Source organism: Triticum aestivum, chromosome 6D, assembly GCF_018294505.1.
Source record: "Triticum aestivum cultivar Chinese Spring chromosome 6D, IWGSC CS RefSeq v2.1, whole genome shotgun sequence".
Taxonomy (NCBI): domain Eukaryota; kingdom Viridiplantae; phylum Streptophyta; class Magnoliopsida; order Poales; family Poaceae; genus Triticum; species Triticum aestivum.
Genome location: NC_057811.1, coordinates 5,293,803 through 5,365,891, shown reverse-complemented (window position 1 = coordinate 5,365,891; position 72,089 = coordinate 5,293,803). Strand labels below are relative to the sequence as shown.

The 72,089-nt window shown below is 45.0% G+C and overlaps 2 protein-coding genes and 1 long non-coding RNA gene across 15 annotated transcripts; all 3 read left to right on the top strand.

Annotated features, from left to right (window-relative positions):
* Positions 1 to 36,065: 36,065 nt before the first annotated feature.
* Positions 36,066 to 45,343, top strand: LOC123142946 (disease resistance protein RGA5). Of its 13 annotated transcripts, XR_006470646.1 has the most exons (11): positions 36,071 to 36,308; positions 36,457 to 36,671; positions 37,555 to 37,918; positions 38,019 to 38,899; positions 39,874 to 42,040; positions 42,134 to 42,241; positions 42,340 to 42,430; positions 43,365 to 43,421; positions 43,700 to 43,805; positions 44,528 to 44,641; positions 45,001 to 45,343. XR_006470646.1 is itself a non-coding variant. In XM_044561666.1 (8 exons), the coding sequence occupies exons 4-7, from the start codon at positions 38,085 to 38,087 to the stop codon at positions 42,385 to 42,387; spliced, it is 3,138 nt and encodes a 1,045-aa protein (XP_044417601.1). In that variant the 5' UTR covers positions 36,066 to 36,308; positions 36,464 to 36,671; positions 37,555 to 37,918; positions 38,019 to 38,084; the 3' UTR covers positions 42,388 to 42,430; positions 42,720 to 43,110. The 13 variants fall into 13 exon arrangements, 4 of the variants coding, with proteins under 4 accessions (XP_044417601.1, XP_044417602.1, XP_044417598.1 ...); XR_006470643.1 differs by having other exon boundaries at positions 44,528 to 45,343; XR_006470645.1 differs by having other exon boundaries at positions 43,365 to 43,805.
* Positions 45,344 to 52,585: 7,242 nt separating this feature from the next.
* Positions 52,586 to 59,530, top strand: LOC123142944 (disease resistance protein RGA5). Its single transcript, XM_044561662.1, has 4 exons — positions 52,586 to 53,518; positions 56,753 to 58,907; positions 58,982 to 59,062; positions 59,427 to 59,530. Exons 1-3 carry the CDS (start codon positions 52,704 to 52,706, stop codon positions 59,045 to 59,047), a joined length of 3,036 nt encoding a protein of 1,011 aa, XP_044417597.1. The 5' UTR covers positions 52,586 to 52,703; the 3' UTR covers positions 59,048 to 59,062; positions 59,427 to 59,530.
* A 336-nt stretch (positions 59,531 to 59,866) lies between these two features.
* Positions 59,867 to 62,192, top strand: LOC123142945 (uncharacterized). Its single transcript, XR_006470637.1, has 3 exons — positions 59,867 to 60,198; positions 60,304 to 60,398; positions 60,632 to 62,192. It is a non-coding gene; the product is annotated as an uncharacterized lncRNA (long non-coding RNA).
* The last annotated feature ends 9,897 nt before the right edge of the window (positions 62,193 to 72,089 follow it).

The window sequence follows — 72,089 nt, the reverse complement described above, 5'->3', positions numbered from 1 at the left end:
ATTTCTTTAATACTCCCATGAACCTCTCAAAGGGGAACATATTGTGTAGAAATACAGGACCGAGAATGGAAATCTCTTCGACTAGGTGGAGCAGGAGGTGCGTCATAATATCGAAGAAGGATGGTGGGAACACCAACTCGAAACTGACAAGGCATTCACTACTAGAAAAAGGCCTACTAGTGGCGCACCAGTTTTGCCTACTAATGGCGCACTACTGGTGCGCCACTAGCATCACGCCACTAGTAATTTTTACTAGTGGCGCACCGCTGGTGCGCCATTAGTATAGTATATGCCACGGTGCGCCATTACTATCTGACTTAGTAATGGCGCACCACATAGAAGTGCGCCATTAGTAACAATTTTTTTTCAAATATTTTTTCAGAAATATTTTTTTCAAAAAAAAAAGTTTTTCAAATATTTTTTTAAATTTTTTTTTCAAAAAATTTGCAATATTTTTTTTCCAATTTTTCCTTAATCTCAGGTCATTATGGCTTAATCTCAGGTCAATATGCTTAATTTCAAGTCAAATCGCACTAAGTGATCAAACTTCCCGGAAGGTCACCCATCCTCACACTACTCCAGCCCGAGCACGCTTAACTTCACGATTCTATCCAACCCCAGCACCACCTCACTTAACAGCCACTTGTTGATATATCTATCATATCAATCCTATTAAACCTTGTTGATGTCTAGGACTTTGTTCATATTCATGAGTATGATGAAATTTTGAAAAATATTTCAAACTTCCCTGTCATATTACGAATCATTTTTTGAAATAAAAATCCAAAAAAAATTCAAAACCAATATTTTTTTCTCTTACTAGTGGCGCACCTAGTAACTTTGAATTTTTTTTAATTTTTTTGCCTCCAGATTTTGAAAGCCCCGTATCTTTTTTTCTGTTAGGTTTTTGAGGATTTTGAAAATGTTTAACGGGGTTCCCCCGATTAAATTCGGATGTAACTTTTCGAGTAGATGATTTTTCATATAAAAAAGTTTTTCATCCGAGTTCGTATGCAAAAGTTATGCCCATTTTAACAAATTCCAGAGAGATTTTGCAAATAAAGTCGAAATTCATATTTGTTAATTTTCCCAACAACTAGACCACATATCACATGGGAAACTTATTTTACTTTATTTTTTTTGACATTTCCATCATTTATTTTTATTTTTTTTAAACTGAAAAGGCGGTCCACGGGGGGGGGGGGGGGGGGGGGGCATTCGGTGAAATGGGCCAAGTTACTAATGGCGCACCGTGGGGGTGGTGCGCCATTAGTAGTTCAACTAGTAATGGCGCACCACCCCAACCGTGCGCCATTAGTAGTTTTTCAAAAAAAAATTGTAACAAAATTACTAACGGCGCACCTGTGAGTAGTGCGCCATTAGTAGTTCAACTAGTAATAGCGCACCGTGGGAGTGGTGCGCCATTAGTAGTTGAACTAGTAATGGCGCACCGTCCCACGGTGCGCCATTAGTAGTTTAAAAAATAAAAATAAAAAAAAATTGAAAAAAAAATTGAAACATAATTACTAATGGCGCACCGTGGGATGGTGCGCCATTACTAGTTGAACTAGTAATGGCGCACCATCCCACGGTGCGCCATTAGTAGTTTTGAAAAAATTAAAAAAAAATTACTAATGGGGCACCGTGGATGTGGTGCGCCATTAGTATTTTCACACTAATGGCGCACCAACACATGATGCGCCATTAGTATTTAGTAATGGCGCACCACATGTACAGTGCGCCATTAGTGTCCATATTGGCTATAGCTGTTTTTGTAGTAGTGATTGGACCACATCGTTCTGTAACCGTGGTAGATCTTCTGGATTGATTACCTTCTGAGAGATTGCATTGAGGAATGCACATAGCTTCACAATGGCTACTCGAACATTTTCCGGTAGGAGCCCCCCCAAAGCAATCGGAAGCAATTGCGTCATAATCACGTGGCAGTCGTGAGACTTCAGGTTTTGGAACTTTTTGTCCGCCATGTTTATTATTCCCTTTATATTCGACGAGAAGCCAGACGGGACCTTCATACTGCTCAGGCATTCAAAAAAAATGACCTTCTCTTCTTTGGTAAGAGCGTAGCTGGCACGACCTTGAAACCATTCCGGATGCCGGTCATCTGGGTCTTTCAAAAGTTGCTGGTCCTGCCGTGCTTCCTTTGTATCATTTGTCTTCCCATACAAGCCCAAGAAGCTTAGCAGGTTCACGCAAATATTCTTCGTAACATGCATCACGTCGATTGCAGAGCGGACATCTAGGACTTTCCAATATTCTAGCTCCCAAAATATAGATTTCTTCTTCCACATGGGTGCGTGCCCGTCAACTCCCCGCGGAACTGATTGTCCGCCAGGACCCTTTCCAAAGATGACTTTCAAATCCTTGACCATATCAAATATCTCAGCACCAGTACGTTCCGTAGGCTTTGGCCGGTGATCTGCCTTGCCGTTGAAATGCTTGCCTTTCTTTCTTACGTTATGATTTCGGGGAAGAAATCGACGATGACCCAGGTACACGTTCTTCTTACAATTACCCAAACGTACACTTTCAGTCTCATGTAAGCAGTGCGTGCATGCATTGTATCCCTTATTTGTCTGTCCCGAAAGGTTACTGAGAGCAGGCCAATCGTTGATGGTTACAAAAAGCAACGCTCGTAGGTCAAATTCCTCTCCTTTGTGCTCATCCCAGACACGTACACCAGGTCTGCCCCACAACTGTAAAAGTTCATCAACTAATGGCCTTAGGTACACATCGATGTCGTTCCCGGGTTGCTTTGGACCTTGGATGAGCACTGGCATCATAATGAACTTCCGCTTCATGCACAACCAAGGAGGAAGGTTGTAGATGCATAGAGTCACGGGCCAGGTGCTATGGCTAGAGCTCTGCTCGCCAAAAGGATTCATGCCATCAGTACTTAGACCAAATCTTATGTTCCTTGCGCCAGCTTCAAAATTTTTGAACACTCTGTCAATCTTTCTCCATTGCGTTCCATCAGCGGTGTGTCTCAACTCCCCGTCGGACTTACGGTCCTCTTTGTGCCATCGCAACGACTTGGCATGCTTTTTGTTCCTGAACAGACGTTTCAACCGTGGTATTATAGGAGCATACCACATCACCTTGGCGGGAACCCTCTTCCTGGGTTTCTCGCCCTCAACATCGTCACCAGGGTCATCGCCTCTGATCTTATAACGCAATGCAGTGCATACAGGGCATTCATTCAAATTCTCGTATTCACCGCGGTAGAGGATGCAGTTGTTAATGCATGCATGTATCTTCAGAACCTCTAAACCTAGAGGGCAGACAACCTTCTTTGCTTCGTACGTACTGGCGGGCAACTCGTTATTCTTCGGAAACATATTCTTCAACATTTTCAGCAAAATTTCGAATGATGAGTCAGCTACACCTTCCTGTGCCTTCCATTTTAGCAAATCCAGTGTGCAGCCCAGCTTTTTCAGACTATTATCGCATCCTGGGTACAACGACTTTTTGTGATCCTCTAACATGCGATCCAAATTCTCCCTCTCCTTGTCAGTTTCGCAGCGTCTCCGTGCATCAGCAATGGTCCAACCAAGATCATCAGCGGGCTCATCATGTGCCTCTTCTTCACCTTTACCTAACCCTTCCCCACCTTCAGCATCATCCTCCATGAAAGTATCACCGAAATGATCATGATAGTTGTCATCGATATCATCCCCTTCTTCATCTTCTTCCATTCTAACCCCTCTTTCTCCATGCTTGGTCCAACAATTATAGCTTCGCATGAAACCGTGCCGAAGCAGGTGCATGTGAACGTCTCTTGAGGAGGAGTAACACTTCTGATTCTTACAGACAGCACATGGACAGATAATAAAACCTCGCTGCTTGTTCGCATTTGCCACTACGAGGAAATCTTTCAAACCCGTAGTGAACTCGCCGATTCATCTGCATTATTATTATATAAAGTATATAATTAACCATCATGCATTTGTTAAACTAACTAGCTAGAAATAATACAAATTAAACAATGAACTACACACATGCATATTTTATCAATGACACATGAAAGGTTCAAGTTGCTAACCGCGATCGCGGAGGAAAAATAAATGAGAAAGCTCAAGTGTGGCTCGGACACTTCATATCATGTTTGTTTCAGGCTCTCGGGCATTTCATCGAACACCTTGTGTGCATAGGAGGAACCAAAAGCAAACCCACCACCCCCTTCTGAATATTGTGAAGTGAGCTGAGTGAAGTGAAGTGAGCTAAGTCCTATATATAGGGATGGGCCTTTAGTCCTGGTTGGCCTGGCCAACCGCGACTAAAGGCCTTCGGGCCAGCCTGAGGACCTTTAGTCCCGGTTGGCCAGGCCAACCAGGACTAAAGCCCCTCCCGTCCGCCAGCTGTCGACCGAGAGCGCTGGGCCCAGATAGTTGGTCATGGGTCTCCTCCCGAACCGCGACTAAAGACCCCTTTTGTCGCGGTTCGATTATTTTAGGGACTAATGGGGGCGTATGGAAGCCTTTTTTTCTACTAGTGAACCACCTTATTGTTTTACGTGTAAGTCAAGTCGTTCCACCATTGCCGGGGCTGCAACAGCCTGCACGCGGCCGGGAAAAGGGGGAGGCTGGGAGCGGACGCATTCGGACCGGCACAACCTGTGCCAGTGACGGGTGGCCCGAGCACGTTGCCGCCGTCTATTCCTCCAGCCAACCTGCCCACCAGACACACCCCTGTGCCGCCCCACCTCAGCGGCCGATGCAGAACCGTGCAAAGCCACTGACGCAGACCCGGCCATCGGCATGAAGAACCCCCAAGGACTGCCGCCTACCTCCTAGAATACTCACAGGGGAGCCCACGGCAGGGGCGGACGCCCGCAACTCGCGCTGCCCTCGGCCTGCGCCGCCCATGCGCAGATCTGGCCGTTCGTCTCCACTGGAGCCCACTACGCACCACCGCCGCTGCATTCCCTTCACGCCCCCACCCACATGTTAGAGAATAAACCATACCGGGTGTGTGCGCCCGTGATCACCAGCGTGTGTGCGTTTGTGTCTAGGTCTAGTTTAGATGGAGTCCGACTAGTCGCGCTAGTTTAGTAATTTTCTTCAGCCGGCTTCATCTTGATGTTGAGGCTGCAGAGAGCTCCTTGTTGGCTTAGACTCGATGACACGTCCCTATTTGGTCGATTTGGCCGCCGTCTGGACACGCATATACAGGCCGTTAGTTGATCGCTTCCCTCTAGCAGGAGTAAGCAGTAGGAAACATAGCGATGGATGTCATGTCGAGGCTGCAGAGATGCTCCTCGCCTAAGTTTCAGACGTAGGGTCATGGTCGGCTTGCTGGTGGATGGAAGTAAATAGTGCATCCCTAGGGATCTCACGGTGAAGCAAGCTAGCTGATCGATTTGGCAGCCGGCTGGACACACATGTATAGGAGTACGCATGTGAAAGACAGTGATGGATGTCCTGTTGTGGCTGCAGAGCTGCTCCTGGCCTATTGTTTCAGACGTGGGCTGGCTGGACGATCGAGGCAGCACCTTTTGTTTTCCTGCAGGACTCCGTAACCAGACGGACTACATCGACGTCGTGACTTCATTTAGGTTACGTAGTGTTTGTACTTGTAAAACGCATGACGTGAATAATAAACTCTTTTTTTTTCCTTTTTACACCGATTTTTCCTACTATTTTTTTCGTTTTAATAGTCAAATGGCTCAGCTGCTCTGTTAGTATTTTTTACTGCATTGTGGTAGCTTTGACTCACAAAATAAATGTTGAAATACACCACCGATATTTTGGATGTAAATAGTATGATAATTTTACGCGTCATGGACCTGATTACTCATGTGCAACTCCTTGATAACTTTGACACGTGGAGCGGGAGGGGGGGGGGGGGGTTGTAGGAACATACACACAGTAACTTCATTCTGAATAGTACGGTAATTTTTACATTGCAAGCCTGATAACTTACATAAAACATTCGTGGTAACTTTTTGATCCGGAAAAAATAGTTGTTGAAATATACGACGTTTTTGTAAAAAAAAAATCATGGTAAGAGCATCTACAGTATGGTGCCTCAAACCGCCCTCAAGTGCCGGGGCTTTCATTGTTCCTTTTTCTCTCTGTGAAATGCAGCTTGGGTAAATTAAGAGTTAAATTCAGTTTGAAGAGATAAATCGGAGGGATAGTAGATGCAGTTTGTGTCAAGTAGATGTTCTGTTATATTTATGAAAAAGCTAAAATGTGAACCACCCCAATAACTTATATGTAAATAGCATGATAATTTAGGCTCCACATAGCTGATAACTTGCATATAAATACCGAGGGGTAACTTTAACCTGGGGAATAACACCCTAGTAACTTATCTTTACATCGCATGGTAATATAAACATTGCAGAACAGATAACTTAGGTATAAAACCACGATAACGTTGACCCTTGAAAAAACAATTCTTGGAAACATACTCCGGTAACATTTGTGTAAAATAATATGGTGATATAGGATTCGTGAAAAACACAAATACCACAATAACTTAGACCCATGAAAAAAAGTTGTGGAGCCTAAATTCCCCGGGTTATTCATGGGTCTAAGTTATTGTGTCATTTACACACCCGGACTTGATAACTAAGGTACAAATACCACAATAACTTAGACCCGTGAAAAAAAGTTGTTTGAAACCATACTCCGGTAACATCTGTGTAAATGACATGGTAATATATGCTTCCGAACCTGATAACTTAGGTACAAACACAACGATATTTTTGACCCGAGGAAAAAAGATCTTAAAAACATACCACCGACAATTTTTTGTGTAAGTAGCATGATAATATAGACTCCCGGTCCTGATAATTTAGGTACGAACAACACGATAAATTTGACCCATGAATTTTTTTATTGAAAACATACCACTAGTTAATAACTCCTCGTGTAAATAATATGATAATATACGCTCCCGGACCTAATAACTTAGGTACAAGCACTACAATATCTTTGACCCGTGTAAAATAGTTGTTTGGAAACATACTCCGATAATATATGTATAAATAAGTTGGTAATATAGGCTCCCCAACCTGATAACTTAGGTACAAACACCTCGATAACTTTTGACCCGGGAAAAAAAGTTGTTGAAAACATACTCGGTAGGATCTGTGTAAATAATATGGTAATATACGCACACCAGAGCTAATACCATATTTACCCCAGGCATGATAACTTTTGACACACACAAAGAAAATATTCAGAACATGCCAACATGGTATCTAGTTTCGAAGGTGTCGTCGCGGTGGATTTTTTTGTCTGAAAACAGATTTTGGATCAAACAGGCGATTCAAGCGACAAACCAATTTGAAATTTCAAAACAAAAATAATCCATGGTGCCATTAGCTTTTCCGCACTTTTATTGCATTTGCATGCGAGGAGAAAGTTGGAAGAAGTCAATTTTATGCCCGAAATTTGCCTATGTAAACATCATGGTAACTGATGTATCATATACGTGATAACTTGCATACACTATGCGTGGTAACTTTTACACGAAAAAAAGTCGTCGGGAACATATCAATATGGGATCTAGTTTTGAAGTTCTCGCCATGATGGTTCTTTTATGTGAAAATAATTTTTCGATCGGAGCGATGGTTTGGCCTACGAAACATTTTGAATGTTTTGAATCATGAGGGAATCTATAATGATGTCATCAATTTCGTCTCACACGCATGCATGTAATTAAGCTTTCTAACAAATGCCATGCACATACATGATGGAGAAAAAAGAAGCACTAATTATCATATGCATGTGGAGAAAAAAGGACTGCATGCAATCACGAGCTAGAACGGGCTGCAGTGGATCGTCCGGATCTATCGCTAAAATCAGGATGTCTGGAAGTTAGCACTGTCGTTTAATGTAATGGCAATGCCATTGGTGGGTAATTTGTTAAACTTTTAAGTTGTTATCCACGAAAAAAAATACTCAAGTGGATCTAACGGCTATGTTTTTTTATGCACACAATTAAAGGTCGGATGTTCTTGATTAACGTGGGATTTTCTAGATTATTCTCCTATTTTTGATCCGTATTTTTCTTTTCGTATATAGTAGATAGCCTTGGAACCAAATTGTGAATCATATCACAGAATTTTGTACGATATAAATGTCCGTAACAAGGTAGTGTGTCAACATAGATGTTGTGAGCTGGTTGGAGTTGCACTTCTTTGACAAACGGTAGCGTAAATTGTCTTAAATAGCAGCTCATAGCTATCCTTGTATTGTGTGATTGAGTTTTGAGTGGACGCAACTGAATCATGATATATGATGACTTATAGTGGATTAGTTCAAGTTATGTAACTAGAGTAGTTTCTACTACGCTATCCTTGATGTATGAGAGGATTCTTGGTGTTTATTTTTACGTGGAGTAGATTTTTGATTTAACAGCTGAGGAAGGAACCCTCTTTATGATTATGGATGAGCAAGCAGAAATAAAAATTAAAAATGCTCAATACCAGGGGTAAGAAAATGATGTCTCAATTATCTTAGTAGCTGATTTAATAGTCGACTAAATACAATGAATTACAAGGGGGAGTCACCGGCACATAATAATTAGTTAATGGTTGTTATCATTGAGACTATGTGGAAATGATCGTACCAAGTTTCTGATCTGAGCAACTGACTCTTAAGACATTAATAGTTGTCCACAATCTAAATGTAGAACTGTATAGGCCATATGTAGAAGATTGTAGGGTAGAGGTAACTCTACCTTTCCCCGTGCTTCCTATGCCTAGTGACTCAGAACAGTTGTTACTTGCACAGAAACAAGAACTCACTCGTAAGGCCCATGACACTTTTATTACTCGGAGTCATAACTCGAGGATTTTGTTCGTGTCAAAAGGGTGCTTCAGTTAACCAGCAGCTATATATAATGCGATATAACAAAAAGAGAACCAAGACGGCTAGGTAGAATACAAAGCATAGAAAGGTGTGAAGGAAATCTAGTAGATATGATGAGGGGATAATGACGACTCAGTCGAGTCTACTGCTTTTTTTTTCAACGTTGCATCTTCACATGTGTATGCTTATATGGTCGGTTCTTCCACATGGACATTGCACAACACCATCCAGCCTTGTCCCACATGCCATGGCCGGCCAACATTAATAGATCCTGCTGCATGCAGTCGCCTCTTTAGTATGACACACATTGCATTACTTTTGTTAAAGGTTCATCAACAAACACTGTTTTTCGTATCGCTCTGGTGTGGTAGGTATATGATCGATTCCTTGGCAATTTATTTCTTTGAGTCCTCATAGGTGTAGTAGCATTCAGTCCTATTGAAAGAACGATATGGCCCGGATAATCAAATCCTTGGGCCATTTTGCAAATATTGGTTAAGCATAATTTGAGATGTCGTTTGCCATGTGACCTATGAATACTAAAATTTGTTCCATCACTTTGACCTTCCATGAAGAATGTTCATTTTACCATTTGAGTCATAAAGGGAAAAGTAAGCCTGTTTGTGATTTTAAAGCATTTAACCCTGATTCCTCTCCAGCGTATCTATAATTTATGAAATATGATGCTATATTTAAATGAGTCCTATATGGTTTTGTGTTTTTTATATTATTTTTATGGACTAACCCATCAGCTTAGTGCCTAGTGCCAGTTCCTTTTTTTTTGCCTATTTATTTGTTTCGCACAAAAAACATAACAAACGAAATTCAAACGCGATAAAAAAATTTGTTGATTTTTTTGGATATAAGAGACCCCTGAAGTTTCAGGGAGGGACCAGAAGACCTACAAGGACGCCACAAGTTCACATGACGCGCCCTAGGTGGCCGGAGTGCTTTTGAGCTTGTGGGTCCCTCTTAACTCCTTTTGGCGTGAGTACAACACTGAGAATTCGTATAAATTGAGAAACCCCCAAAAAGAAACATATAGCTTCAACTTCGCCACTCGCATCCTCAATTCAGAAGCGGTCTCATCTGGAGGCCTTTTTCGGTGCCCAGCAGGAAGGGGGATCCATCACGCAGGCCATCTTCATCATCCTGGCTGCCTCCATGGTGGGGGTGTCGTTGTCAACCTTGACATCTTTGTGTCTCTTGTTACAAATCTTACAAGTGGTTCTACCCAGCTGCTTGTTCTACCTACAACTACAAGCTCCATCTACTTGCTGCTGTCAGCTTTGAAAAATCAACAAATATTTTCACTTAATCTTTGCAACACAAACACCAGCCATCAATTGATACTTCGATTATATTTGATCAGCGACTAGATTCACATAATATTCCCCTTAATTTGTCAACACTTCATCCTCTTAGCCCCTGTTATATAAAATGCATTTACCATCTCTTCATCAATCATCAATACTTCATTCTCATCGTAGCAAGTACAAACTCCTGAATCAGCCTCCGCAGAGAAAAGAAAGAAAAAAACACTCCTGAATAAACCATCACAACTGTACTTCAGCATATGAACTTCCGTATGTAGCAGAAAATATGTAGCCACAAAGCTTCATTTCAGTCTTACTGTTGAAATAGACTTACATAAGTAAAGCTAACTCAAGCAGATTTTCAGCAATGATGAACAAGAGCAATTCCACAAACAACGTACAAACAATATCACTAATAACATGCAAACGAGGAGTCTTCTTCACGAAACACAGACCTCAGTCGCAATTAGTCATGATACGTAGGATAGGGGTACGTACTCTAGTTACATAGCATACTAATTAATCTATTACACTCTACAAGTTATAACAACGATAGTTAGTAGAATTGCAAGCAAGGAAATGTAGCATCAGCGGCGGCGAGGGAGGATGCTGGAGGAGGCCTAGACGCGGCAGAGATAGAGCCCCACCCAGGCCAGCAGTAGAGCTAGAGCCCGGAGCAGCAGCATTGGGCGTCAAGGGCCCGTCGTCGAGCGTCAGAGAGGGTTGCACTGGAGTTCCAAAGCAGGCCAACGCCCTGCGCAGCCAGACCGGGCTTGGAGAGGTGGACCGTAGCTCGATGATGTCACAAGAGGTGGTACGGGGTGAACGCGGTGGAGACCGTCCTCGCTGGAGCATCTCACGGGCCGCCGGGCGCTCCACCGAGAGGCTGCGACGATCAGGGAGGTGAGAAACAGAGCCGCGGCCAACAGGGGGCGGCGACACAGCTCTGCGCCTCCGCCCATCATCACGCCTGGAGTCGCGGCGGCCATCCCTTCTGGAGTCGCGGCGGTCATCCTCCTCCCTCCTGTGCGGCACCCTCGAGCGACTGCGGAAAATGCGGTCGCGCCAGGACCGTTGCCGGTCATCTCGCCGTCCACGGCGATCATTTTCGTCACGGTCATCCTCCCGCCTATCTCTGCCATCGCGGTGGTGGCTAGACGGCTCACTGCGCACAGGCGGGCACTCACCATCAACCACATTTGCACCGAAGACCAGCTTGCGGATATTCTAACCAGATCTTTGGGACGACAGAAGTTCATGAAGATGCGGCGAAAAATCGGTGTACAAGCTATGAAGTAAGGACATCGTGTTTAGGAGGGTGATTTTTGGAATAAACCACGATTAGTGACCTTGTCCGGCTCGGACAGGTGCAATCACCAAACCGTATAGGTACATGACTAGTTTAGGCTAGCTTAGCTCCTATATATACTTGTACCCCTGTAAGATTTGGTAACTCAGATCAATACAAGGAAAACAAAGAGGTGCGACACGCACCTGTTGGCCATCAATACTCGTGTTCTCGTTTGCATGTTCGTGTGTCGTCGTTGCGTCGTATACGAGCGACCCCGGCGGAATACATCCAGCAGCCAACCAGCTAGCTTCGTGTGTGTGCTAGCTAGCCAGATCGATCCATCAAGTATAGGTGTACTTGTGCGTTGCCCTCGTACACTTGTACGTCCACTTGTAGGTACGTGTTGCTGTGGTCAAAAGCACTGGCCAGTAATCTCATCGAGAAAGTACTTCGACGAGTAGCATCGACGTACGGGGACTAGTAATGTCGTAATACTAAAAATCTTACCATGGCATCTCCATGGATGTTACCGTAGTTTAATACGTGCACTAGTGGCATGTATTGACCATAATGTGGAGGAGTTTTTTATTATAGGTATTATAATTCTCAAGATCAGTACAAAATGAGACCAAATGATTTTTCTCCTGATAAGTTAACTCAGAGCCATCGGTGTAGTAGGTTCTGTCTACCATGTTCTGCACATTGTTTAAACAATGAAAATAAGCTGTCAATGAAAATAAGATGTCAATAAAAATAAGATGTCAAATATTTTGAAATGAACAATATAAATTAGTTAATAACTATGTTTGAGAAACTCACATAACGGTAGAACCGGATGCGTATCAACAAGGACCCAAATGTCCATATTGTCTTGGTCGATGTCAGGATCACCAAGATCCATGGTGACAAGCATACCCTCATAAAAATCATATATCTTGCAAAGTGCTTCCCAATTTTTGCAACCAAAATGGTTCCTTCTCGGTTTGTAGACGCGCGAAGTGGAGAAATAGTGACCCATCAGTTCAAGCCCAACAGGGCGATTCGGGCGGCCAAATCGGCCCACTACGGGCCTAGCAGCATGGAACAACGGGGCTAGGACAATAAATAAGAGAGGAGTTGGAAACGTATGCCGCACCGGGTTATTTAAGCCGGTCGAGGCGCCTCCCCGCTTCCGAGGTGGGACTAAACCTCACCTATGCGGGCGCCACGGCGTGCACGGGGGGCATGCACTGCCACGTTGGCGGGCCGGCGGAAATTCGAAGCCCACCGCGGTCGGCCCCTCGCCCCGCTGACCTCTCCCCCGCCAACTGGGCCAGCCCATCATCCACACTAGTAGAAAATATGCCTTTAGTCCCGGTTCGCAAAGGCCATTAATCCCGGCTGTGCAACCGGGACTAAATATGCGCGACTAAAGGCCCCCCCCCTTTAGTCGCGCCTCTTACGAACTGCGACTAAAGGCCCGTCCACGTGGGCGCCAGGAGTCCGTCGGGGCGGAGGACCTTTAGTCCCGGTTCTCGTGGCTAACCGGGACTAAAGGCCTCCTCCGCAGGTTTAGGGTTTTAGCCCCCCTAAACCTGGTTTCTTTTTAATTTGTAGTGTTTTATTTCTTTTATATTTTATTTTGTGTTTTATTTTAATTTTGATGAAGTTTCAGTACGCATATTCTACGCTACTATATACATGCATATGAAATTTCAAACAAGAAGAATTCAAGAGGAATATATAATATATATTCAATCTCGGGTGACCATATACAACTTCGAACAAGTTTCCATACACAATTAGGATGGATGACCATATACAACTTCGAACATGTTTCAATCTTGGGTATGCATATAAATTTCTTCGTCCTCGGTATAGTGTTCTCCTTTAGGATTGATGACTTCCCTCATGAAAAATCCTGCTAATTCTTCTTGAATTGGTCGGAAGCGAGCTTCTGGACTAAGCCTCCTCCGCAAGTTATCCGTCGCCTTCCGCACGCTATCCGATGCCTTCCGCTCAGAGGTGTGTCTCCGGATGTTCTCACAAACATAGTATCCACATAGATTGGTCCCCGGTGGCTTCTTATCCACATTAACTAACCTTCTAAAATCTAGCTCATGTTTGAATTCACCGACAATTTCTTCTGAGAACCGTCTCCAAACCCTACAGGGCAAAGAAAATTAAATGAACAAGGGAGTTATTAGTTACTTGATATTAGGAAATGAACGAAAGAGACCGATCGATATAGAGCTCAAATGATTGAAAATAATTACTTTTGCAGCATTTTTCTCATGTCGGCCCAACGCTTTGGATCCGAATCCATAGAGTCCATGATTAGAACTCTGGAGGTGTGAAGTTCAATATTTAGCAGAATCCAGTGGAACCTGCGGACACGTTACATGCAGAGTCATGCATAACTCATCGATTAGACATACCATGCATGGAGTAAACAAAAGAGAATGGGCACAAGAGAGAAACACTCACCCAAAATGGTAAGGAAATCGAATATGACTTTTGAGTTGATGCTTTCTAAGAAACTTGTACAAGTCTTTCTCCATGTCTTCGGGGTGATTTTGTAACACATGTCCATTAACGATATGTGGGTCAATGAACCCAACATCATGGATGTTTCTTATTTTGCATTCCCAAATCTTCAATCTGCATAATAGCGTACGCAACAATATAGTTAGGACAATATATATATATATATATATATATATATATATAGTGCAGGCAATGAAGAATGAGATGAGGTAGAAATAAATCACTTACAGAACGTAGCAACTCAGGATAGATTTGTCGAGCTCGCAGATTGAACAGCTGGAACAATTCACCCATATGAACTTGTATAGAGTACCGTTTGGTGTGATGCTCCTCTGTAACATCCGCATAAACATATTCTTTGTCGGCCCATGTTATGAATTGCTTGTACCAACGTAGCAGATTTCGCATTTGTGGTGGTAGACTCTTTTCCCGCGCAGGCTCGACGAGAGGCCCATTCCGCACATATTGTAATGCTATCTCACATACTGGCGCATCCTCAAGGCCTAAGAAGGCACGAAGAGTCAAACCCATCTCGGACGCTTGTTTCATGGCACTCGCTACAGTCAATCCAAGTGCTGCCGCAGCTGCTATGATCTTGGGGTCCTCTTCCGGACCGACTTTCACTATGAGCGGGGGGATCGATTGTTTATTCTGCATCCCGAGCTGGTCAACTTGTTTCCCGCTTTTTTTACTTTCTTCTTTCACCTCCTTCAATATTTTTGCTTGCCTACGAAGTTCATGTCCATAGTCGTCAGGCATATTCAGCTCGGCTTGGGACGGTGTCGTCAAAAATTCCTTTGCCCACTTCTTTTGCTTCTCAGTGAATACTTGCTTGGGCTCAGGCTCTTTTATCGCCTTCGTATCCGCCTTCCATTTCTCATAATGAGCAGACGCGGCCAATTTGGTTTCAGCTTCACTAAGTTCCCAAGGCCTTGAGAGGAGAGGCTTCAGTGATGGCTCCGGTACCCTTGTGGTCTTAGGTACATAAGGGTCCGGGTTAATAGTCCAGGAGCGGGTTTCCTTGCTGTCCGCCTGCTTCTGCTTCTTCGCCGGAGGTGGATTGGGGGGCGTCGTACCCGCCGGAGGAGGATTGGGGGGCGGCGGCTGCTTACCCGCCGGAGGTTGTGGATCGGGGGACAGCGTCGAATGGCGTGAAGGAGGTGTAGGTGAACCACCACGACCACCACCACCGCCACAACCACCACCACCACCACCATCGGAGGAGGGTGGACTTGTTAGCCTTGGCGCCTCGCCTGGAAACACTATATACTTCTTTTTGTTGGAAATATGCCCTAGAGGCAATAATAAATAGGTTATTATTATATTTCCTTGTTCATGATAATCGTTTATTATCCATGCTAGAATTGTATTGATAGGAAACTCAGATACATGTGTGGATACATAGACAACACCATGTCCCTAGTAAGCCTCTAGTTGACTAGCTCGTTGATCAATAGATGGTTACGGTTTCCTGACCATGGACATTGGATGTCGTTGATAACGGGATCACATCATTAGGAGAATGATGTGATGGACAAGACCCAATCCTAAGCCTAGCACAAGATCGTGTAGTTCGTTTGCTCAGAGCTTTTCTAATGTCAAGTATCACTTCCTTAGACCATGAGATTGTGCAACTCCCGGATACCGTAGGAATGCTTTGGGTGTGCCAAACGTCACAACGTAACTGGGTGGCTATAAAGGTGCACTACGGGTATCTCCGAAAGTGTCTGTTGGGTTGGCACGAATCGAGACTGGGATTTGTCACTCCGTGTAAACGGAGAGGTATCTCTGGGCCCACTCGGTAGGACATCATCATAATGTGCACAATGTGACCAAGGAGTTGATCACGGGATGATGTGAGTTACGGAACGAGTAAAGAGACTTGCCGGTAACGAGATTGAACAAGGTATAGGGATACCGACGATCGAATCTCGGGCAAGTAACATACCGATAGACAAAGGGAATTGAATACGGGATTGATTGAATCCCCGACATCGTGGTTCATCCGATGAGATCATCGTGGAACATGTGGGAGCCAACATGGGTATCCAGATCCCGCTGTTGGTTATTGACCGGAGAACGTCTCGGTCATGTCTGCATGGTTCCCGAACCCGTAGGGTCTACACGCTTAAGGTTCGATGACGCTAGGGTTATAGGGAAAGTATGTACGTGGTTACCGAATGTTGTTCGGAGTCCCGGATGAGATCCCGGACGTCACGAGGAGTTCCGGAATGGTCCGGAGGTAAAGATTTATATATGGGAAGTCCTGTTTTGGTCACCGGAAAAGTTTCGGGTGAAATCGGTAATGTACCGGGACCACCGGGAGGGTCCCGGGGGTCCACCAAGTGGGGCCACCAGCCCCAGAAGGCTGCGTGGGCCAAGTGTGGGAGGGGACCAGCCCCAGGTGGGCTGGTGCGCCCCCCCACCAAGGCCCAAGGCGCATGGGAGAGTGGGAGGGGGCAAACCCTAGGTCCAGATGGGCCTTAGGGCCCATCTAGTGGGGCGCCCCCCCTCTCCTCCCCTTGGCCGCCCCCCTTGATGGGATCTAGGGCTGGCCGCCTCCTCTTGGGGGTGGAAACCCTAAGGGGGGCGCAGCCCCCTCCCCCCTATATATAGTTGAGGTTTGGGCTGCCCAAGACACACGAGAACGTCTCCTTTTGGCGCAGCCCTACCCCTCTCCCTCCTCCTCCTCTCCCGCGGTGCTTGGCGAAGCCCTGCGGGATTGCCACGCTCCTCCACCACCACCACGCCGTCGTGCTGCTGCTGGATGGAGTCTTCCCCAACCTCTCCCTCTCTCCTTGCTGGATCAAGGCGTGGGAGACGTCACCGGGCTGCACGTGTGTTGAACGCGGAGGCACCGTTCTTCGGTGCTTAGATCGGAATCAACCGCGATCTGAATCGCTACGAGTACGACTCCCTCATCCGCGTTCTTGCAACGCTTCCGCATCGCGATCTACAAGGGTATGTAGATGCACTCCCCTTCCCCTCGTTGCTAGATTACTCCATAGATTGATCTTGGTGATGCGTAGAAAATTTTGAATTTCTGCTACGTTCCCCAACAGTGGCATCATGAGCTAGGTCTATGCGTAGTTTCTATGCACGAGTAGAACACAAAGTAGTTGTGGGCGTCGATGTTGCCAATTCTTCTTGCCGCTACTAGTCTTATCTTGTTTCGGCGGCATTGTGGGATGAAGCGGCCCGGACCGACCTTACACGTACGCTTACGTGAGACAGGTTCCACCGACTGACATGCACTAGTTGCATAAGGTGGCTAGCGGGTGTCTGTCTCTCCCACTTTAGTCGGAACGGATTCGATGAAAAGGGTCCTTATGAAGGGTAAATAGAAATTGGCATATCACGTTGTGGTCTTACGTAGGTAAGAAACGTTCTTGCTAGAAACCTATACAAGCCACGTAAAAACTTGCAACAACAATTAGAGGACGTCTAACTTGTTTTTGCAGCATGTGCTATGTGATGTGATATGGCCAGAAGATGTGATGAATGATATATGTGATGTATGAGATTGATCATATTCTTGTAATAGGAATCACGACTTGCATGTCGATGAGTATGACAACCGGCAGGAGCCATAGGAGTTGTCTTTATTTTTGTATGACCTGCGTGTCATTGAATAACGCCATGTAAATTACTTTACTTTATTGCTAAGCGCGTTAGCCATAGAAGTAGAAGTAATCGTTGGCGTGACAACTTCATGAAGACACAATGATGGAGATCATGATGATGGAGATCATGGTGTCATGCCGGTGACAAAGATGATCATGGTGCCCCGAAGATGGAGATCAAAGGAGCAAAATGATATTGGCCATATCATGTCACTATTTGATTGCATGTGATGTTTATCATGTTATGCATCTTATTTGCTTAGAACGACGGTAGTAAGTAAGATGATCCCTCACTAAAATTTCAAGAGACGTGTTCCCCCTAACTGTGCACCGTTGCGAAGGTTCGTTGTTTCGAAGCACCACGTGATGATCGGGTGTGATAGATTCTAACGTTCGAATACAACGGGTGTTGACGAGCCTAGCATGTACAGACATGGCCTCGGAACACATGCAAAACACTTAGGTTGACTTGACGAGCCTAGCATGTACAGACATGGCCTCGGAACACAAGAGACCGAAAGGTCGAACATGAGTCGTATAGCAGATACGATCAACATGGAGATGTTCACCGATGATGACTAGTCCGTCTCACGTGATGATCGGACACGGCCTAGTTTGACTCGGATCATGTATCACTTAGATGACTAGAGGGATGTCTATCTGAGTGGGAGTTCAATAATCAGATGAACTTCATTATCATGAACATAGTCAAAAGGTCTTTGCAAATTATGTCATACGCTTTAGTTCTACTGTTTAAGATATGTTCCTAGAGAAAATTTAGTTGAAAGTTGGTAGTAGCAATTATGCGGACTGGGTCCGTAAACTGAGGATTGTCCTCATTGCTGCACAGAAGGCTTATGTCCTTAATGCACCGCTCGGTGTGCTGAACCTCAGCGTCGTCTGTAGATGTTGCGAAACATCTGACATACACGTTTTGATGACTACGTGATAGTTCAGTGCGTAATGCTAACGGTTTAGAATTGTGGCACCAAAGACGGTTTTGAAACGTCGCAGAACATATGAGATGTTCCGAAGACTGAAATTGGGATTTCAGACTAGTGCCCACGTCAAGAGGTATGAGACCTCTGACAAGTTTCTTAAGCCTGCAAACTAAGGGAGAAAAGCTCAATCGTTGAGCATGTGCTCAGATTGTCTGAGTACCACAATCGCTTGAATCGAGTGGGAGTTAATCTCCCAGATGAGATAGTGATGGTTCTCCATAGTCACTGCCACCAAGCTAGTAGAGCTTCGTGATGAACTATAACATATCAGGGATAGTTATGATGATCCTTGAGCTATTCGCGATGTTTGACACCGCGAAAGTAGAAATCAAGAAGGAGCATCAATTGTTGATGGTTAGTAAAACCACTAGTTTAAGAAGGGCAAGGGCAAAAGGGATACTTCATGAAACAGCAAATCAGTTTGCTGCTCTAGTGAAGAATCCCAAGGTTGAACCCAAACCCGAGACTAAGTGCTTCTGTAATGAGGGGAACGGTCACTGAAGCAGTACTACCCTAGATACTTGGTAGATGAGAAGGCAGGCAAGGTCGACAGAAGTATATTGGATACTTATGAATGTACTTTACTAGTACTCCTAGCAGCACCAGGGTATTAGATACCGGTTCGGTTGCTAAGTGTTAGTAACTCGAAATAAAAGCTGCGGAATAAATGGAGACTAGCTAAAGGTGAGATGACGATGTATGTTGGAAGTGTTTCCAAGGTTGATGTGATCAAGCATCGCATGCTCCCTCTACCATCGAGATTTGGTGTTTGCGTTGAGCATGATTGGATTATGTTTATCGCAATACGGTTATTCATTTAAGGAGAATAATGGTTACTCTGTTTATTTGAATAATACCTTCAATGGTCTTGCACCTAAAATGAATCTCGATCGTAGTGATACACATGTTCGTGCCAAAAGATATAAAATAGTAATGATAGTACCACATACTTGTGGCACTGCCACTTGAGTCATATTGATATAAAACGCATGAAGAAGCTCCATGTAGATGGATCTTTGGACTCACTCGTTTTTGAAAAGATTGAGACATGCGAACCATGTCTATTGGTATATATGCATGAAGAAACTCCATGCAGATGGATCGTTTGGACTCACTTGATTTTGAATCACTTGAGACATGCAAATCATACCACATGGGCAAGATGACTGAAAGCCTCGTTTTCAGTAAGATGGAACAAGAGAGCAACTTGTTGGAAGTAATACATTTTGATGTATGCAGTCCAATGAGTGCTGAGGCATGCAGTGGATATCGTTAAGTTCTAACTTCACAGATGATTTGAGTAGATGCTGAGTGTATTTACTTGATGGAACACAAGTCTGAATTATTGAAAGGTTCAAGTAATTTCAGAGTGAAGTTGAAGATCGTCGTGACAAGAGGATAAAATGTCTGTGATATGATCATAGAGATGAGTATCTGAGTTACGAGTTTGGCACACAATTAAGACATTGTGGAAAGTGTTTCACAATTAATACCGCCTGGAACACCATAGTGTGATGGTGTGTCCGAACATCATAACTGCACCCTATTGGATATGGTGCATACCATGATGTTTCTTATCGAATTACCACTATCGTTTATGGGTTAGGCATTAGAGACAACCACATTCACTTTAAAAGGGGCACCACGCAATTCCGTTGAGACGACACCGTTTAGAGAAACCTAAGTTGTCGTTTCTTAAAAGTTTGGGGCTGCGATGCTTATGTGAAAAGTTTCAGGCTGATAAGCTCGAACCCAAAGCGGATAAATGCATCTTCATAGAATACCCAAAACAGTTGGGTATACCTCCTATTTCAGATCTGGAAGCAAAAGTAATTGCTTCTAGAAACAGGTCCTTTCTCGAGGAAAAGTTTCTCTCGAAAGAATTGAGTGGGAGGATGGTGGAGACTTGATAAGGTTATTGAACCGTCACTTCAACTAGTGTGTAGCAGGGCACAGGAAGTTGTTCCTGTGGCACCTACACCAATTGAAGTGGAAGCTTATGATGGTGATCATGAAACTTCGGATCAAGTCACTACCAAACCTCGTAGGACGACGAGGATGCGTAATACTTCAGAGTAGTACGTGATCCTGTCTTGGAAGTCATGTTGTTGGACAACGATGAACCTATGAGCTATGGAGAAGCGATGGTGGGCCCATATTCCGACAAATGGTTAGAAGCCATGAAATCCGAGATAAATGGAACTTTGAGAAGAAGACGGACGTGGACGGTAATGTTACCGTCTATGAAGCTCGACTTGTGGCAAAGAGTATTTCCACAAGTTCAAGGAGTTGACTACGATGAGATTTGCTCATCCGTAGCGATGCTTAGGTCCGTCGGAATCATGTTGGCATTAGCTGCATTTATGAAATCTGGCAGATGGATGTCAAAACAAGTTTCCTTACCAGTTTTCGTAAGGAAAGGTTGTATGTGATACAATCAGAAAGGTTTTGTCGATCCTAAGGATGCTAAAAGGTATGCTAGCTCCAGCGATCCTTCTAAGGACTGGAGTAAGCATCTCGGAGTTGGAATGTACGCTTTGATGAGATGATCAAAGATTTTGGATTTATACAAAGTTTATGAGAAACTTGTATTTCCAATAAAGTGAGTGGGAGCGCTACAACATTTCTGATAAGTATATGTGAATGACATATTGTTGATCCGAAATGATGTAAAATTTCTGGAAAGCATAAAGGGTTGTTTGAAAGGAGTTTTTCAAAGGAAGACCTGGATAAAAGCTGCTTACATATTGGGCATCAAGATCTATAGAGATAGATCAAGACGCCCGATGATACTTTCAAAGAACGCACACCTTGACATGATTTTGAAAGAGTTCAAAATAGATCAGCAAAGAAGGAGTTCTTGGCTGTGTTACAAGGTGTGAGTATTGAGTAAGACTCAAGACCTGACCACAGCAGAAGAGAGAGAAAGGACGAAGGTCGTCCCCTATGCTTTAGACGTAGGCTCTACAGTATGCTATGCTGTGTACCGCACATGAAGTGTGCCTTGCCATGAGTTGGTCAAGGGGTACAATAGTGATCCGGGAATGGATCACATGACAGCGGTCGAACTTATCCTTAGTATCTAGTGGACTAAGGAATTTTCTCGATTATGGAGGTGAAAAGGAGTTCGTCGTAAAGGGTTACGTCGATGCGAACTTTGACACTAATCCGGATGACTCTGAGTAGTAAACCGGATTCGTATAGTAGAGCAATTATTTGAAATGGCTCCAAATAGCGCGTGGTAGCATCCACAAGATGACATAGATATTCGTAAAGCACACACGGATCTGAAAGGTTCAGACCCGTTGACTAATAACCTCTCTCACAAGCATAACATGATCAAACCAGAACTCATTGAGTGTTAATCACATAGTGATGTGAACTAGATTGTTGACTCTAGTAAACTCTTTGGATGTTGGTCACATGGTGATGTGACCTGTCAGTGTTAATCACATGGTGATGTGAACTAGATTATTGACTCTAGTGCAAGTGGGAGACTGTTGGAAATATGCCCTAGAGGCAATAATAAATAGGTTATTATTATATTTCCTTGTTCATGATAATCGTTTATTATCCATGCTAGAATTGTATTGATAGGAAACTCAGATACATGTGTGGATACATAGACAACACCATGTCCCTAGTAAGCCTCTAGTTGACTAGCTCGTTGATCAATAGATGGTTACGGTTTCCTGACCATGGACATTGGATGTCGTTGATAACGGGATCACATCATTAGGAGAATGATGTGATGGACAAGACCCAATCCTAAGCCTAGCACAAGATCGTGTAGTTCGTTTGCTCAGAGCTTTTCTAATGTCAAGTATCACTTCCTTAGACCATGAGATTGTGCAACTCCCGGATACCGTAGGAATGCTTTGGGTGTGCCAAACGTCACAACGTAACTGGGTGGCTATAAAGGTGCACTACGGGTATCTCCGAAAGTGTCTGTTGGGTTGGCACGAATCGAGACTGGGATTTGTCACTCCGTGTAAACGGAGAGGTATCTCTGGGCCCACTCGGTAGGACATCATCATAATGTGCACAATGTGACCAAGGAGTTGATCACGGGATGATGTGAGTTACGGAACGAGTAAAGAGACTTGCCGGTAACGAGATTGAACAAGGTATAGGGATACCGACGATCGAATCTCGGGCAAGTAACATACCGATAGACAAAGGGAATTGAATACGGGATTGATTGAATCCCCGACATCGTGGTTCATCCGATGAGATCATCGTGGAACATGTGGGAGCCAACATGGGTATCCAGATCCCGCTGTTGGTTATTGACCGGAGAACGTCTCGGTCATGTCTGCATGGTTCCCGAACCCGTAGGGTCTACACACTTAAGGTTCGATGACGCTAGGGTTATAGGGAAAGCATGTACGTGGTTACCGAATGTTGTTCGGAGTCCCGGATGAGATCCCGGACGTCACGAGGAGTTCCGGAATGGTCCGGAGGTAAAGATTTATATATGGGAAGTCCTGTTTTGGTCACCGGAAAAGTTTCGGGTGAAATCGGTAATGTACCGGGACCACCGGGAGGGTCCCGGGGGTCCACCAAGTGGGGCCACCAGCCCCAGAAGGCTGCGTGGGCCAAGTGTGGGAGGGGACCAGCCCCAGGTGGGCTGGTGCGCCCCCCCACCAAGGCCCAAGGCGCATGGGAGAGTGGGAGGGGGCAAACCCTAGGTCCAGATGGGCCTTAGGGCCCATCTAGTGGGGCGCCTCCCCCTCTCCTCCCCTTGGCCGCCCCCCTTGATGGGATCTAGGGCTGGCCGCCTCCTCTTGGGGGTGGAAACCCTAAGGGGGGCGCAGCCCCCTCCCCTCCTATATATAGTTGAGGTTTGGGCTGCCCAAGACACACGAGAACGTCTCCTTTTGGCGCAGCCCTACCCCTCTCCCTCCTCCTCCTCTCCCGTGGTGCTTGGCGAAGCCCTGCGGGATTGCCACACTCCTCCACCACCACCACGCCGTCGTGTTGCTGCTGGATGGATTCTTCCCCAACCTCTCCCTCTCTCCTTGCTGGATCAAGGCGTGGGAGACGTCACCGGGCTGCACGTGTGTTGAACGCGGAGGCACCGTTCTTCGGTGCTTAGATCGGAACCAACCGCGATCTGAATCGCTACGAGTACGACTACTACATCCGCGTTCTTGCAACGCTTCCGCATCGCGATCTACAAGGGTATGTAGATGCACTCCCCTTCCCCTCGTTGCTAGATTACTCCATAGATTGATCTTGGTGATGCGTAGAAAATTTTGAATTTCTGCTACGTTCCCCAACACTTTTTCCATAGAATGATCTGGCGCTTGACATCTCCAAGTCTTCTCTCCCCTTCGGGTGTAGCTTTGTCAATCTCCAGTTCCTCAAACTCTTGGACTATGTCTTCCACCATGACACGAGCATAGCCATATGCAATGGGGTTGTTGTGGTGGAGTGCTCCAAGTGTACAGGGTAAAGCACTGCCAGTAGCTACCTTCGTGGAAACGTTCCCCATGGGATAATGCAGATCACATTCTTTCATCTCCTTTACATCATCCACGGGGTAGTGAGGCTCCGGTGCACGAATCTCGATCATCGGTGCATTAGCACCAGGCAGGGCATCCGTGGAAGCCACGCTGCTTCTCCGCTGCTGGCTTCCGCGATCCGCTTCATGATCTTCATGCGGCCCTGCAGCCAATTTTTCTTTTACTAGTTCATGCACGGTCTGCTTCAACTCATGGAGTTCCGATGCAAACTTCGCCAAAAGATCTGCATCCCGGTCCGTCTTTCTCTTACGGCTTCTGTAACAGTACGGGTCATTGTCCTGGGAAAACCCTACTTTCCACGGAATTCTGCCTTTGCCTCGTACACGTCCTCCGTGTTCATCATTCCCAAGGGCTGTTGTCAGTGCGTCTTTCTCTCTGTTGAACTTGATCAAGCCCTCTTGAGCTTGGGTCATTGCGTCAATAAGGGCTTGGGTGGGAGCAAACTTTTTCTTCCAGTGAACACACACCCCTGTCTCCGGGTCTAGCGATCCCCCATGCCCGTACCACCAGCTTTTGGCCCTTGGGTCCCATCCCTCTGTACCTAGAGGGATTCCTCGCACCCTCAGGTCCTCCTCCATCTTCTGCCACTTAGGCTCCGAAAGGCGGTATCCTCCTGGCCCCATAATATGATGGAACTTTTTCTTACTCGCATTATCCTTATTTTTTTCGATATTTCCTTGAAATGCTCCGATTTCTTTTGCCTCACAAATTCTGGCCAATCATCTTTCAGTTTCTCATGTTGTCCATTGAAATCCGGAGTCTTGCCCTTGTTGACATAGTCACGGGTTAAATTTTTCTTGAAGTTCCGGAATGCTTCGCCCATCTTCTGAAGAGCGAACTCTTTAACTGGCCTCCTCCTCTCACGTCCACCCGGAACCTCGTTACCGAATTCATCGACTTTGTTGTATTCCGGAGGTAGAATGAAATGTTCCATAAGCTTTCTCCAGCAATCCTTTTTCGTTCTCTTGTCGACAAAACTGAAACCAAGACGTGCCTTCTTTGGCTCCTTCCATTCCTGGACGGTGATCGGGACGTTGTCTCTAACAACGACTCCGCATTGGTTGATAAACTTTGAGGTGTGTTGTAGGGGCTTGCCGGTTTCACTGACAAAATCAATGGCATAAGTTTCTCCTGTTTTCATCGCCTTGGATTTGCCACGCTTTGTCGTACTTGATCCGGCCGAGGGCTAAAAAAAGAAAGAGAGTCGTGCGCGTTAATACATATGTATTCACATTTCAGTAAGTTTGTATCACGAGAGGCTCAATGTATATATATACCTCGCCGGAGGTGGTTTGCTACTTGCAATTCGAGATCGTCGTTTGTTGACGGTTGACCTCCGTCGACAATGTCCGTTCCTTCACCTTCTTGATCATCGACAATGTCTGTTCCACCGTCAAGGTTCAGAAAAGAAGAGACTACATCCTCTTCTTGCTCATATTCTGAGCCCGGCACATAAGGAATCTCGTTGTTTATGATGCCCATTAAATAACGTTCAGCCTCCGGATCCCTAAGCGGCTCGGCTCTATCGTCCGCCATATGTCACTCCTGCATGTAGTAAAAATTAATTAAGTATAAAGGAATTAAAAAATAAGATTAAGGGGACATAGAGGAGGAGCAGCGACGGTTGAATGATTAAGAGCTATTAAAAAATAAAATTGATGTTTTTTTGTCAAATTTATACAATTATTCCCAAATAAATTTTCTTTTTCCTTTTCTTTTTCCTCCGCCGCCGCTCAAATTTAATGATTTATACAATTATTCCCAAATAAATTTCCTTTTCTTTTTCCTTTTCTTTTTCCTCTCTGCTCTCTCTTTCCTTTTCTTTTTCCTTTTCTTTTTCCTCTCTGCTCTCTCTTTCCTTTTCTTTTTCCTTTTCTTTTTCCTCTCTGCTCTCTCTTTCCTTTTCTTTTTCCTCTCTGCTCTCTCTTTCCTTTTCTTTTTCCTTTTCTTTTTCCTCTCTGCTCTCTCTTTCCTGCGGAGGACGGCAGGCGGCGGCGGGAGGCGGAGGGGCAGGGGCAGCGGGGGCGGCGCGCAGGGGCAGGGGCAGCGGCGGCGGCGCGCAGGGGCAGGGGCAGCGGCGGCGGCGCGCAGGGCACCGCGGCGGCGGCGCGCAGGGCACCGCGGCGGCGCGTAGGGCAGGGCAGGGGCAGGGGCAGCGGTGGCGGCGCGCAGGGGCAGCGGCGGCGGCGCGCAGGGGCAGGGGCAGCGGTGGCGGCGGCGCGCAGGGCAGGGCAGGGGCGGCGGCGGCAGTGCAGGGCAAGGGCGGCGGCGTAGGGCAGGGGAAGTGGGAGCAGAGCTCACTGAGGGCGGTGGAGCTCACTAGGGGCGTCGGCGTTGATCGGCGTCGGGGCAGGGCGTCGATGTCGATCGGCGTCGGGGCAGTAGCCTGGCGGCGTCGGGGCAAGGCGTCAGCGTCGAGAGGAGAATGGGAGGTGGGGGAAAATTTACTAAGTGCTGTATATATAGACAGAGCATTAGTCCCGGTTGGGGACACCAACCGCGACTAAAGGTACCAACCGGGACTAAAGGGTACCTTTAGTCGCGGTTGGTGTCCCCAACCGAGACTAAAGGTTCTTTCGCGTCGCTTTCGTTCCCGCGCGGAAAGAGCCTTTAGTCGCGGTTCGTGTCACGAACCGTGACTAAAGGTCCTTTTTCATATACTTTTCATTTTAAAATCTTAAAAATACAAATAATATATCAAAAAATTCAGAAAAATAAAAATAATTCATTTTAAAATCTTAAAAATAGAAATAATATATCAAAAAATTCAAAAAAATAAAACTAATTCATTTTAAAATCTTAAAAATACAAATAATATATCAAAAAATTCAGAAAAATAAAACTAATTCATTTTAAAATCTTAAAAATAGAAATAATATATCAAAAAATTCAAAAAAATAAAACTAATTCATTTGAAAATCTTAAAAATACAAATAATATATTAAAAAATTTAGAAAAATAAAACTAATTCATTTTAAAATCTTAAAAATAGAAATAATATATCAAAAAAATCAAAAAAATAAAACTAATTCATTTTAAAATCTTAAAAATACAAATAATATATAAAAATCCAGAAAAATAAAACTAATTCATTTTAAAAATTCAGACCGATTGTTTTGTTCTACATCCTCGATCCCTTGAAGGTTTGACAAAAGGTTTGATACATCATTCAGTTCATCGACCAAATACAAATCATCCGGATTCGCCATCGTACGTTTTAATTCACATGATCCATTCAACAAAGTTTGGTACAATAAATTATTACACATCAATTCTTCCCTTGTGTCCCTGCTTGCTTACGATGTGCCGTATCCATGGAGCATCCTCATCATTTAACTTAATGCTTGGGTCAGTGTTCACTTTGAAGGGCGGAATTTCACCAAACATATTATAATCTTCAGACATGTCTGTATTGTCCTCCACTCCCACGATGTTTCTTTTCCCTGAAAGAACAATGTGGCGCTTTGGATCATCGCATGATGTACTGATCGTTTTCTTATCTTTCTGTTTCCTCGGTTTGCTACTCATGTCCTTCAAATAAAAAACCTGAGCGACATCTTTGGCAAGGACGAATGGTTCGTCAAGGTAACCAAGATTGTTGAAATCCACCATTGTCATTCCGTATTGCTCGTCCACCTTTACCCCACCTCCTGTTAGCTTGAACCATTTGCACCGGAACAAAGGGACCTTAAAGGAGGGTCCATAGTCAAGTTCCCATATCTCCTCTATGTAACCATAATATATGAACTTTTGCCCATTCTCGGTTGCTGCATCAAAGCGGACACCACTGTTTATGTTGGTGCTCTTTTTATCTTGGGCGATGGTGTAAAATGTATTCCCATTTATCTCGTACCCTTGGAAAGTCGTTATAGTCGAAGATGGTGTCTTGGCCAACATGTACAGCTGATCTCCAACATCATTGTCATTCATTAAATATTTTCGCAACCAACTGCCGAAAGTCTCCATGTGGGCCTTTCTAATCCAGGATTCAGGCTTCCCCGGGTTGTCCGAGCGTAAAATATTCTTGTGTTGCTCGAAGTACGGAGCCACCAAGCTGGAATTTTGCAGAACTGTGTGGTGTGCTTCAGTCATAGAATGACCGTCCATACATATCGTTGATTTCCTTCCGATCGTGCCTTTTCCACTTAGTCTCCCCTCGTGCCGCGATTGAGGAATACCAATCGGCCTAAGGTCAGGAACATAGTCAATACAGAACTCAATTACCTCCTCATTTCCATAGCCCTTGACGATGCTTCCTTCTGGCCTAGCACGGTTACGAACATATTTCTTTAATACTCCCATGAACCTCTCAAAGGGGAACATATTGTGTAGAAATACAGGACCGAGAATGGAAATCTCTTCGACTAGGTGGAGCAGGAGGTGCGTCATAATATCGAAGAAGGATGGTGGGAACACCAACTCGAAACTGACAAGGCATTGGACCACATCGTTTTGTAACCGTGGTAGATCTTCTGGATTGATTACCTTCTGAGAGATTGCATTGAGGAATGCACATAGCTTCACAATGGCTACTCGAAAATTTTCCGGTAGGAGCCCCCTCAAAGCAATCGGAAGCAATTGCGTCATAATCACGTGGCAGTCGTGAGACTTCAGGTTTAGGAACTTTTTGTCCGCCATGTTTATTATTCCCTTTATATTCGACGAGAAGCCAGACGGGACCTTCATACTGCTCATGCATTCAAAAAAAATGACCTTCTCTTCTTTGGTAAGAGCGTAGCTGGCACGACCTTGAAACCATTCCGGATGCCGGTCATCTGGGTCTTTCAAAAGTTGCTGGTCCTGCCGTGCTTTCTTTGTATCATTTGTCTTCCCATACAAGCCCAAGAAGCTTAGCAGGTTCACGCAAATATTCTTCGTAACATGCATCACGTCGATTGCAGAGCGGACATCTAGGACTTTCCAATATTCTAGCTCCCAAAATATAGATTTCTTCTTCCACATGGGTGCGTGCCCGTCAACTCCCCGCGGAACTGATTGTCCGCCAGGACCCTTTCCAAAGATGACTTTCAAATCCTTGATCATATCAAATATCTCAGCACCAGTACGTTCCGCAGGCTTCGGCCGGTGATCTACCTTGCCGTTGAAATGCTTGCCTTTCTTTCTTACGTTATGATTTCGGGGAAGAAATCGACGATGACCCATCAGCGGTGTGTCTCAACTCCCCGTCGGACTTACGGTCCTCTTTGTGCCATCGCAACGACTTGGCATGCTTTTTGTTCCTGAACAGACGTTTCAACCGTGGTATTATAGGAGCATACCACATCACCTTGGCGGGAACCCTCTTCCTGGGTTTCTCACCCTCAACATCGTCACCAGGGTCATCGCCTTTGATCTTATAACGCAATGCAGTGCATACAGGGCATTCATTCAAATTCTCGTATTCACCGCGGTAGAGGATGCAGTCGTTAATGCATGCATGTATCTTCAGAACCTTTAAACCTAGAGGGCAGACAACCTTCTTTGCTTCGTACGTACTGGCGGGCAACTCGTTATTCTTCGGAAACATATTCTTCAACATTTTCAGCAAATTTTCAAATGATGAGTCAGCTACACCTTCCTGTGCCTTCCATTTTAGCAAATCCAGTGTGCAGCCCAGCTTTTTCAGACTATTATCGCATCTTGTGTACAACGACTTTTTGTGATCCTCTAACATGCGATCCAAATTCTCCCTCTCCTTGTCAGTTTCGTAGCGTCTCCGTGCATCAGCAATGGTACGACCAAGATCATCAGCGGGCTCATCATGTGCCTCTTCTTCACCTTCACCTAACCCTTCCCCACCTTCAGCATCATCCTCCATGAAAGTATCACCGAAATGATCATGATAGTTGTCATCGATATCATCCCCTTCTTCATCTTCTTCCATTCTAACCCCTCTTTCTCCATGCTTGGTCCAACAATTATAGCTTCGCATGAAACCGTGCCGAAGCAGGTGCATGTGAACGTCTCTTGAGGAGGAGTAACCCTTCTGATTCTTACAGACAGCACATGGACAGATAATAAAACCTCGCTGCTTGTTCGCATTTGCCACTACGAGAAAATCTTTCAAACCCGTAGTGAACCCGCCGGAGAGTCGGGGACCGTACATCCATTGCCGATTCATCTGCATTATTATTATATAAAGTATATAATTAACCATCATGCATTTGTTAAACTAACTAGCTAGAAATAATACAAATTAAACAATGAACTACACACATGCATATTTTATCAATGACACATGAAAGGTTCAAGTTGCTAACCGCGATCGCGGAGGAAAAATAAATGAGAAAGCTCAAGTGTGGCTCGGACACTTCATATCATGTTTGTTTCATGCTCTCGGGCATTTCATCGAACACCTTGTGTGCATAGGAGGAACCAAAAGCAAACCCACCACCCCCCTTCTGAATTGTGGCTAAGTGAAGTGAGCTGAGTCCTATATATAGGGATGGGCCTTTAGTCCCGGTTGGCCTGGCCAACCGCAACTAAAGGCCTTCGGGCCAGCCTGAGGACCTTTAGTCCCGGTTGGCCAGGCCAACCGGGACTAAAGCCCCTCCCGTCCGCCAGCTGTCGACCGAGCGCGCTGGGCCCAGATAGTTGGTCGCGAGTCTCCTCCCGAACCGCGACTAAAGACCCCTTTGGTCGCGGTTCGATTATTTAGGGACTAATGGGGGCGTATGGAAGCCTCTTTTTCTACTAGTGCCACCCGCGCAGTCACAGTCGCTCCCCGCATTGTCTAAAAAAAATTTGGCTCCCCGCGCGCGTGGCGCACATAGTCGCTGGTTTGGTCTCACCTCGGAAGCGGGGGGGGGGGGGGGGGGGCTTTACCGGCTTAAATAGCCGGGCGCGGAGACCTTGTTGAACTCCTCTGTTAATATGCTTCCAGCCCCGTTGGACCTTGCTTCTGGGCCCGTAGTGGGCTATTTGACCGCCCGAGTCGCCCGGTTGGGCTTGATTTGGGCGCAAAAATGTACCTACTACAGGTCCAGCTGCTGGCTGGGCATTTTTTTATTATGTCAGAATATTTTTTTCTTTAAACAAAACATTCTTTTCTTTAAATAGAACATATACAGTACAGGAAACTAACAAAATATCACAGTATGTTAAAACTGTCAACTCCTTCACACAAAACATTACAGGAAACATGGCAATTAATTCAGTACATAGGATAGATGTTCACATAAATATTTTGAGAATCATAAACAAAACGCTTATTAAGTTTTATGGCGCCGCACACATGCTCACATAAATAAACATCAATATAGATTATTTCGACATGACTCGTGCAGCCGGTTTTCTTCTTCCCACGATCGAAGCCACTTCTCTACGCCCCTGAAAGAAATATAAAGAATGCGTGTGAGAAAATATAGTCGGTAAAACCTAACACACAACATAACTGAAATAAGAATGTAAAACTTACTTCTCGTTTAGACTACATGTCGCCTTGTTATGACATGGTAAATTACAAAGACTGCACAACGGACCACTTTTCTTCTCTCTAAAATCTTTAGGCCTACCATTTTTCGTAACGTCAGGGCCACCCTTTGACCAGCCTTTCTTAGGTGCACCCTTCGTCGAAACTTTCTCAGAATCATGTATACCTGCTGCACCTTCTTCCGCTTGAATTGTCTGCTTCGCAATTAGAGCACACCTTATGCGTCCTATGAGTTCCTCTTCCGGGATCTTCTTCCTTGCTATTATACCGTCTTGGCACTTCATCAATTCATCAAACAAGAAGGGATCATTTGCTGCAACATGAGCAGCTTCTACTGATTTTATGCTCACTTGACTGTACCGTTCTCTCTCCTCAGGCCCAGACCAACCCCAACCAAAAAGATCACTCTTGCGCTGCGCTGGCAACCCATCTCTCGCATCTTTCGACAACCGATAGAGGACACAACACTTTGGTATTTCAGACAATTTAAGATGATGCAGAACAAAGAGAATATGTTTGCAAGGCAACCCTTTCCGAACCATCATGTGGCACGTGCATGATAAGGTTTCTTCTGAGTTACCAGGTTCATACACAACATTATACCTGAACTTGTGGTTATTCTGCCATGTGACGATGAAGGTCTGACGCTCAATTCCCACTAGCGTCTCAAATATCTCCAGTTCTCCCATCTTCTTCAAATCATTTTGCAGAATGTAGAAATTAGAAGGAGTGAAATACTTTGGCAGCATGCTCCTCAATGTCCTTATATTCAGTAACCGCCGGTGGTACTTTCTGATTGGCCTCACAGTCATCATTCGCCTCGTTCCCACGGAGGTGAACTATGTAGTTCTCATAATGCACTACCAAATCAACTATGGTCATTCCATAGTTGAGGTGAAGGTGAAGGGAGGAGTTGAGGCTTTCGCTCCTCTGGTTACTACGCATACCATGAAAAAAGCCATCCGAAAGATATGATGCTGCCCACATTCTCCTCTTCCTATACATCCTCCTCAGCCACTCTTCAGTTTTATCCGTCTTCCATTTATTGACAAAGGCGGTCCATCTCTCCTCAAAGTTCTCTTCAGAGGTGGCATAGTACAGGAGCGATCTAAACTCATCCAGTGACTTGTAATGTAGGTGCCTCTGCATATTTTTCACGATATGCCACCGAGAAAATATGATGGAGCACATCTGAAAGGACACTCCGAATCGCTCGAAGCATTGCAGCGTCACCGTCTGTGATAATTCACTTGGGCTTCTGCTGACAGTTTGCCCTCATAAAAGTCTGGAGCAGCCACACATACGTCGCTTCGGTCTCGTCGAAAACAATGGCGCACCCAAAAACTGTTGTGCAACGGTGGTTATTAACACCGACGAAGGGGACGAACGGCATACCATATCTGTTCATCTTATACGTGCTGTCAAACACGACCACATCTCCGTAGTCCTGATAGTCCCTCTGCGACTGTGCATCGCACCAGAACATACTCTTCAACCGCCCTTCCTTATCTAGCTTGTACTCGAAGAAGAAGTCTGGGTCCTTCGCCTTTCTGCTCCTCATAATGCCCACTGCCGTCTCAACATCACCCTTTGCAATGAGCTTCATTTTTTCCCTGCAGCAAAGGTTGTACACGTCCCGCCTAATAAGTCCGCATTTGTCGTACGAACCGTACCTACTGATGAAGTTGTCCACCATTATATGCTTACTGATTCCAGCCGCTTGCATAGCCAGTATCTCTGCCCTCGTGCCATCTCCAATCCGTCTGTGTGACCACAGAAAACAAACCTCGATGGGTCGAGCCATCACGTGGTTGTGATCATCCACAAATGACGCAACGAACCAAACTCCACGAGCCCTGTCGAATTTCACCACCATCTGCGCACCGCACTCGCATCGAGTCTCGGGTCTAAGCCTGCGGGTGCGACCCTCCATGGTTATGAATTTCCTCTGCCTTCTCCCTGCCCTAGAGCAAACAAACCGCCTGAACCGTATTATTCCTGAAGCACCCTTCCCTCATTTCACCTTCTCTCTCCTAATGCTGAACCCATGTTCTTTGGCGTGCTTGTTGTAGAATGTGTATGCATCCCTTTGTGACCGAAAAGTCATAGCCATGACCTTCCAATGTGTCTCCAACTTCTGCTAGTGGTATTGAGCCTCCTCAATGTCCATCTTTGCTTCGTCATCACCACCATCAGGACCATCTGAGCCCTCCTACAAAATTACATATGACACTATGTCTGTTTTTATGACCTATTACAAACTACCGCGCATGGTACAAAATGTTTGAGCGAACCTGGCTCAAGTTATCGGCCCACGATTCATCATGATTATTTTGCTCATTCTCAACGTCCACATCTTCCCGTCAATTAGAAAACACAGACAAGTTATTACACATACGGTACTCTGCCAATTGAAAACTGGAATCAAATGGACTTCACTTACATTTTCACTTTTTGCACCATGTTCATTATTTGCAAAATCCTCTGAAGGTAAGATATCATATGATGACCACGAATCGTTGTCGCTGCTGTCATCATCTTCATTACTAGGATCGTTATCAGACTGACTGAAATCATTTGCACCATTATCATCGGCCGTAAATGAGGTTTCTTCGTCCATTTAAACACACGTTACTACCAACACTGCACATCATTAAATTCTAAGTTCATGCACTGGGACATATAGATGAATAAATTGCAACATTTAACCTATGAGCATTTAAAATGATTTCTTTCTAAATCTAACTCATCTACATGGGTGCTACAGCGAAATTTCTTCTGCTGGATTGTACTTTGTGTATAGTTGCATGACTTGCGTGTAAACTTTGGCACCATTGATTTACATGACAATATTATGTTGGTGGTCAATATTGTATAGCACACAATGTCAATGCTAATGAAGATACCTCTGATTCCCCCCCCCCCCCCCCCAAAGAAATTGCAGTGGTGGTGACAAACCTTCAGTGGTGGTGTCGATGTCGTCCGTCAACGCCGATGGGGCCTTCAGGCACGTGCCTCCGGCGTGATTCAAGACGGCGGCGACGTGGAAGACAACGAATCCACAAGCGGGATTACCTGACGGATCTGCGGCGGCGGACAAGTTAGGTCAACGTCGGCATTTTGGACGAGTGTGGTAGGCGCCGTGGGACGTCCGGACGGTTACAGCTGGCGGACGTGGCACCGTTGCGGAAGACTGCGATGTCCAAGACGTGGCCGGCCACTTCCCTAACCGGCGACCGAGACGTGGGAGAAGACGGGGTTGGAATTGCCGGCGTGGGAGATTGGGGTGGTTAGCGGCGGCCGTCGATGCGGAGAACGGCGACGTCCAACACCTGGCCGGCCACCGGCGACGGCGGTCTTCCACTCCTCAGCCCACCCGCGACGATCCAGATCAGCCGCCGCGTGAACGCCGTGCGGCAGGCTGATCGATCGCGTTTTCTTTTCCTCTAGTCGGGCGCGCGGCAGGCGGGATCGATCGTGCTAGTTTTTTTTTCTTCTTAGTCACTTGTATTCGTATGACCGGGATTGTACGTCTACAATACGAGGTGGGTATACGTTTCTTTTGTATGACCTTTCTGTCCTTCTACGTTTTGTTGGGGGGTACCGAAGCACTCCTCTTTTGCTGAATGTTGCTCCTTTTTATTTCATTTTATTTCGTTCCGTTTGAGAGCCAGACTTGCACTACAGACTTGTTATCGTACTTGTTTTAATAATATAGCTGCATATGCATCACTCTGATGCAGAGACACGGGGTTTATCCTCCTTTTCAAAAAGAAAAAAAAAGCTGGCCGCGTACAGGTTTCACTCTTATGTTGAAAGAAATATCTACCCTGGCCAACACGGCAAAATCCTCTCTAGTTGCACAAAGAGTTGTGGAAGCTAGTGCGTGATTGACTCCAAGTCTCCTCCAGTCATCCTCATGTATGTATACGTCTTCGTCGTCATCGTCTGGATTCAGTCCTCATATGCATGCACCTCCATGCCGCCTTGTTAGATCTTTCGTTTGGATCTTCTTCCAAGCACCCAACAGATATGTACGTATTATCACAACTTGTTCCACTTGTATAGTACTACAAGCGCAACTTGTCATGCGTCGTTTTCTGTCGACCGATCTGTATATTATTAATAGATGCGAATGAGCAACTTTGAGTGGCCACTATAAATTGTTGTGATGAAGCAATATATTTGTTTCGCAGGTTAATTGAACATACCGCTTGCCACCAATCAAAAGTTGCTTTCGGTCCTACTCCTGCAAATCAGGGTCGATCCATCTATTTCAGAAATTTAAAAGCTTGTCAGTAGGTTCTCCCACATGCATCGGCAAGCAGGGCCGGCCCTGTGGTATGGCCGGCGGGGCGACGGCCCAGGGCCCAGGCGAGAGGGGGGCCCATGATGGAGTATAGATGTATACTGCAGCCCAGCAAAAAATAGGTAAAAAATATAAAAAAGAATTAAAGAAAAGAAATAAGATGGGCTAGGCCCATCACATAGCGCTAGCTATCGCCCCGATCGATTAGCGAACGCGAACAGGCGCCGTTACTGAAGCCAGTGAGTTGCCAGGCACACGACTGCTCGTTTTCTATCGTACGTTCGTCGCCCGTGACGCCCGTCGGCCTCCTCGCTCAGCCGCCGCTGCCCGCTGGAGCTACGCGCGCCGCCGCCGCATGGCTCCGGCACCGCGGCAATATCTATACAAGTCTTGACGAAAGTCTGCAACGCGGCCGTCCCCAATCCTTGAAAGTTTGCAAGTCAGTACGTTTTGATCTTTTCTTCATGATTTTCTAATCCAATTCAAATCTATCAATTTTTTGTCATTCTATGTACATGTCTAGGGTTCCAATCATCCGATCTATAAATTCCTAATTCCTTGTTCCTCTTTTTGATCCTTTCTTCAAGATTTTAGGACATTAGCCTGCCATATTACCTAAGAAGAAGCAACTACCTGGTGCTGAAAAAAGGAGGAAAAAGAAAGAAAGTGATCTGAAAATTCTACCACTGAAAGGTTCTTTGAGTAAGTTATTTCCATCTTCAAGGAATGTTGATGTCAGTGAAGAACAAGGGCAAGAAACTACTCCCGAGCATGTTGCGATCTTTTTGCGATCTTATTTGAGGTAATCATGTCATGTTAGTTTCATTTTGTGATCTTTTTAATATTATTATTGTTGATGAAGTCAGTTTGAATTTGGTTATTATTGTTCTCGATGGAATCATTTGAGTTATTATAGTAAATTTTAAACTAAAGATGTGTGATTGAAAGTTACTCTTAATAAGTTATATATATATGTATGTGTGTGCATTAACAAACATGCATACATATACATGGTCTTAGGACTTGGACATAGGGGCCCATGACGTCGAGTTCGCCTAGGGCCTCCCAAAACACATGGCCGGCCCTGTCGGCAAGTGGCTCAAGCCTGTTGTTCAGCTCTCGAGCTTTACCTGAAAAATATGCCGCGAGCTCAAGGTTTTGTCTTTTGTGTGGGCATTCTTTTTTTCTTTTCTTCTTTTGAGTGTGGCCATTCTAAATAGCAGACAAATGAGTAATACATTTGTTTTGCAAGTAATTTAATTATTAATACCCAGGGTATACATATTCCAGTAGATCAATACCAATATTGTCCGATTTCTCCCGGATAGAATTTCTCCCAGATCCGCTAGATTTGAGTTTTTTTTCCTTGCCTACACATTGTTTTAGTCTTATATGACTTTGCTATTTGCTGACGTGTTTTTTGTATGCATGCTTTGGTGTTGTATGTATCATAGGTATACAAAGGTGGAGGTATGCTTATTGTGTTTGTATCATTTTGATGCTTCATTTTACGCCAATAAAATCCACCTCTCATTAAAAATAATTTGTCCGTCGTGATTTCATGACGGATCGAGTTGTGCATTTTACGGATAAGTCATGCATGCGCCCCTCCATGTCTTGCAACACGCATGACAATATGGAAGTTGAATTATTGGTTGATTTAATTATTTATTCATGGTTTCCAGCTCACATCCATCAGCTACTTGACAAGATAATCAACTGAATTGCAAGGAGCAATTAAATAAAACATATTCCATGTCAATCTTCAGTAACTGCTACCTACCGCTTTGGTATTCTACACGCACAAGCCACGACGACCTGTGTAGCTACTAAGCAAGAAGGAGATTCTCAAATACACACAAAGAGATCAAAGCAGAGAAAAATAAAAAGGAAGGGTGTAGTTAGTCGAGCATGGAGTTGGCCACCGGGGCGATGAGCTCTCTCGCTTCGTCAGGCGACCTTAGCTAGTTTGTCGTCCAGATTAACGTTGGGGGAGTGGAACGCCCCCGCATTTGACTCCAACTCTCGTGATAAATTTTAATTTCCCAGGTCTGACTCCTTTTTCTCCTCACCTTCCGTTAGATCCATCTGCCGGGCCTGCTGCTACTTGGATAATCAATAATCTTCTTCATTCTATTGTGATATTCAGATAGAAGGCGCAAAACAGGAACAAGAAAGAAGCTTGCAAACGGGAGTCAGCGAGAGTCGGCCGGCCATGGAGTTTGCCACGGGGGCGTTGGGCACCCTACTACCCAAGCTGGGGGAGCTGCTTCTTGATGAGTACAACCTGCAGAAGGGATTGAAGAAAGGGATCAAGGACCTAATGGATGAGCTGCTGGTCATACAAGCTGTACTTCTCAAGGTGTCCAACGTGCCACTAGACCAGCTTGATCCGCAGGTCAAAATTTGGGCAAACGATGTCAGGGAGCTGTCCTTTGCTATCGAGGACAGCCTCGACTCCTTTATGGTGCGTGTCGAGGGTGTTGAGCCGACAAAGCCACACACCTTCTTCGGGTTCATCAAGAAGACCTGTAAAAAAGTCACTAAGCTCAAGATTCGTCGCGAAATAGCCAATGATATCAAAGACGTCAAGATCCAAGTTAAAGAGGTGAAGGAGCGGTTTGACAGATACAAAGATGTTATTGGTAATACTAATGCCCGAACGGAAGTCGACCCACGTCTCTTGGCCATGTACACCAAAGTATCTGACCTTATTGGCATTGAAATGTCAACGGATGAGCTAACAGAGAGGTTGTCTAAGGGCCATGATCCGTCCGGTGAAACACTCAAGGTTGTCTCTGTTGTTGGATTCGGAGGATTGGGCAAGACAACTCTTGCTAAAGCCGTGTATGACAAGCTTAACAAGAATTTTGATTGTGGGGTTTTTGTTCCAGTGGGTCAAAATCCAGACACAAAGAAAGTTCTCAGGGATATCCTCCTTGAACTTGACAGGCAGTTGTACAGAGATGCATCAACAATGGATGAAAGGCAGCTGATCAATCAGCTGCAGACATTCCTAGTAGGAAAGAGGTACGAATTAACCTCACCCTATGCTAGTCAATAATTTCGATCTCTCTACCACGTGTGCCCAGCTACACTATAAAGGCTCTGTGTTGTGGCGACCTGTCAATGAAAATACTCAGTATGGGCGTGGTTAAGTAATCAGCTTGGCATAATGCCCAACATAATAGGAATGTTACTTTACGCTTTGGCCAAACAAATAAGTAAGGACATATATATATATATATATATATATATATATATATATATATATATATATATATATATATATATATATATATTCATCTACTCCAAAACTATAACATATTAACATGTATAGACAAACAGTTGTTGTTAGTTTTTTTTTACATGGCAATTTCTGATTCATATTATTCGACGAGCAAGGTACATCAAGGGAAAGCCAAAACAAAAGGAACATAAATATATACCCAAATGCAACGCAAGAGGACGGACACATACAGCTTGTGCATGTTCTTTGTTCCCTTTTTCCTCATGAACTTGAGCTCAACTGATTACAAGGTGTTTAGTAGGTAACATGCACACATATACGCCCACTCACGGCCAAGTTGCACACCTGCTTGGTCTGAACTTCACTCTCTACTAGCTGCACACACGTCAACCACTGCCAAGTCCATGTAGATCAGTTGGTCGCGTGACACCTCTGTTTCTTTGCTAAAGTTCGAAATTATTACCGTCAATCACATTAACAAAGTCGTTACATGGATTACTTCTGTGGTCAACATCTCTAAGTTTGCTACTAACTAATGCACATCAAATTATCTAGAATTTAGCCATATGAGAAAATATTATTGAAGATCCAATATTGGAAAAGCAAATTTAAAGTTTGAGATTTATCTAGGATATAATCTTTTTACGATTGTTAATGTCTTTTCAGTTCTGGTGTGTTGGGGTGCTTCTTGTTCTAGTGGTTATATGTTAGATAGTTCTTGCTAATTAAAGATTTTGCCTTACCATGTCAATAGGTACTTTATTGTTATTGATGACATATGGGATACACCAACATGGGAGATGATCAATTGTGCTTTCATGGATAGTCATCCAGAAAGTAGAATAATCATAACAACTCGTGATTTTGATGTTGCCACAAAAGCTGGTGGTATCTACCGCATGGAACCACTTTCTGATGATAACTCCAAAATGTTATTCTATACGAGAACATTTGGTGGAGAAGGAGCAAGTTCAGATAACCAGCCTGCTGAGGTGACTAACAAAATTTTAAAGAAATGTGGTGGTGTGCCTTTAGCAATCATTACAATAGCTAGCTTGCTTGTTGGTAAACGATGTGAGGATTGGTCTAAGGTGTATGATGCCATTGGTTTTGGGCATGAAGATAACAAAGTTGTTCATAACACAAGAAAGATATTGTCTTTTAGCTATTATGATCTACCTTCCCATTTGAAGAGCTGTTTATTATATCTAAGTATGTTTCCTGAAGATAGCTTGATTGGAAAAAGAACACTGATTTGGAGGTGGGTCTGTGAAGGTTTTGTCGTAGATAGAGAAGGTATAGGGTCATTTGAGCTCGGGGAGATCTATTTCAATGAGCTAGTTAACAAAAGCATGATCCGGTGGATTGATGAAGAAAATTACGGCCAAGGTGGTTGTCGTGTCCATGATATGGTGCTCGACCTCATCCGCACCATATCAAATGATATAAACTTTGTTACAGTACATGATATGGAGCAACATGGCACAAGTTTGCGAGGACAACAAACAAATAGGGTTCACAGATTAGCACTTCACGGAAGAAGTGTGGAACACAACTCTAGCATTGCCATGGAACACCTGAGGTCGTTCAATGTTGTTGGGTGCAGTGCCAACAGTATGCCCCTGCTTTTGAGCTTTAAAGTACTGCGTGTGCTAGTTATTGAGGACTGTGTTTTTTCAGTAGGTAGTAGTCTTGAGCATCTTGGTAAGTTGGTGCAGCTGAGATACCTGGGACTAGTGAAGACAGCGGTCAAGATCCCTGAAGGAATAGGACATGATCTGAAGTTTCTTGAGATATTGGATGTAAGGGGAGGTTTGATAAGTGAGCTGCCGCCATCTGTTGGTGAGCTAATGAATTTGAGGTGCTTGTGGGCTGATAAAGGTACAGTGATGAAGGGAGAGATAGGGAAACTGACATGCCTTGAAGAGTTGGAGCTATATTCGGTGGAGAAGTGCCCAAACTTCTGCACAGAGGTCGGAAAGCTGACGACGTTAAGGGTGCTCAAGATATATTTCGCTGAAATAGAGGAGTCTGCAGGCAAGGCTCTGATGGAATCCCTGTGCAACCTGCACAATATCCATAGTCTGACGGTCTTGGATGATGCTGATGACGGCAAGTATTCGATTGTCCTCAATCATAGCTTGGAAGACTTGGCATGTACAAAGCTGCACGAGTTAGCTCTGCTTAGCATAGTTATACCGAGGGTGCCATCATGGATCAATCATTTAAGTGTTCCACTCCTTTCTCATCTAGGGCTGCATGTGGCTGCGGTAGAAGTTGGGGATGTTCAAACCATCGGCAGGTTGCCGTCGCTCCTCGTCCTTCTTCTCTGGAGTAAGGATGAAAAGAACATATCATATACTTTTGGCAGCAATGAGTTCCACAAGCTGAGAGTCCTGTGGACGAAGAAGATAGAGATTGCTGTTGGAGAAGGAGCATTGCCGATGCTTGAAGTGCTGGAATACCGTGCAAGCGCTGAAAGAAAGGACGCTGCCAGCTTGGTGCCGTGGAGGAGAAATAGCTGTCCTTTGCTGAAGTTTGTCGGGTGTTTCCTTGACTGCACTAACAGCAGCTACAGGGAAGTAAAGGAAGCGAAGCAAGCGCTGAGGCAGGCTTCCGGCACCCGTCCCAATGCTGTGTATCTCGATCTCTACATAGAAGAAGAAAACTACGACGTGGAGGCAGGTAAATTCATTGATAATCTCGAGTGGACCCTACGTGGTTTGGACAGACCCGAGGATGTGGGCCGTGCTGCTGCACACCAGGAGGAAAGGACACGTCGCATGATTAGATCACTCGAGAGAAGATTACGTGACGCGGCAGAGCCTCGGGTCGGGAGGTACGGCCAACAAGAGATACGTGGCCTTGTTGCCAAATTCAAGAGATGGCTACATGACCATGCAGGCACCGACCAGGATGAGGTACGTACATGTCCATCATATGTATCTATCTATCGATCACTGTATTTATACATGTGTATATATCTGTCTGGTTTTTGTCTAATAAATCTCCAGGCGGGCAAGAGTGATGACGATGAAGATTATTATTACGGCGACGATGACGACGGTACCGACCAAGACGACCAAGACGACGACGACGATTACGGTACCGACCAAGCAGAGGTACGTTTTTGCTTCATATTGATTCACACGCTACATAGGAAACCACATATCGTGTTACTGATGGCTGGCCGGCTCGTTTATGTGTAATTAATCTCCAGGTAGACGATTGTGAAGCAGAGTCCACTTGCAGTGACGATTGTAATTAATCTCCAGGCAGCCAACCTTGAATCTCTTCCTTCGGTCATGCTGGTAATAAACGGGCAGCCTCTGTCTCTCTTTTTCTCCCACTTGTATCCACGTGTGCCCATTATTTATATTGGCATCTGGCGGAGGCCACTTAAGTAAATACTCTTCTCATTTCGTCTTTTAACAATTTAACACCAGTAACTTCTCTAAGCAACTCCCCAATGTAATTTCGATGTTTGTAAGCGTTTTTTTTTGAAGATTCCAAATTAACAGATTAAGAAATACATAGCAACCCATCTGTACAGTTTCACCTTTTTAATTAGGAATCCACCCATAAACTTTCTGCTTACAGGATGGTGTCCATCTTGAAGGCTTCTACGGACTTACTGTCGCCACTTGGAAGATGTCAGCTTATTTCGTCCATGGGTGCGAAGAAAATCACAAAAGAAAATAGGTTTCTGCTTTAGCATTAGACTGGGTTGTAAAAGAAAAAACAAAAAACATGAAAACTAAAAAAATAGACATAGAGTGCTTTTCTTTTTTGGAGGGGGGGGGGGGGGGGGGGGGGGGGGGGGGAGGGAGTATTTTTTTTTACAAATTTATGTTTGCACCAAGAAAAATTAAATGAAAAAAATGTCTTATTATGTTTGTAGCTTATGTCTCGCACTTATTTGATAAATACAAAAACCAAAAAAATGTCTTCATTATTTTATTAGGTGTGCTTTTCTTCTTTTATTTTTTATTTTTTGGGAGGGTGGGTGGGGAACTCCGCCTATGCCATTGTAAGGTGACACTTACAATCTCATAGCCGGTCTCAAGCCCGGAAAAAGGAGGAGAGGCCACCCATGTGCTTTTAGACGAAAATATATATGTTCTGTTGACATAACGATCATGGTTGAAATGAAAGAATCATTTAGGAGAAATATTATTCCGTTGTTTTCAAAAGAAAGAGTTGCCTTCCTTTTCTTTTAGATAATGAAACAAATATTTGATGTAGTATCGAAGGTCTGCATGTTCAAGCCAATGAATCTCTCCATTGAGGCGCTCAATCACAGTGAGTGCCGACACTAAATCACTCATTAGATTTCTATTATTCCGGTCACATCGAAGCTATTTATTCATTTGTTGCTCATTAGTACATGTATTCTTTGTTCTTCAATGTTTTCTATGAAACACTATTTTGGACATTTGCCACTCATTTGTCTAAACCACTCTGCAGTACATCTCCTCGTTGAAGGAATCATTTACTTGCTTTCCTGTCGGCTTGTGTTATACTATGTCTTATTATTGAAGTTCTGACTTGCTTGTGTATCTGCTGATAATGAATTACAGCATATATCTAGCTTTTGGTACACGAGGATTCAAAGGGTATCGAAGACGCGAAGGATAGCGAAGATTTGAAAGATACCAAAGGATTAGGTTTTTCTTTTTTTCGATGGTAATAAATTCTACGTTAAAAAATTGTTAATACTACAATATTCCTCAACTTTTCAAGCTCGTTTGTTGAGACAGAGTATAATATACACTACTCTGGTACAGAAGTACTACATATGGAATTTTGTGTTTGCAACTAAGAATGTTTCTCTTTCTAAAACTAATGTACTGTAAAACTACAATAATTTAGCCGGTGGGTACAAAATACTGTGGTTTTGATATAACAGAGTATTTTGGAGTATTGAGAATTCCGTGGACCTTTTTAGCAAGTTTTTATGCTCCTACGTATTTTGAAGTAGTTTTCAAATGTGGACATTGCTATCCAGTTTCAGACGTGCCGCATTGCTAGCTAGCCAGATGTTGCAAACTGGTGAACAGCCATGCACAAAACACTGGCATGCACAAGCTAGACCGGTGAAATGTTCTGGTTACTGCAGTAGTTGTTTGTGAAGAAGTAAAAAAACTGCAGGTACTGAATTTAGAAGTCACGCTTCTCTGTGTACTGATACCCTGCTCTGTCTACTAGTATATACGCATCGTTTGTCATTTGTCTGAAGCATGCATTCCTGTCCAAAACCCAAATGCCAGCTTTGCCTTGTGCACGCATTCAACGACACCTGACCTAACTGCACTCTGCATCCTTAGCTTTCATTTGTCTGACCACTATCTTGACATCAGCAACAAACCAAGCTTACATTTTTCAGAAGTGTCTTTGTTATTTTACAGAGTGGCTTCTGCAAATGCCATAAGAAGCATCTATCTGCAGAAAAAGTGGAACCACGATCCTGCAGCAGAAGCAGATTACTCAACATATACAGTTCTTCTTCCCAGCATATACAGGTCGCAAACAGTAATGACTTGTTGATGTACAGAGAGTTTTTTTTTATTTCGAAAAGGGGCATTGACCCCGGCCTCTGCATCATCATGATGCACACAACCATTGATGTACAGATAGTATAACTAGCTTTTTTTTTCTGCAAGGTGTATAACTAGCTTCTGATCTGCTCAAAACTGGCTTGTCTTGCGTCCTTATTGATTTCTGAGCATTTTCGCCTGATTAGCCATTGTGGAGCACGCTTGTACTTAATTTACATTGTCAGTCCATGTGAAGTGTACAACTCTAGCTGGTCACAAGTATTTATCCATATATAGATGTTTGTGTTTGCTAAAAGAGACTTCTTGTCTGTTGATTTCTGCAGGTGGCGGTGATGACACTACGTGCAGCAGCTAGCAATGGAAATAACATAAGTCCATCTTCTTACTTGGGAATGATGGCCAAGTGATCTCTCAAGGCATTTCCAAAGGAGACACCTCCGTGTGCAGGTCCTTTCTGTTACTGATGCCCTTGGTGCATTCCTTATCTGAAGCTTCCATTCATGTGCTGAGATTAGAATGAGCAAAAAAAAAAAGTCTGGGCTGTAGCATACTCTGTTTTTTGCTTGTTGTTGTAAATCTTCAAGTGTGTCCGTCTGATTTGAGTGTGCGTCGGTATCAAATGGACTAACAAGGCAAGTAAGTGGTGCAAAATGCTGAATTTGGTCCTGCAATATGTTCCTTTTTTGTCCAAATAGCTAAGGTTTTACAGGAAATCAAGCTACATCACTACAGGTTGAAAAATGTGTTGATACACATATTCCATACTTCCATTATTGTTATAATCGCCCAAGGAATCAATCCACAGCTTTACCAAACCAGGCAACTGACAGGAGGGTTCAGAACATGAGCACATCGCATTCCCATGTAGCTGTAGCAGGACGAGATGGAATGGGGTGGAACCGGTGGGGCTTCTCCTCGGCAGCATCCGCCGTCTATCGGAGTCCACTCATCCGCCACAGGTAAAGATTAGGGACGGCTGAGGGTCAGGAAACAAATCAATCGATCTGGGCTTTCTCGCCAGAGAAGAGAAGAAATAGGGGGAGGAGAAAGGCTGACCTCGATCTGCATCTTGTGTGTCGGCGGCCGCCGCCGGGGACGGACTCCTTTCTTCCGCCTGCTGGGGATTTGCATCTTGTGTGTGTTGAGGTTTGTTTTTTCTTTTTTGACTATATCTCGCCTTCCGGAGATCCTATTTGGCGACCTATGCACCCCAGCACACGGAAACAATTAAAATAATGAAAACAAATAATGTTCACATTTTAAAAACAATCTTGCATATTCTCAAAAGTGTTAATAAATTAGAACAAAATTAACAGAATTTAAATAATGTTCATGAAATATTCATAAATGTTCACAAAAAGGGGGAAAATTGCAGGAATTTAAAAGAAATTCAAGAAATTAAAATAACTTCATAAGTTCATAAAACGTTCGTGATTTAAAAAAATCATGCTTGTCAAAACATTATTAACAAAAAAAACTGTTGTGAAATTTAAAAACTATTCTCAAAATTCAAAAACTGTTTACAAATGTCGCAAACATTCACAATTGAAAGAAATGTTAGCAAATTTGTACAAAATCTTCACCAGTGTGAAAAATGTTCATGATTTCAAAAATATTTTGGAATTTTGTAAAAAAAACACGCGTTCAAACAATGTTCACGAATTTGTAAATTGTTCTCAGAAATGTAAAAGAAAAAGGTATAAGAAAAAAACAAATTAAAGGAGTAACGAAAACGAAAAAATAAATAGAAAACTTAACAAACTCTCCAAAACCGGTTGGGAATAAACCATAAATGGACTGCCCAAAAAGCAGGATCGCGCGTTCGAGGAGGAGCGCACTAATTCGCTCGATGGGAGTAAATTGCTCAAAACCGTTGCATTTGTGGCTAGGGTACTCCAAAACTATCGTTTTTGCCAAAAAATCACAAAGGACCACCGCTTCTGCATCAAGTGAGTAACAAATCGCACTAAACGAGCTAACAGCCGTGACTAACCACATAACTGACTTCCTGGGCCCACACATCAGGGTGACAAGGGATGTGTATACGAATATGATGTTGAGGTGGACTGGGTCCCACATGTTTTTTCCCCATCTTCTTCCCCCTGCCCGTGAAGTCCACCCCACCCCTGCCGCCCCTCCTGCTCCCAGTCGCCATGGGCAGTACCCGACGCTGCGCGCCATGGCCATGGGATCCCTCCCCTCCCACTCTTGCTCGCAGCAGCCGCCGTACAGTGCCATTGCCCTGGGGAGTGGCCAGCAGCAGGTCGCGGTAGCGCCAACAGCAGCGGCGGGTGCGTGCAGCGGCATTTGATTGCTACCACGCAGTACCTGATTGCTTTTCTAAATAAACTAATGGGGACCCGATTGCTTTTTCTGAAAAGTTACAGGGACTTGATTGTGTATTGTCCGCGTAGATATTCCACGTTGGCCTGACATGTGGGTCCAACTAGTCAGTTCCAGAGTTCCAAATCGGTGAAATTTATTACTCACTTGACACAGAAGCGGGTTTTTTTTGTGATTTTTGACAAAAATGATAGTTTTGGAGTACCCTAGCCACAAATGTGGTGCTTTTGAGCAATTTACTCGCTATGTGGTGACCTACGCGTCAAATAGGGATCGCCCTCGCCTTCAGCGAGTCTAGCTTCCAACTTCGCTGAAGGGGTGAGCGGGTTGGGCCGGGCACGTGCGCAGCAGGCCACAGCCTATTTTTTCTGTTTTTTCCTTTTGCGCTTTCCAAAAACCTTGTGGGCTTTCCCCTTTGGCCCAAATAAAGTGTTCTCGTACCCAAACATTTCGGGAAACATCCGGAACCCCTTCCGGTGAATTCTGAAATCCTTCCGGAGACTAAACACTATTATCCCATATATCAATCTTTATCTCTGAACCATTCCGGAGTTCCTCACCATGTCCGTGATCTTATCCGGGACTCCGAACAACATTCGGTCACCAACATGCATAACTCATATAATACTATATCATCAACGAATGTTTAAGCGTGCGGACCCTACGGGTTCGAGAACTATGTAGACATGACCGAGACACCTCTCTGGTCAATAACCAATAGTGGAACCTGGATGTCCATATTGGCTCCTACATATTCTACGAAGATCTTTATCGGTCGAACCGCATAACAACATACGTTGTTCCTTTTGTCATCGGTATGTTACTTGCCTGAGATTCGATCGTCGGTATCTCAATACCTAGTTCAATCTCGTTACCAGCAAGTCTCTTTACTCGTTCCGTAATGCACCATCCCGCAACTAACTCATTAGTCACATTGCTTGCAAGGCTTATAGTGATGTGCATTCCCGAGAGGGCCCAGAGATACCTCTCCGACAATCGGAGTGACAAATCCTAATCTCAATCTATGCCAACTCAACAAACACCATCGGAGACACCTGTAGAGCAACTTTATAATCACCCAGTTACGTTGTCAGAGACACCGCCGTCACCCGATCCGGCATAGCCAAATCTTAGGTTTTCACCGAAGACCATTAGACATGAGATCTCGAGGAACAACAAGGTCCACGGTGACACCTTCAGGAAGGATAACAACATCCACGGATGTCGTTGCCGCCGGCATAAACAAAGACAATGCTAGATTTTCATCCGGAGCCTCGCCTTCCAACAGACCATCTCGACCTCCGAGGTCACCCAAACGGTACCGAGCAAAAAGGAGGCCGAAAGCGCACACCAGCAAGACCAATCTGAATGCAGGAGCTGGGCGGATGCCATGCCAACTGGTCGTTCGCACCGCCACGCGCAGGAACTAGCAAGGACCCCGCCGGATCTGGCCGACCCGCGCCGCTGCACGCAGGTACTGGGCGGAAAACGTCTGCACCACCGCGAGCTGGATCTGGCCGGGACCCCGCCGGCATCAGACCGGCCCACGCCGCCGCTCGCCGGAACTGGGCGGGAACACACCAAAGCTAGCAGGCCCGCACCGCTGCGCTCCAGATCGGCCGAGGATGTGCAGAGACAGACTAGCCCGCGCCACCGTGCGCGAGATCTGGGAGGAACCTCGCCAGGGAGGCCCGCCCGCACGTCCTTCGGTCACGAACGCGTACAAGGGCCGCCCCAGCCAGAAAGGGAGCACCACCAAGCATTGCAAGTCAGGGAGAGCATCGCCTGGCCCGCGCCGCCGCCACTAGCCATCCGCCGCGCGCCGCCGCCGCAGCGGGCCACCCACCGCGCGCCGTCCAGGGCCGCCGCGTCTCCCAGGGCCCTCGCGAGCGCACGAGCCCCCGCGCCACCTTGGCCCCGTCCCGCGCCATCCAAGGCAGCAGCCGTGCCGTCCGGCAGCCGCCGCGCCAAGCTCGCGGACGAAGAACAGGAAGGACCCCCGCCGCCACCTTCATAGGAGCCGGCGCGGACTTCACCGGCCGCTCCTCCGGCGGCGGCGAGCCAAAGGAAGGGAGGAAAGGGAGGAGCGGCGCCTCGATCTAGGGTTTCCCCCGTGTCGCCAGGGAGGGCGACGTGGGGGACGGGAGAAAAGTATGTCTGATTCCAGTAGTGTCCCACGTGTGTAGAATTTGCTCAGAAGAGATTAACTAATATGACTGCATGACTTGGGATGCCTAAAAAGGGAGTAATGCTACATCTACAAAACGTTATTTAAATTCTTTACAAACAAGCTGATGTGGATGATAATGATTGGGAATAGGGGGTGAAGGGCCCACCCCAGTTGAATTCCGAGGGGAGAAGAGGATTGGTTTGAAAGAGTTCAGTATAAAACATTTGTAGATTTAATAGGTCTAGCATTATTGCAAAAACCGTCACTCGGTGAGTGGATGAGGGTGTGACCTCACCCTAGTTGCAGTATAGTGCTCACCAGTAGCCATCACAATTTCTTTAGGAAATAAAATGACTTGGCCACACTTGCGTAATAAATTGTTCCGTAACCACTGAAATTAAAACCGATTCCAGCTAGTGAATCGTATCTTTCAATCCAACTATACAATATCAATTGTATGCAGTAGGTAAAACCAAGTTGGCATTATTCGATATACACATACGTGACCGCACATCTGCTGTGCCGGCCGGCCCCTATCATGACGACACAAATTAAATAGACTCGAGGACTTGATTGAAACACTGTTAGGAATAAGCACGACATGGTGTACGTCTCCCGAGTGATGTAGTTGTCCGTGTAGTACTAGAGTTCATAACCGAGTAGGTTTAGCTGAGGTAGCTGGCTCTAGTAGTATATATACGTCGATACCCCATTGCGAACAACAACGAAAAAGATCATAAAAATAGAGAGAAGAAATAAAATCTTAACATGCACAAGACAGTACCTGTGGTAATACATCAATTCGGCGCATTCGGTTCCGTCGAGAGAAGCCGAGACGTTCTGTAAATCTGTCGGGACTATCGATCCATTCTATCGCTAATAGAAGCTAGCTTTCACGTACGTGTATGGATGCTACTGCTTGGGGAATCGGTCAAGCTACCTGTTTGCTTGCTTTTCTAGCTAGTTTCAGAACCAACACAGCACCACATCAGCAGGATCAATTATATGCATCGATGGATGAACCAAAGAGTTTGTATATATCCGGTCAAAGCAGAGTTGGCATCAGATATGTGCATTTCAAACAAGTGATGTATACTGCCAATCATATGAGCGCTAAATGTGGTCAATATAAGCGCAACTCCTTGTGGTGGAACCTTATCATTTGGGTATAAGCCATAGACTTCACATCGGTGTTCGTGTTTATCTGGATTCATGACAAGATTTTTGGCACTACTCGTTCAGCAGTAGAAGACACACCCTTCGACTACGTGGTGTCAATGGTGATTCCATCGATCTCAAGATTTGCTGGCTTATTCTCTTACATGCGTTCATAGGGATATGGTGTGTGTGTGCACGTGCACGCGCGCGCGTTCATATATATGTATGATGTAAGCGGGTGTATGTGAGCATCTATGCTTGTATTGTGTTTCCAAAAAAGCTAGTTTCAGCATCATGTTTCGCAATAATAACAATTCATTGCGGTGAGTATTTTTTCTTTCTAATTGGTGTGCATCATAAATAAATGAAAGTAATTTTGCATTAAACCTGTTCCCAAATATAATACGTACTTCAATTCCTTAACACCAAGGTTCAACCGGTAGTTACCCTATTAAATATGTGATTTAGTTGCCACAGAATGGCAATTATCATCGAGGTCATTTTGTTACAGCTTCTACGGAAAGGCTGGAACACATAGCTGATGTGGTCTCGGCCAAAGCAGTTGCATTGTTGAGGATTAAAATTAGCCCAAAGTATTGGATGCTCTAATCTGAGGTCAGAATGGACAATAGTACAGTGGTGGACCCTAGGAATCTTAGTGAAGGACAGTCCATGGTAGAAGCACGGGTCTTAGATGATTGTTGCAGTATTTTGAGTGAATTCGGGAAGGTTATTATTGAGCACTGTATATAGAATCAAATGTAGTAGCTCATAAACTAGCAAGATGGGGACGTGCGAACAACCCATCTGTTTGGGCGGATGCACCCCTGATTTTCTTGTTAAATGTTTAGTGGATGATGTAACCCTTATTTGATGAATAAAGTATGCCTTCCCGTAAAAAAATCTTGCATTCAAACAGAACTAAGAGAATGAACTATTCATTGTTAAATTAACTATGAGAACGAACTATTCGTGGTAGCTAGGCAGACGAGAGTCGATGGATTGGATGCTCCAGCAAGTTGACGCTTTCTAGATCAAGTTGGCATTGTTTAAATATGCATCTAAAATGGCCCGAGGAATTCGTCCAAATGTATGCATGCAATGCACCACACCAGCCAGATCAACATCGTTATACATATATTATGTATGGATGAAGCATCCAAGAAATTTAGGAGGTTGTATGTATCCGAAGCAATAGTGTACGTTTCTGCTAGTTGCAATCAAATGGCCCCAAAAAGTCGTCCTTCATATATATTGTACTATCTACAAGCTTACTTTAAATTTCTGTTACATCATGGTTGGTGAAGCGACAGGTACGTTTGAACTCATGCCTAGTAGATGCACGAATTTGACTGTATATATTGACCAATTCTGTGTGCGTCATAGCGGCTGCATTACTGAATACAGACAAGTAACTAATTTTGCATTTTGATTTAACTGTATACCATCTGAATGAAAATTACTCGATTGCCAGTAGCCTACAAAGTTTTCTCCGATCTGTTCAAACGTACTAGCTCCCCCCCACCCCCACGTGCCCCAAGCCAATTAGCTCTCTTGACCCCAAAGACGCGATTTGTTACTAAAAAAATCTTGGGATGTTAGCTGCTAATTAAGTTTTAAGTTTGGTATCATACCCACTCTTTTTCACCATCCATGTTCCTCCCATGTTACTAAGCCAAGTTGCAGCTAGCTTAATTAATTTCTTGAGCCGGCCGGCCAAATTTACAGCTAATCTTCTAATAACTAAAGTAATATTTCGTACAACAGCTCCACCATACAAGTAGGTCGACCCAGGTTGGTACGATTCCATGCAACTGCTCCTCCCAGGACCAGGCAAGCTAATCAAATTGACTCGAAGACTTGATGAAAGCAAACGCATGAACGCCACAAAGAGCTGACAAAACAAATTGGTCTATCCTTGCTCTAAACCAATAATGCGTCTGTCTGCCTAAAAAAATTCGATTGAAAGCAGCTCAAACCAGTTAAAGATTTCAAATGTATACAGTTCTGTTTTGAGCCATTAATCTCTGAAACCTGTTTTGATTAACAAAGGCATATAACAACAAACCGGCTGCAGACTGAGTCAGTCGTCATTGGTATTTAAAAATAAAGGGCCAGCCTGGTGTGAAACTTTGCACAGATCTACAGAAACTTTGCAGTCCATCGCGGAAAGATGCTTCAAAGCCAATCAAACTAGCTAGCTACTACGCCATATATTCATACAAGCGGCGGCAACCTAGCCACAGCCAGCAAGAAAGAGCTTCTGAAAGGAGATAGAAATTGAGAGAGAGAAAAAGAGGGGAGAGGAACCAGCAGGCTAGCAAAAGTTAGAGGGGGGAAGGGTGAGGGTCGAGCATGGAGTTCGCCACAGGGGCGATGAGCTCTCTCCTCCCCAAGCTGGGGGAACTGCTCATGGAGGAGTACAAGCTGAAGGAGAGTGTGAAGAATGGGATCGGAGAACTCAAGGCCGAGCTCGAGAGCATGCAAACTGCCCTTGTCAAGGTGTCCAGTGTGCCGCTGGATCAACTTGACCCGCAGGTCAAAATTTGGGCAAATGAGGTCAGGGAGTTGTCCTACGCCGTTGAGGACAGCCTCGACTCCTTTGTGACGCGTGTCGAGGGCGTTGAGCCGACCAAGCCCAAGATCAAGCACTTGTTGAAGGCGGCCCACAACGAGTTCACCAAGTTCAAGGCACGCCATGAAATAGCTAGTGACGTCAAAGACATTGAGAGCCAGGTTAGGAAGATCAAGGAACGGTATGACCGGTACAAGATTGATGATGTTGTTGCTAATCTTGCAACGACTCCAGTTGACCCTCGTCTCCCAGCTCTATACAAAAAGCTATCTGACCTTGTGGGTATTGATGAGCCAATTAATGAGCTGATAAAGATCCTGTCCGAGGGGATTCACATGCCTGACAAAAATCCCAAGATAGTTTCCATTGTTGGATTTGGAGGATTGGGAAAGACAACCCTTGCAAAAGCATTGTATGACAAGCTTAGCAAAACATATCAGTGTCAAGCTTTTGTTCCAGTGGGTCAGAATCCAAACACGCAGAAAGTTCTCAGGGACATCCTGCTTGAACTTGACACTGGGCTATCCAGAGCCACAGAAACAATGGTTGAATGGCAGTTGATCAACCAGCTGCAAAAAATCCTTGCAGGCAAGAGGTACGAATTAACCTCCCTGTATGCCAGTCAATAGCTTCTTTATGTCAACTAAGGAAGACAATATATGCTTTATCTTTGCTTTTGATTCATATCAATAAACAACTTGGCGTTTGTTTTCTTTTCATTTTGACACGACAATTTCTGATTTACATTTCCGATTTATGTATGCCATTAGAACATACGTGGCACCTTTTTTTATTTGGCTAAGTCAAGATTAATACCAATAGTCGCATTAACTGATTGGTTACATGGATTACTTAGGCGGTCAACCATCTCTAGTTTTGCTACAAATGAATACCCATTCAATTATCCTGAATATAACCGTTTGAAAAATGGTAGATGAAGACTCGACTCGATTAAATGGCATAAAACTACCATACTTCAGGCTAGTGGTCACAAAAATCTACCACTTTCTAAAATATTCCAAAAACCTACCACAAAATTGGTTGGTTGTTTCAAAAAGCTACCATGTTACACTGAGGACTATGTTGGTTAGCTTTAAGCATGATTATGACAACTTGGATCCACGCGTCAGGTCTGACATGACACAAAAGTGAAGACACTAAGCTTTGACCATTAGGTTGACTGTTGATAGGTTATGACAGGTAGGGCCCAAATATCTTTTAAAGCAATCAGGCCCCTATGTTTTTTTTTCTAAAACAATTGGGTCATGCAAATCCTACGATCGTGGAGCACGGTCACGCTTGGCTCGCCGCTAGTGGACTCGTCGCTGGAGCCGATGAAGGGCACCTGTGGGCGTCATCCTTGCCCCCACGGCGTGGGTCCTGTTTAGCCCCTGCCGGCAAGCTCATCCCCTCCTCGGCTGACCACGAGCTCGAGTTGGAAGGGAGCACGGGAGGCATGGATCCATGGCGACGTGGAGTTGCATCACTTGGAGGGCACTAGTGAGCAGCTCCTCATCCGACAAATATCATCGAAGCACCAGCTCCCTACTGGCTGCGCACATGCAATGGCTTACTGGTCGGCTCCAGCCAGTGCTGCTAGAATATTTGTACGCCCCGGAACATGCTCGTTGCCAGTGGCCGAGCTAGACGGGGATGCTTAGGGGGGCCAAAAAGATAACGAAAAGTCTAACGCCTACACGTGTGGGCGTCTGGCAACTCGCCCACACGCATGGATCCACGTCCAACCAATTCTGTATGAATCTTGGCGCGTTCTAGCAGTTTTTGTGTGCCACGTAGGACTAAGCTGGTGTGTGGGCATTCATCCGGTCGCCCACACGTTCTTTTTTCACCACACGGGTGGCTGGTGTGTGGGCGTTTAGCAATTCGCCCACACACTAGTTTCACGCACACAAAGGAGGCTGGTGTGTGGGCGTTTATCACTTCGCCCACACGCCCGTCTCCTAGCCCACACCAAAGCTGGCAGTTGCCATGTGTTTCTGCAGGTATATGGCAACTGCCCTAGCTTTGCTTGTAAGCAGATGGCAACCCTTTTTTACCCGAGTTGCCATGTGTTTTTGCATGGTACATGGCAACTGCCGTAGCGTGCACGTAAGCGGGTGACAACTCTTTCTTTTACATGGCAACTGCCCTAGCGTGCTTGTGAGCACATGGCAACTCTCTCTTTTATCCGAACATGTTTTTTTTGCCATGCCTTCTTGTAGTGCTACATGGCAATTGCCTAGTGTTTAGGGGGTGACAACTCCTAAAGTTTTGAAATCATGGTAACTGCAGTAGATCAGACCATACATGGCAACTGCAGTTGAGCAATCATTGCAACTGTAGTTGTCCGACATGGCAACCGAAGTTCAGAGACATGGCAACTGCAGTTAAACGAACATGGACGAGGGTCTGGGCCATGGCAACTGCGGGACGCGCGGTGACTGTCACGCGGGCGTGCGGGACCACGAGGTACGAGGCCTCACGTACGGGGCGTGTGGGCATTATCTATTTCGCCCACACGCACGCGTGTGAGAGGGATCGGGAGGGAAAAAAAAGTGTGTGGGCATTACTTTTTTTCCCACACGTGGGTGTGTGGGCTGTTCCTCTTATACACCACACAAAATATGTGGGCAGCCCCCCTAATGCCCACACGTGTGGCACTTATCGGCGTCTAAAGATAAAACACACGTTTCGAAAAAAAAGATAAAACACAAATTTCCAGTGGCAAAATTGCCTATTTTTTTAATCTCAGCCATCCCAAAAAAATTCTTCACAAACTAGTCAACGCTGGGGGGCTATGGCACCTGCAGCATTATACTCCCTCCGTTCCTAAATACTTGTCTTTCTAGGCATTTCAACAAGTGACTACATACGAAGTAAAATGAGTGAATCTACACTCTAAAATATGTCTACATACATCCGTATGTGATAGTCATTTGAAATGCCTAGAAAGACAAGTATTTAGGAACGGAGGGAGTACATAGCTCCGCCAGTGCTCGTTGCTACAATGTGTACTATAGCTATATAGTCGAGCTACAGTGTGCGACTGTAGCTACAGTCAACGAAGGTTTTTCCCTGCACGCCCAGTTAGCCCGAGGTAGTGGCAGTAGAGTTGCACTTGGCAGGAACACAACACAGCTCAGCGCAACTCCTCCCACTCGGACGATGTCGACGTAACACCCTGCCTCGGTAGCTTGGTCCATGGCGAGGATGTACGTGCTCGCCGCGTCAGACAAGAGAGGAAGGAGGGCACTAGCGAGGGTCTCATCCATGTCGGAGCACTACCTTGTCCTTCTCGGAGCACCAGCACTAGCAAGGAGCTCGCTCGCGCTGGAGCACCAGCTCGTCGGAGCACCGCGTCGGAAGCTGCCGAGGTGGTCGCTCTTTGTTTCCGGCCGGGGCTGGTGTGGGCGGAGATGGGGTAGATGAGACGGGGATGGGACCGGGCGCTAGTATAACTTAACATGTTGAATTAAGTTGCCATGTGGCCTTGATGACTGGGTCCAATATGTCATAATCGTGCTTAACTTTAACCCAGTGAACAACTAGTGTTTTTTGAAATAGCAAACCATCTTGTGGTAGGCTTTTTCAAATTTTTAAAAAGTGATAGTTTTTTGGAACCCTACCCTTAATTGTGATAGTTTTATACTATTTACTCATCAAGACTCGGTACATCACAGGAACACTTCTAAAGTTGAGATGTATTTTATCTTTTTTATTTACGGTTAGCGCCTTTCTTTGGTTCTGGTGCATTGTTGTGCTTCTTGTTCTGCTAGGTAGTATATTAGATACTTTGGTAATTAAACAATTTTTCATCTCATGTGAATAGGTACTTTATTGTTATTGATGACATATGGGATACACAAACATGGGACGTGATTAAGTGTGCTTTCATGGATAGTCATCCGGAAAGTAGATTAATCATAACTACCCGTATTGTTGATGTTGCCACCAAAGCTGGTGGTATCTACCACATGCAACCACTTTCTGATGATTACTCCAAAATGTTATTCTATACAAGAACATCTGGTAGTGAAGGACCTGCTGAAGTGACTACCAAAATCTTAAAGAAATGTGGTGGTGTGCCATTAGCTATCACCACAATAGCTAGCTTGCTTGTTGGGAAACACAGTGAGGACTGGTCTAAGGTGTATGATGCCATTGGTTTTGGGCATGCAGACAATGGCGATGTTCATAACACAAGAAAGATATTATCTTTTAGCTATTATGATTTGTCGTCCAATCTGAAGACATGTTTATTGTATCTTAGTGTGTTTCCTGAAGATTATTTAATTGATAAAATATCACTGATATGGAGGTGGGTTGCCGAGGGATTTATACCATATAGAGAAGGGATGGAGTCATTTGAACTTGGAGAGATCTATTTCAACACGCTTGTAAACAAGAGCATGATACGGTGGATAGATCCTGAAGATAATGATGGCCGAGGTGGTTGTCGTGTCCATGACATGGTGCTGGATCTCATCCGCACCATATCAAATGAGGTAAACTTTGTCACAGTACATGATATGGAGCATCACGACACACGTCCGGGAGGAAAGTCAGCCAACAAGGTTCACAGATTAGCAGTTCATGGAAAAAGTGGGGAACACAACTATAACATCGCAATGGAGCATGTAAGGTCATTTAATGTTGTCGAGTGCAGTGCCAATAGTATGCCCCTGCTTTTAAGCTTTAAAGTACTGCGTGTGTTAGTTATTGAGGACTGTGTTTTTTCGGAAGGTAGTAGTCTTGAGCACCTCGGTAAGTTGTTGCAGCTGAGGTACCTGGGGCTAGTGAAGATAGCGGTCAAGATCCCTGAAGGAATAGGACATGATCTGAAGTTTCTTGAGATATTGGATGTAAGGGGAGGTTTGATAAGTGAGCTGCCGCCATCTGTTGGTGAGCTAATGAATTTGAGGTGCTTGTGGGCTGATAAAGGTACAGTGATGAAGGGCGAGATAGGGAAACTGACATGTCTTGAAGAGCTGCAGCTATATTCGGTGGAGAAGTGCCCAAACTTCTTCACAGAGGTGCGGAAGCTGACGAAGTTAAGGGTGCTCAAGATATATTTCGCTGAAATACAGGAGTCTGCAGGCAAGGCTCTGATGGAATCCCTGTGCAACCTGCACAATATCCATAGTCTGACGGTCTTGGATGATGGTCGTCAGGCTGAGTATTCGGTTGTCGTCAATCATAGCTTGGAAGACTTGGCACCCTGTACAAAGCTGTACGAGTTAAATCTGCTATGCATAGTTATACCGAGGGTGCCATCATGGATCAACCATTTAAGTGTTCCACTCCTTTCTCGTCTAGGGCTGCATGTGGATGCGGTAGAAGTTCGGGATGTTCAAACCATCGGCAGGTTGCCGTCGCTCCTCGTCCTTTTTCTCTGGAGTAAGGATGAAAAGAACATATCATATACTTTTGGCAGCAATGAGTTTCACAAGCTGAGAATCTTGTGGACGAAGAAGATAGAGATCGCTGTTGGAGAAGGAGCATTGCCGATGCTTGAATCGCTGCTATACAGTGCAAGCGCTGAAAGAAAGGACGCTGCCAGCTTGGTGCCGTGGAGGAGAAATAGCTGCCCTTTGCTGAAGGACGTCACCTGTTGGCTTGACTGCACTAACAACAGCTACAGGGAAGTAAAGGAAGCGAAGCAAGCGCTGAGGCAGGCTTCCGGCACCCGTCCCAATGCTGTGTATCTCGATCTCGACATAGAAGAAGAAAACTACGATGAGGAGGCAGGTAGATTCATTGATAATCTCGTGGAGGTCCTAGGCGGTTTGGAGAGACCGGGGAAGGAGGGCATTCCCGCTGATGAAGCAGATCTGCGTGACATGATAACGTCTCTAGAGAGTCTGTTACGTGACGGCGTCGAGCCTCGCGTCGGGCGGTATGCTGAACAAGAGTTACGTGGTTTTGTTACCACCTTCAAGAGTTTGTTACCTGATGCTGCTGCAGCTACCACCATCAAGGAAGAGGTACGTCCATACAGAAAAACATTAATGTATCATGTCACTGAAGGCCGGCCGGTCCGCTAATTTTCAATCTGCAGCCGGATAATGGTGATGCCACCAGCAGTGCCGATCAGGATCAGGAAGGGGCGGCGAGCCACTGTTGAACGCCGTACATCAAGGTAATACCACCCTACCTCTGTTTCTCATTCTTTCTTCCATTTATCCACGCACATATGTCCATCTTCTATATACTGGCATCAGCGGAATGCCACTTAATTAAGTACTATTCTTATTTTGAGTTGTACTTGTAACCAATTAATCTTTATATAATTTTTGGTAAGCAACCCTCAAATTTGTGGTTCATGTTTGTAGACAAGTCAATTTTCTTTTGGTGATTTTTGAATTCCCAATTTTTTTAATCAATTTACAGTACCCCTGCTTTGCGGATCTTTCTATGTCCCATGAGTATATACATGTCAATGCATATGCATGTACGGTCTGCCTATTTAATTACAAAACCACTCATAATTTTTCTGGTTACAGGATGCTGGGATCTTGAAGCCTTCTACAGTTTTGTTATCATCACTAGGAAGTAAAAGTAACTCTTCAGTTGTTGAGTTAAATTCGGCGATCAGTACCAAGAAAAACAAAAAAGAGAAATGGTGTCTCCTGTAGCATTACACTGGGTGGCAAAAAGGAAAAAAAAAATAGAAAATCGAAAAAACAAAAAAAATGCTTACTTTCTTTAGCGGTATAGTGCTTGGGTGGGTGGGGGGCTGAAAAAACAAATTGATGTTTGCACCAAGAAAAACTAAAATGATAAAAAAAAATGTTTTATTATGTTTAATGCAGTTTGTGTTCCTTATATTTGATAAATACCCAAAACAAAAAAAATGTATTTTTGTCTTTTTAAGAGTTTTTCATTTTTTTCATTTGTTTTCTTTTCTCTTTTTTGGGAGGGTGGGTGGGGAACTCCGCCTATGGCATTTTAAGGTAAGACTTACAATGGCGCAGCCGGTCTCAAGCCCGGAAAAAGGAGGAGAGACCACCCATGTGTGCCGGATCACGTACATGTGTGCAACATACATGCACGTGATCCAGCACACATATATATTACAACCTAGGTTGGTGAGGCAGAGTATTATATATAACAAAGCTTTGTGTTGTCATACGAATTTCTATTGTGTTCTTTGTTTGTGGTGACATAAATGAGACTAGCATGAAAAGCTTTATTACAGGCAGCATAGCTTGTTGCTTGCCAAAGTGAAGAATGGCGTGTGAAGAAGTGAAGAAACTGCAGGCACTAAGTTTACAGGTCATGCATATATTTTCTTACTGATGCACTGCTCTTTACGACTTGAATCATCCAGTCTACATATATATTTCGGGCAATATGTCTGATTTCTTGGTCCCTTTGCAGCAAACCACACATGAAAATACTCTGCATACCAAATAGGATTTTGGTTGGGCCCTGCCGAAAATAAAGTGAGTGCTGAGACAAACTCATTTCAGTCGGTGAGTACGTCCACCATTTGAGCATTATTGAATCAGTATCCGAGTTGTATGCTCTCTTGTTTTTTCTGTAGATCTTCTGGTCAAATGCCTGAACCATACATGTACAGATCTATATGAACGACTTGTCTTGCTTGCTACCTATTTTCGAGTATTATTTTGCCTGATTGGCCATAATGATGCAAGTTTCTCTGTAGTAACCACAAGTCTCTAAAACATCTTATATTTATGAACAGGGGAAGTATGAGTTTGCTTGATCTGTCATGTTTTGACTTGCTAGTACAACGTTGGCTGTCAACGATATATGCCCATATACACATATGGTGTTTGCACAAGGGCATGATTACTTTTAAATGGCGATGTGCTCTCCAAAGAAGAAACTGGAGAAAGAAACTGCAGGTCCTGTCAGTTAATTGCAGCTTCAACACCAACACCTACTTAAAATCGGTGCAATAAAGCCTTGAGGTGGTCAGGATGAGAAAAACAAAAGCCTAAGATGAAATTGGGACTGGTGTGTCTACCCAGCTACTTATTCAGCGTAGAAACCCCATTTACAACAACTTTGTTTGCTTCAATTAACTGCAACAATTTAGTAGCTGGAACAAGAACATCAAGCATCAGCCAATACTAAGAGAGTGAATCCCACTTGTAGTTGTAATTCATCCCTTGCTTCCTAACTAGCTACTAGATTCACAAATTATTCCTACTACTGAGTTTAGTTGCTACACATGAGTTCATCAACAGACCATTCTCTTACCAACTGGCATATAATTAAGATGCACTTACCAGAGATTACAGCTGCTTCGCATTCTCTTACCCCTGATACCTACTCCGGAATCAGCCAGCACGGCCCTCCGTGTCAACTGAAAGAATGTGGCCCAAAGCAATGGTTTCATGTTTACTGCTGATTTGGAGCTACACATCGCTAACTGAAACCAATTCAGCAACGATGAACAGCAAGTGCAAACAGAGCAACCACAAGGCTACAACACAAGTGAATACCAGAGCTACTAATACAGATCTCGGTCGCAGGCAGTAACGAATCTGTTATAGGTTATGGCCGAGCTCTGCCTATTCTACATGGATGGCTATGGTAGTCTGCAAACAGTCTCTCTTTTTTGCGAAATCAAACAATGTAAAGTTGATATACTAGCAACAAGATAATAGTCGTTAATCGTTGGTGCTGCTGTGCGGCCTCTAGGTAGATGTCTGTTCTAAAGCAGCATAAAAGCTAAGGATGCAGAGTCCTGTCAGATCTCGTTCGATCCCTGCAAGTAAAAGAAGCGCAGAGCTGGCATTTGGGTTCTTGATAGGAGGGCCAAGCATTTGAGCATTCTTGAGTTATTTCTTCGAATCGTTATCCAACATATATGTTCTTGGAGAAACTGCAGGTCGCTTGTGTTACTGATGCTCTATGTGTATTCCTTATCTGAACATTGCAGGGAAAGACAACACCTGAGACTCTGAATAAGTCTTTCCATTCATCCTCAGCGCCAATACCTGCATGCATTCCCTTACAAAAAACACTTCCATGCGGCCGGTGATCGTGCATTATAAACGCCATGGCCAACCTGTTGGCACAAGCCTTGAGATCACAATGAGGAAATCAATATCTATGTTGTGTTTGTTATTGTAAAGAGGATTTACAAGTGTACCTAGCTATCTGGTTGTTCAAAGTCTCAACATACAACATCATATGTTCCTCATCTATTTACCAGAGGACTGAGCTTTGAAAATGAAGCTGTATTTTCACTTGTTCCTGCAACAGAAATAATCATACAGCAGACATCAATTGATACTGCGACAGTGAATCACACTTTAGCTCCCTTAATTAAATCTAACTAGCTACTACATGCATCTATGTTTCATACTACTGAGTTCATCAGCAGCTCATGCGCTTACTAGAGCTCATTATTGCTTGTTTATCCATTCACAAGGAGGGCTTCCACAAATGCTGGTTTCGACTCCTTACTGAACTAGTACAGGCGCTACATATAGCTAACGGAAACCGATTCAGCAGTGGTGAACAACAAAACCGATTTTGCAAAATAGCATGCATAACAAACAGAGCAGACACAAAATTGCAAGGCACGCATCATGACTGAACTAGTCCAGGTGCCTAGTGCTACGCACACACTGCTACTGTTCAGGAACTGCATAAAGTAGTTGTTGACGCCGCAGGGGAACTATGAATTTTGCAGCAATATATATGTCCCATAAGAAAGAGTGATCTTGCCCATGAATTGTAGTACTAGGCTTGAGATCCTGTTCTGAGACCTCAAAGATAATGGTTTCCTGTAGCTTTGGTCCATATTCCTACAAACCATCATTGTGTAGTCTGTGCATAACTGAACTGAACAAACCGTATCAATATGATGATACAAAAACAAATGCATGACACACAAGCACAAATCACCTATTGTTAGCTTGGACTAGACACCTGTTGAAGAAAAATAAATATTCAAGATGAAATGTCCAATTCACAAAACATGTATATGCCATATAAAATCTGCAATCCACTTGTGTTCAAGAACTAAAGATTCAGAAAAAACTCATATATAGCTTGAGGTTTACAGTTCAAATGAAGAAATATATTGGCGTTGCTGCTGATACATAGAAATATATTGGCCTTGGCCGCAGGCACATGAGGAAGACATGCTACTAAGCTGACGTAGTGCGCGAGAGATGGGCGACGGGCGTGAGTCTCCGCCACCGCCGATCCAGCCGGAGCCACCGTCGCCGCTCTCGCCAGCCGATGGGGAGGGCTTGGGGGCCGACGGAGGGGGGATTTCACCGCCGCCGATCCGCCTCGCGGAGTGACGACTCCGCCTCAGCCGCCGCTGCGGTTGTCGCCGGATCCACCTCTTCCTCTGGATGAGGTGCGTCCGGCGCTCGTGGTGGCTCCCGTGGTGGCGCTCGATCTGCCCTCTTCCCCGGCTTCTCATCGGGATCCCTCGACGGAGGATCGGGATCGGGGTTTTTTGAATCCTACGAAATGGTACGTGCGTTTTGAAGATGCTCGAGAGGTGGGGAGATGGATCAATGGCCTGATCTACTCGCACGCGTCTCGTTGGATGACGATCCGAGATGAAGAAGGATAAATTTGGCCGGACGACATCTAAACATTGACGAAGAGCTTGATATCGGTAAGCATTTAAAGATTGATTTTTTCCATATCGAGGTTCTTGAATGTGTGCAGGTCCCCATGGAGTGCGAAGAACAAACTGTCGTAGTTGATCTTATGGAGGACGACGATGGACCAAAGCCTTCGCAGCGGTTTGGGGGACGTTTCTGGATTCTTGCTGATGACGATGAAGACGATGAGGATCTGCCGGAACCGACAGTTCGGCCGCCATCTACGAGTGGCTTGGTAACATCTATCCCTATGACTAAACCTGTGGTGAGTTGCAAGAAATCGTTATCGCTCGGTACTCCGGTTCCTTCGCAGAAGTCGAAAGTGAAACCATGGAGTGGTCCGTTGCCGAAGGAGGGGCCGCCGGCTATCACCTTGTCCGACTTTTTTCGTCCCGAGTGCTGGACGAGAGTGACTAGGAGAAAGAAGAAGGGTGGTCGGACGGTGTCGCAGCAATTGCCGGTGGTGACCGGTACGCGTGATATTCGGGCGGCCAGATCGGCGCGTTTGAATTCGCTTTTGGGCATAGTTGGGCCGCAAGCGAGCGATGGCGATGTGGGTTTGGCTAGTACTGGGCAAGAGGCCCAGGGGGATGGCCAGGGCTGCGTTGAGGTGGGTGTGGGCGATGTGCATGTGGTGGCCTCGGGTCAGTCGCCCCCGCATGCACGATCTCCCTCCTCCTCTCACCCCGTTCATGCTAGGGTTCGCCGCCGTGGGAGGCCTGGTTTTCCGTCCGCGTCCTTGCGCCGTCTTGCTCCGGGGATCGCCGGTGTTGGCCGCCGCCTGCCACCTGGACTTTGTCCGGCTGCGATGCCCTAATAACCGCTCTTTCCGGGGTCGTTTCCGCGGAGGTCGGGGCGGGAACCGGCGTCACTTTCCGCCAAAGCACCCGAAGACTTCTGCCGAGCCGGAGGTGGCTGGCGGTGGATCGGCTTTACCGCAGGTGGCGGCGGAGACGGTTCAGGCACTGGCTGCAGTCACGTTGCCGGAGCCCATGCAGACTGGAGACTCTGTTTCTGAGCAAGGTACGGAGAAGTCCGAGGTTGACAAGGTGTCCAAGTGGGCGGCTAAAAAGAAGAAGCTAACCTGTTTCCGCTTGGTGAACCGGGACACTTTATGGTTGAATGCACTGCGGAGTTATGTGACTTGTGCCGGAAACCTAAACATTCAGCTGCCGAGTGTCCTCTTATGTTGGGGCCTAAACCTTCCGTTCAGATATACGGGGTTTGCTGCTCGGAGTTGATGTTTTTCGAGTCTCCCAGTGTGGAACCCTTGACACCCGCGGTGTAGACCTCCTTCCCCGGTGTGGTGAAGGTGGTTCATGGACCGTTGACCGAGGCGCAAATCATTCAGCAGTTGAGGGAGCTCGCTCCGGGTAATTTTCAGTGGTCGTTGCTCAAGCTCACAGATACAACTTATAAAGTAGATTTCCCGTCTAAGGAGGATCAGTTGAGAATCCTCAAGTTCGGTATGAGCAAGGTCACGGGCACTAGTTTTGTGTTGCAGTTTGATGAGTGGAAAAAGAAGGAGCCGCAGGGCATGCCGTTAACTCAGATTTGGGTTCGTTTCTCTGGGGCGCCATCTGAGCCACTGGACAACTTTTTGGTGACGTGGAGCCTGGGTTCGTTGATTGGCAAGACTGAGCAGGTGGATATGCAGTTCACACGTGCTCACGAGGTGGCGCGTCTACTTGTCAGTGTTGCCAACATTGAGTTCCTGCCAGACGTGGTGCCTTGGAAATATGAAGGCGTTCTGTATCAGTTGGATGTTGAGTATGAGGATCCTAACCCTTTCAGTGAGTTTGAGGATGATAACCCCATGGACACCTCTGAGGGAGGAGGTGCTCCGGGGAACCAGGATGATACTGCTAAGAGTGATGATGATAAGGCCAAGGGGCCTTCTGGTCCGTCTGATTCTGGTGACACTACTCCTGTTGGGTCAACTGGTGCGGTCCCGACGAGCACCTTGCAACTTGGTTCCTTGGGGGCGTTCTCGGCTCCGCCTAGGCTTTGGGGTGACCGAGTTGATACCGTGAGCCCTGTGGTGAGTCCGTGCGTGACGAAGCGTGTTGAGGTGGGAGGTGCCGAGGGGCAGGAGGCCCCTCCCTCTTCTCTTACCTTTCCTCCGGCTACGGTGGAGGTGGCTGCGACGGTGGTTTCGGTTGGAGGTGTCGGGCAGGAGGCCCGGCGCTCTGAGTTGCCGTCACCGTCGGCGCCGAGGGCGAGCTCGACGTTCCCTCCCTTGAGGCCAGCTGCTTGTGGAGGGGTGGGCGTGCAGGAGGCCGCCGTATCCCCTCTGGCCAGGACGCGTTCGGCCTCGGAGGGCGGGTCAGGTGGAGTGGCAGTATCACCACACTCCCCGGATCGCCCTAGGCTGGTCTCGCCGGTCTCGGCTGTCGGTGGGACTTCCGTGGACAGGCCGTGGGAGTTGGCGTCGTCCTGTGGTGCTGCGCCGGTCGTCCCGGCCGAGGTCACCGCTGTTGGGGGACGGGCAGCTGTCTTTAATGCATAACCAAAATGATAGTGGTAAATCGGTAGGAGACATCATAGATTGCACCATATCTAATAAAGTGCGGTTACGACGTTCGGGCACACCATTACGCTTTGGTGTTCCAGGTGGCATGAGTTGTGAAACTTATTCCACATTGTTTTAGATGAAGGCCAAACTCGTAACTCAAATATTCGCCTCCGCGATTAAATCATAGAAACTTTATTTTCTTGTTACGATGATTCTCTACTTCACTCCGAAATTCTTTGAACTTTTCAAATGTTTCAGACTTGTGTTTCATCAAGTAGATATACCCATATCTGCTCAAATCATCTGTGAAGGTCAAAAAATAACGATACGTGCCGCGAGCCTTAACACCCATCGGACCGCATACATCAGTGTGTATTATTTCCAATAAGTCAGTTGCTCGCTCCATTGTTTCGGAGAATGAAGTGTTAGTCTTCTGGCCCATGAGGCATGGTTCGCAAGCACCAAGTGATTCATAATCAAGTGATTCCAAAAGCCCATCTGCATGGAGTTTCTTCATGCGCTTTACACCAATATGACCTAAACGGTAGTGCCACAAACAAGTTGCACTATCATGATCAACTTTGCATCTTTTGGCATCAATATTATGAATATGTGTATCACTACGATTGAGATTCAGTAAATCATTGAGTGTATGACCATAGAAGGTTTTATTTATTTAAACAGAACAACAATTATTCTTTGACTTAAATGAATAACCGTATTGCAATAAACATGATCCAATCATATTCATGCTTAACGCAAACACCAAATAACATTTATTTTAGGTTCGATACTAATCCCGAAGGTAAACGGAGTGTGCGATGGTGATCTTATCAATCTTGGAATCTCTTCCAACACACATCGTCACCTCGCCCTTAACTAGTCTCTGTTTATTTTGCAACTCCTATTTCGAGTTACTACTCTTGGCAACTGAACCAGTATTAAATACCAGGGGTTGCTATAAACACTAGTAAAGTACACATCAATAACATGTATATCAAATATACCTTTGTTCACTTTGCCATCCTTCTTATCCGCCAAATATTTGGGGTAGTTCCGCTTCCAGTGACCATTTCCTTTGTAGTAGAAGCACTCGGTTTCAGTCTTGGGTCTAGCTTTGGGCTTCTTCATGGGAGTGGCAACTTGCTTGTCATTCTTCTTGAAGTTCCCTTTCTTTCCCTTTCCCTTTTACTTGAAACTAGTGGTCATGTTAACTATCAACACTTGATGGTTTTTCTTGATTTCTACATTCACCGATTTCAGCATCGCGAAGAGCTCGGGAATCGTTTTCGTCATCCCTTGCATATTATGGTTCATCACGAAGTTCCAGTAACTTGGTGATAGTGACTAGAGAACTTTGTCAATTACTATCTTAACTGGAAGATTAACTCCCACTTGATTCAAGAAATTGTAGTACTCAGAAATTCTGAGCACATGCTCACCAGCTGAGCTATTCTCCTCCATCTTGTAGGCAAAGTACTTGTCAGAAGTCTCATACCTCTTAACATGAGTCTGAAATATCATTTTCAGCTCTTGGAACATCTCATATGCTCCATGGCGCTCAAAACATTTTTGAAGTCCCAGTTCTAAGCCATAAAGCATGGTGCACTAAACTATCAAGTAGTCATCATACCGAGATTTGTCAAACGTTCATAACATCTGCATCTGCTCCTGCAATAGGTCTATCTTCTAGCGGTGCATCAAGGACATAATTCTTCTGTGCAGCAATGAGGATAACCCTCAGATCACGGACCAAGTCCGCATCATTGCTACAATCATCTTTCAACTTATTTTTCTCTAGGAACATATCAAAAAATAAACGGGGAGCTATATCGCGAGCTATTGATCTACAACATAATTTGCAAATACTATCAGGACTAAGTTCATGATAAATTTAAGTTCAATTAATCATATTACTTAAGAACTCCCACTTAGATAGACATCCCTCGAGTCATCTAAATGATCATGTGATCCATATCAACTAAACCATGTCCGATCATCACGTGAGATGGTGTTGTCTTCAATGGTGAACATCTCTATGTTGATCATATCTACTATACGATTCACGTTTGACCTTTCGGTCTCCAGTGTTCCAAGGCCATATCTACATATGCTAGGCTCGTCAAGTTTAACCCGAATATTCTGCACGTGCAAAACTGGCTTGCACCCGTTGTATGTGAACGTAGAGCTTATCACACCTGATCATCACGTGGTGTCTCAGCACGAAGAACTATCGCAACAGTGCATACTCAGGGAGAACACCTATACCTTGAAATTTTAGTAAGGGATCATCTTATAATGCTACCGCCGTACTAAGCAAAATAAGATGCCTAAAGGGTAAACATCACATGCAATCAAAATAAGTGATATGATATGGCCATCATCATCGCGTGCCTTTGATCTCCATCTCCAAAGCACCGTCATGATCACCATCGTCACCGGCTTGACACCTTGATCTCCATCGTAGCATCGTTGTCGTCTCGCCAACTATTGCTTCGACGACTATCGCTACCGCTTAGTGATAAAGTAAAGCAATTACATGGCGATTGCATTTCATACAATAAAGCGACAACCATAAGGCTCCTGCCAGTTGCCGATATTTTTTACAAAACATGATCGTCTCATACAACAATTTAGATATCATCATGTCTTGACCATATCACATCACAGCAAGCCCTGCAAAAACAAGTTAGACGTCCTCTACTTTGTTGTTGCAAGTTTTACGTGGCTACTACGGGCTTCTAGTAAGAACCGTTCTTACCTACGCATCAAAACCACAACGATTTTTCATCAAGTGTGCTGTTTTAACCTTCAACAAGGACAGGGCGTAGTCAAACTTGATTCAACTAAAGTTGGAGAAATAGACGCCCGCTAGCCACCTGTGTGCGAAGCACGTCGGTAGAACCAGTCTCATGAATGCGGTCATGTAATGTCGGTCCGGGCCGCTTCATCCAACAATACCGCCGAATCAAAGTAAGACGTTGCTGGTAAGCAGTATGACTATTATCGCCCACAACTCTTTGTGTTCTACTCTTGCATATAACATCTACGCATAGACCTGGCTCGGATGCCACTGTTGGGGAATGTAGTATTTCAAAAAAATTCCTATGATCACGCAAGATCTATCTAGGATAAGCATAGCAACAAGTGGGGAGAGTGTGTACACGTACCCTCGTAGACCGAAAGCGGAAGCGTCTAGTGACGCGGTTGATGTAGTCGAACGTCTTCGCGATCCAACCGATCGAAGCACCGAACGTACGGCACCTCCGCATTTAGCACACGCTCAGCTCGATGATGTCCCTCATACTCTTGATCCAGTTGAGGCTGAGGGAGAGTTCCTTCAGCACGACGGCGTGGCGACAGTGATGATGAAGTTACCGGCGCAGGGCTTCGCCTAAGCACTACGACGATATGATCTATGTGTGTAACTATGGAGGGGGGCACCGCACACGGTTAAGAGAAACTTGTGTGTTCTAGGGTGCCCCCCTGCCCCCGTATATAAAGGAGGGGAGGGGAGGCCGGACGACCCTCCTAGGGCGCGCCAGGAGAGGGGAATCCTACTAGGACTCCAAGTCCTAGTAGGTTTCCACCTAAGGAAGAGGGGGAAGAAGGAAGGAAGAGGGGGAAGGGAAGGAAAGGGGGGCGCCTCCCCCTTCCCCTAGTCCAATTCGGACCCAAGGGGGGCGGCTAGCCCCTCTTTGCCCTTCCTCTCTTCCCACTAAGGCCCATCGAGGCCCATTAGTTCCTCCGGGGGTTCCGATAACCCTCCGGCACTCCGATAATTATCCGGTACCTCTCGGAACTCATCTGGTGTCCGAATAACATCGTCCAATATATCAATCTTTATGTCTTGACCATTTTGAGACTCCTCGTCATGTCTGTGATCTCATCCAGGACTCCGAACAATCTTCGGTCATCAAATCACATAACTCATAATACAAATCATCATCGAACATTAAGCGTGTACCCTACGGGTTCGAGAACTATGTAGACATGACTAAGACACATCTCCGGTCAATAACCAATAGCGGAACCTGGATGCTCATATTGGCTCCTACATATTCTACGAAGATCTTTATCGGTCAAACCGCATAACAACATATGTTGTTCCCTTTGTTATCGGTATGTTACTTGCCCGAGATTCGATCGTCGGTATCATCCCGCAACTAAATCATTAGTCACATTGCTTGCAAGGCTTATAGTGATGTGCATTACCGAGAGGGCCCAGAGATACCTCTCTGATACACGGAGTGACAAATCCCAATCTCGATCTATGCCAACTCAACAAACACCTTCGGAGACACCTGTAGAGCATCTTTATAATCACCTAGTTACGTTGTGATGTTTGATAGCACACTAAGTGTTCCTCCGGTATTCGGGAGTTGCATAATCTCATAGTCTGAGGAACATGTATAAGTCATGAAGAAAGTAGTAGCAATAAAACTAAACGATCATAATGATAAGCTAACGGATGGGTCTTGTCCATCATATCATTCTCCTAATGGTGTGATCCCGTTTATCAAATGATAACACATGTCTATGGTCAGGAAACATAACCATCTTTGATAAACAAGCTAGTCAAGTAGAGGCATACTAGGGACACTTTGTTTGTCTATGTATTCACACATGTACTAAGTTTTCGGTTAATACAGTTCTAGCATGAATAATAAACATTTATCATAATATAAGGAAATATAAATAACAACTTTATTATTGCCTCTAGGGCATATTTCCTTCATGACCCTTGTAGTTAGTGGCTGGTCATTGGTATCTGTTCAAAAGTTAATGGCAGTTTTCCCGCGTTGCTCAACAAGAATGTGAAATTTAGATGCATTCACGTGTCCCCGATTTCCAGCGCATGCGTGGGTTCCCAATGATCAGCATTGAAAGGATGGCCCGGCGACTCCAGTCCGGCTACCGGCGACGATTCCCACTGCAACAGACGACATTCTTCGGCAAAAGCTGAGGAGGAAGCAGAGAAGCGGTCCTTCGACCAAGCCAACGCCGAAGGGTTGGCGAAGGTGATGGCCAGTATACTATATATGAAATATCACGAAAGTAAAAGTGCATTCAATTAATTCATCACTGATCGGCCGCAAGAATGAATAGTCAGTGATGACAAGTGGCCATTCGTTTTTTCAAAAAAAATCAAATTCCATGATTGCACAAAGTTTTTAAAAGGTGTGTTGGTCTTTACATCATCTGATTATTAATTATATCATTTTTTTCTGATGATAAAATGATATACCTAGCTTGTAAACACACGAGACTGCTCCAGCCGGCCCCTCGATCTCACATGTCCGATATAGTAGTGCATATTCTTCGTAAGTGGTCGAAGATGCCTAAAATATAATAAAAATTGTATGATGATTGCACATCTAGCATGTACTCCAAAGGGGTGGCACTACAAATCTATTTTGTATCACCAAAATAAATAAATAACAAATGACCTAGATGACCAACACCTACCAGTCTTACATAGGAACCAGTCAGCGTTGTCAATTTTATCACTGATTGGTGTTTCGTACGGACGGTCAGTGATGAGGACCCGCTTAATATATAAGGTGCACTCCCTCACCCTTTAACTCTTATGAGTTAGCTGACCACCGACTATCTCGACACCTCAGATCCACCCCCGACTTGGCAATGCCGTGGTGTCCCACCCCTAGACGCCACCCCATCCACTCGTGGCAGCCGTGGAGGTGGTGGTCTTCTTGTTGGGTTGACCGTGCCGGTGCGCGCGATCGTAGTCCCGGATTTTTTGCCAACATCTTCGGCCGCGGCTGTGGCCACGATGGTAAAACCCTTTCCTTTCTATGAATCATAGTTCAAGATCTAATTTAAGTGCTATGTGTTAGGAGGATATAGTACTATGTTAGGACAGTTTGTTATAGTAGTTTTGTAGGATATTAGGATCCATGTAGTAGCTACTTGTACTCAAAGTCTTCATCTAATTAAGTGTCGTGTGGTAATAGTTTGCCATAGTACTATGTTAGGATTGTTTGCTATAGTAGTATGTTAGGATTTAGGATGCATGTTGTAGC

What these genes read in the sequence shown, in the direction of transcription:
- LOC123142946 (XM_044561667.1), top strand. Translation starts at nt 38,085, where the DNA reads ATGGAGTTTGCCACGGGGGCGTTGGGCACCCTACTACCCAAGCTGGGG. An exon ending in ACATTCCTAGTAGGAAAGAG is followed by an intron (nt 38,900 to 39,873) that starts GTACGAATTAAC and finishes CCATGTCAATAG; the next exon opens with GTACTTTATTGTTATTGATG. An exon ending in CAGGCACCGACCAGGATGAG is followed by an intron (nt 42,041 to 42,133) that starts GTACGTACATGT and finishes ATAAATCTCCAG; the next exon opens with GCGGGCAAGAGTGATGACGA.
- LOC123142944 (XM_044561662.1), top strand. Translation starts at nt 52,704, where the DNA reads ATGGAGTTCGCCACAGGGGCGATGAGCTCTCTCCTCCCCAAGCTGGGG. An exon ending in AAAATCCTTGCAGGCAAGAG is followed by an intron (nt 53,519 to 56,752) that starts GTACGAATTAAC and finishes TCATGTGAATAG; the next exon opens with GTACTTTATTGTTATTGATG. An exon ending in CTACCACCATCAAGGAAGAG is followed by an intron (nt 58,908 to 58,981) that starts GTACGTCCATAC and finishes TTCAATCTGCAG; the next exon opens with CCGGATAATGGTGATGCCAC.